The sequence below is a fragment of the Polypterus senegalus genome, chromosome 17 (genome assembly GCF_016835505.1).
Source record: "Polypterus senegalus isolate Bchr_013 chromosome 17, ASM1683550v1, whole genome shotgun sequence".
Lineage (NCBI taxonomy): Eukaryota > Metazoa > Chordata > Cladistia > Polypteriformes > Polypteridae > Polypterus > Polypterus senegalus.
The window spans coordinates 2390784-2451731 of record NC_053170.1 but is presented as its reverse complement, the minus strand read 5'-3'; the positions used below and the strand labels follow the sequence as shown (position 1 = coordinate 2451731).

Below are 60948 nucleotides of genomic sequence, written 5' to 3'. Positions count from 1 at the left end.
ATCCCACCCAGGGTCACTTCTTGACCTTTTTGACCAGGGATACTCTCTGCATCAGGCTTGCAAATGTTGTCTAATTAAAAAATTTGAAAAAAATAGAAAAGAAATGACGTCATCAATGAGGTGCCTGGCAAACCCAGTCAGGTCTTGAAGACCCTCTCAACAGTTTCACTAACCGCCAGCCTACTGTTAAGGCCCACTTATAGACTAACTAACGTCCAGCCACCTAAAAGTAAGAAAGGACATCATAGGTGGACGGCCGTACTGCTGGTGGGTCAGCCTGCCAACTGCTCAGAACGCTGCACTGATGGGACGGGACGAGGATGAGCCATTCAGCCCACCCTAGATGGCCAGTCCTGACCACTTCACTCCTCCGAACCAACATCAAGTGGAGCTATGAAGACCCCTAAAGTCCTACTGTCTACCACACTGCTCAGTATCTTACAGGACCCTCCACCATGTTTGGGACAAGGACACCATTGTTCCTTAATTTTTGACTCTTCTGCTCCACAAACAACTGAGACATCGCGATTCAAGTGCACACCACAGACTTTCATTTAAGGGTCTTGGCAAACATTTCGGTCACACAACGGTTCATCTACATGCCAATTTTAGGGCACCATAATGTGTGCAACAATTGGCGTCCCAGGTGTTTGTGATCCCCCAGGTGGGGTTCATGGCTTAGTAAGATACCTTAGCTTGCTTCTACCCTTTGGAGCCTGTAGCTGCCATTGTTTAACATGAGGACAAGAGCTGTGCCACCGTGAGGCTAAAAAACGAGAATAAAACCATCAGAGATTTCGGGAAATGACCACAATTAACAGTCTGGAATATCATGAAGAAGAAAGAACTCAACGGTGAGCTCAGGAATCACAAAGGAACTGCTAGGCCAAGGAAGACCACCACTGCTGGTGACAGAGGAATCCTCACTATGGTCAAGAGGAAGCCCCCAACACGTTTCCGACAGATCAGGGGGCCGATGTGTGTGTCACAGACGACTATCAGCAGAAGACGTCATGACCAGAAACACAGAGGCCACACTGCAAGGTACAAAGACAGACCAGCGCGTTCACTTGTCATTCCAACAGATGGCGCATCACCAACCTTAACTCAGCTTTAAAGAATCCCATACCAAACTGCATATACGAGAGACACGTGCATTGAATGGCGCGCTGCAGACGTTTACACCAAGGTGTACGTTGAGATTTCCACCCGTCTTAGTCGTCATTCTCTGTTCAGAATCTGACTGTGGAGTAAACTGCCATCCGGTTATTTGGTCCTGTTGACGCTCTGAGCGACGGCCTGCTGGCTCCAGAAGCTACTTGTGATTTTTGATGCTGTTTTGAAATTTGCTAAGCAAATCAATTCTGCACTCGTCCAGTAAGAATTGTGAGAACACTTGCGCCGTTTCGATCTTTTCCCGACGTTGAGAGAGTAATCCACGCTTTGACATCATCTCGACTGGACTGCTGCTGGTCGCTCTGTGCAGGAGTTGGTCGGGCGACTCCAGTCCAGAGCGTAGAGGAGGCTCGCCGATGAACAGGCAGACGCAGGTCGGATCACACGACACCAGCGCTGGCCTCGCTCCACTGGCTTCCAGGTAGGCTTAGAGCGGACCACCAGCTCGTCTTACCGGACTCCAAATCCATCGTGGGCCTAGCACCACCGTACCTGATGGATCTTTTACGCGTCATCACGATCACTTAGACCCCCCCAGGCCAGTTTTCTTCTCTCTGGTTGTGCCACTTGGGGGTTTTGGGGGGGAAACCGTCCTTTTACAGTGGTCACCCCCCAAGACTTTGGAATTACCTGCCCCTTCATGTCAGATTGGACTCAACTTTGTGGGATTTTACATGCAAACAGAGACATGCGCATTGAATTTGTCATTCCAACAGATGGCACATCACAAACATTAACGCAGCTTTTAAGAATCCCATACCAAACTGCACATCAGAGGGGCACGTGCATTGAATTGTGCACTGCAGAAGTTACGTTGCGATCTCAGCCTGTCTTGGGCGAGTCACACAGCTGGTAACTCTATCAGCACAGATTGGATGTCCTCAAGTTTCCTGAATCTGACTGTGGAGAAAACTGAAATCCGGGTATTTGGTCCTGTTGACACTCTGGGCCAGCGTACAGTTTGTGAAGAAGGACTTCAACGAGCCTGCAGAATTCTGGGAAAAGAAAAAGAAGATGAATCTGCTGCATCAGAGTGATGGTGAGATCGACGTGTGGAGTCCAAATGGATCCAAAGCAGACCACCTCATCTGTTAAACATGGCAGTGCTGGGGGTGTTATGACTTGGCCATGTATGGCTGGCACAGGTCCTGGCACACTTCTCGTCTTTGATGATGAACCTGCTGGCAGCGGTGGCACAATGAAGTCTGAGGTGTGCAGAAACATCTGATCTGCTCGAGTTTCAGTTAAAGCCCCCAAACTCACTTCATCCTACAGTGAGATAATGACACCCCCCCAAAAGAGTTCATCAAAGATAAAGAATTCTTGAGTGGCACCCGATTTGAGTCCAACTGATCAGGCCCTCCTTATGCTGAAGAGAAAACTGAAGGGGGCAAGCCTGTACCCCAACCCGTCCCGAAATAAGCAGGAGCTGAAGATGGCTGCATGAGGGGCTTGGCAGAGAAGACCCTCAGCACCTGCAGATGTCCGCAAACCGCATATGACGGATAGGTGTCCTAAATGTGACCTGCCTTTGCTGTGTCCCAAACATGATGGTGCCCTGAAATGTCTGCAGAGACCCTTAAATGAAAGTCTGCACCGCGCTCTTTATTCACGACATCTGAATTGTCAGATTTGTGATTTTAAACTGTGGGGCAGAGGGGTGAAGTTAAGGAAAGATGGGGTCTTTGTCCCAAACGCAATGGGGGGCACCGTACTCCATGTCTTTGTGGTTCTCTGTATGAAGAGAAACTGCCAAACATTTGTGCAGAATCTGAGAGGCTTCCTGCGGTGCCCCCCGTGTTCCTGCTAAGGTGAGGCCAGCGCAGCGCCATTTCTTAGCCTGTGGATGGCGCTGTTGCTCTGAAGCGTCTTTGTTTTGTTTTGTTTTTTATTAAACTGCCATTTTTACTGTTTTATGAGCGCCTCTCTTCTCGATGGAGTTGAAAGCGCAGCTCTGCAGTAAACACTCGATCTTCTCACTCGACGTATCCGGCGAGTCTAAAAGCCCATTTCCAGCTCCTTTGTATTTTTCCAGGTTAGGCAGACCTCGCTTGAGTTAAAAGGCTCATTTTGATTGTTTTCTTCACACAGAAAATGTGACAGACTGAATGATGCCATCTTTACCCGCGCAGCGAGGAAGGCCATCTATCTAACATATAAGTAAAGCCAAAGTCTCATTTTCTCCTCTAAAATTGTTTCCTGTTTTGCCGGACAGCCTCGGGTGATTAACGCCCACTGGCGGCCGCTCAGACTTTTCTGCGCTGCCTCATCAGCCACTTGGCACTTGTGCCAGGCCAGCGGTGAAGTTCCTTTTCCTGGTGCCCAGTGGCCGGCCAGGCAGGCGTGGGAGACTCTCAAGGACGTCCAGACCAAGAAGGACTCCACTGAATGTTCCGTCAGGATTTTCGAATGCCACCTCGGGGTGGCATGTAAAGGCTCAAGTGACACCGAAGGTACCCCCCACAGTCTTACACGAGCTCCTGCAGGGTCCTGTCACTTGTATTCTGTACCCAGAATGAAGCAGGCTGGACGACTCTTTACAATTTATACTGTCTGTTGGTCACCTGGTGTTTGTGGTCACCAAACCCATGTGACACGCCACACCCTGGCACTGAGGGGTATGGAGAGGGAACTCTAATGACAGTCAGTACCAGACCCTCTCCTGTTCACATGCCTTCAGTGTTGGGGGTGGGGGGATCACAAGGGTTCTTAGTGACCCTGATTGTATATAATCAGCTGTAGTGGGCACCACCATAGAGGGCATTAGCCCCCCTGATCAAATATCTTCAATAAGAACTCCTCTGTCTGTGTGTCGGCTCCAGGTTTATTTTGACACCTGTCACTGATATTCTGTCACCAGAAGGAAGCAGGCTGGACGACTCTATACTGGTCCCCAAACACATGTGACGACCCACACCCTGGCACTGAGGGGTATGAAGGGGTTAACATTATTGAGAGTCGGTGACAAACTCATGGCTCTTCTAAAGGGGGGCATCAGGTGAGACAAAACGAATGTTATATGCAGGGCTTGAAGATGGCATCTGTAGTGTGAATTGTCCTCTGGAGTGCCAACCTGTGGGGAGACCCAGGGTGATGTGTTGGCAATGCAGAAGCAGGGTAAATGTCCCAGAGCCACAAAACAGTCCTGGTACACTTCAGAGATTTAAAGAGTGGCATTGGTCTTAAAAAGTACCTGGGCATGACGGTGTTACCATGAAAGGAGTCTTGTGGAAGACAACGGACCTAAAAGTCACGAGATTGTAGTGTCTGGGGTCCGGACCTGAGGATGGTCAGAAGGGGCAGCACGACCTCCTGACAGCAGGGTGGCACATTGACCAGCATCATAAATGTGTCTCCCTGCTACTGATCTCCATTGGTCTGTGCCCACTGGCAAGCCTGGGGTTTGCACCCTAAGCTACAGAACCCTTGGGGTGGAAGTGGAACAGACAGGTAACCTCTGACCCTGGTCTGGTGGGTATATGTGCAGGTGGGAGCAGCAAAGGACCAGAGTGGCAATGCTGATGATTCAGCCAGCCAGGCAGTGCCATCTTACCAGCATCACAGGCCCCCTGGGCAAAGTAGTGCCCTGAGACCCCTGTTTTAATAGCAAAGCAGAAACATACATAGGCATCAGAAACACTGTGGGCCCCTATATTTCTGGAACCCCCCCCCTCCCCCGGCTGGTGCCCATATGTTTACCTGGGCATGCCTGTACCTTCAAAGTGGCTATAGGGTGGCACCTTGGTAATGCAGAATAAGAGAAAACACTCCAAAAACACCACCCGGTAGCGCTGGAATGTTCTGAAAATATTCTGGCAAACTCACGTGGGAGGATAATGATCAAGCCTGGCACTTCAAAGGTGCACTGCCACCCAGACACTTGTGCCATGTCCCCCAGTGGAAGAGGCTCTTCATTTCAGATGGCACTTGGTGTTTTAGCAAATGGGCATCTCACTGGTGGGTTAGGGCTCTGAAAGTGCTCTCTTGTCAGATTATGAATCCGGCCGTGCAGATGAAGCGATCCCATCTGTCCATCCTGGCACCTGCCTGTCCACTGCTTGTGTGGCGCTGTGTGTGTGTGTGTGTGCGGATGTGTGCCCCCCCTTTTAATTTGTGTAATGCCAGCACCGTGTTGCAACTCATCCGCTCCTTTTTGACCAACTGTAAACACGACGTATTGCTACACAGATGTGTTTCCCATTAGTCTGACGTTCCCGAGCCCCTCGTGCCCGTCGCAGGCACAGATTTGCAGTCCAGAGAGCCCCACATCTTTAAACAATGAGTGCTAAAGGCGTTAAATTGCCATTCTTTCATGGTCTGTTTAAAAAGCTCTTCACTGGAGACTCTTTTATTTTGTTTGGAACCAGAGATGGGCGCCCCTCTGAAGAACTACAATCGTGACCTGTTTTATGAGGTGCCAGGCAGACAATGAGGAGGTGGAGAGTGCCAGTGTTTGCCGTGTGTTTGTGTGTGTGTGAGTTTACAAGTGACAAAGGGAACTAAATGTCCTTCTGTGTACCACAGTGTCACCTCTCAGGGAAGGGCATGGCAGCAGAGCGCGGGCACTTGGTCTCAGGGCCTGGCAGCAGAGCGCGGACATTTGGCTTCAGGGCCTGGCAGCAGAGCGCGGGCACTTGGCTTCAGGGCCTGGCAGCAGAGCACGGGCACTTGGCTTCCCCTATTGGACCAAGAAACTCCTGGAGACTGTCACCGAGCGAGCAGACGTCACCGAATGGAGAGAGTGAACTCCACTCAGGTGGCACACTGTTAGGTGGCACAGGATGGATGGGCAGTCCCTTCTGAATGGCGACACTCGACACAGCACACCATGCCAGGGGTTTAGTAAACATGGCTGGCTTACGTGTGCGCCTGAACGGGGCATCAGAGGAAATGTAGGAAATTAACGAAGCGCAACTAACTGTGCAATAAAAAAGAATTTGAGACGCAGACCCCTTCAAATAGTCGACCAGGAGTGAAAGCCACGCAGTGCGCGGACCCCACGGCCGTCCCAGAACCAGCCGTCCACCTCCGGGCTTTGTTAACAGCACTGATGTCAGGGTGCTGCGCAAAACAACCGAGGACGGCCAGCTTGGGAGTATTCAGCACGCCCTTGACGACGGCACCCACTGGGGCACTTGGGGGTCCGCCATGAAACGGATTTGCACGAGAGAATTCACCGACATGACGGTGTTACCACGTGGAGGACAACGGACCTAAAAGTCACGAGATTGTAGTGTCCGAGGTCCGGACCTGAGGACGGTCAGAAGGGGCAGCACGACCTCCTGACAGCAGGGTGGCACATTGAACAGCATCGTAAACGTGTCTCCCTGCTACTGGTCTGTGCCCACTGGCAAGCCTGGGGTTTGGACCCTGACCTACAGAACCAGGTGTGGGGGCAGGGGGAGTGGCGCAGACGGGTAACCTCTGACCCTAGGCTGGTGGGGTGTATGTGCAGGTGGGGGCAGCAGAGGACCAGAGTGGCATTGCTGATGATTCAGCCAACCAGGCAGTGCCATCGTACCAGTATCGTAGGCCCCCTGGGCAAAGTAGTGCCCTGAGACCCCTGTTTTGATAACAAAGCAGAAACACACATACAGTTAGGTCCATAAATATTTGGACAGAGACCACTCTTGTCTAATTTTGGTTCTGTACATTCATCACCACAATGAATTTGAAATGAAACAACTGAGATGACGTCGAAGTGCAGACTTTCAGCTTTAATTCAGTGGTTGAAGAAAACGATTACATAAAAATGCGAGGCAACTCAAGGATTTTACGAACACAATCCCTTCATTTCAGGGGCTCACAAGTAATCGGACAAATGAAATAACTGGAAATCAAATGTTCATTTCTAATACTTGGTTGAAGATCAATGCCAGCCTGAAGGCATCACCAGATGCTGGGTTTCCTCCTTTTTAATGCTCTGCCAGGCCTTTACTTTCAGTTGCTGTTTGTTTGTCGGCCTTTCTGCCCGAAGTTTAGTCCTCAACAAGTGAAATGGACGCTCAGTGGGGTTACGAGCAGGTGACTGACTTGGCCAGTCCAGAATTGTCCACTTCTTTGCTTTAATGAACTCTTGGGTTGTCCATCTGTATCGTGAATCAATTTGACGTCATTGAGCTGATTTGAGCAGACAGTACGTCTCTGAACACCTCAGAATTCACTCGGCTGCTCCTGTCCTGTGTCACCTCATCAGTAAACACGAGTGTCCCAGTGCCACTGGCAGCCATCACACCGCCGGACTCCACCGTGTTTTACAGATGATGTGCTGTGCTTTGGATAATCAGCTCCTCCACGCCTTCCTTCTCCATCCTTTTTTCTTGCCTTCATCATTCTGGTGGAGGTTCATCTTGGTCTCATCTGTCCACAGAATGTTTCTCCAGAACTCTGCTGGCTTTTTGAGATGTTCTTTAGCAAAGTCCAATCTCGCCTTTCTTTCTATTCTTGAGGCTTATGAGTGGCTGGCACCTTGCAGTGCCCCCTCTGGATTTCCTGTCTTCTCTTTATGGTAGACGTGGCTATCAATACGCCAACCAAGTCCTGGAGAGTGTTGTTCACCTGGCTGGCTGTTGTGAAGGGGTTTCTCTTGATTCTGCGATCGTCCAGCACTGTTGTCTTCTGTGGACGTCCAGTCTTTGTGCGTTGCTCAGTTCACCAGTGCTTGCTTTCTTTCTTCGTACCAAACTGGAGATTTTGCCACTCGTAATATTGTAGCCGATGGGTTTTTCTGTTTTCGCAGCTTAAGGATGGCTTCTGTCACCTGCATGGAGAGCTCCTCTGACCGCATGTTGTCATCTTCACATGAAGCACCGCACCTCAGATCAACTCCAGGCCTTTAATGTGCTTCATTGATAAGACAGAACGATGGACTTGGACACACCTGCCCATCAAATAGCCTTGGAGTCAATTGTCCGATTACTTTTGAACCCCTGAAATGAAGGGATTGTGTTCGTAAAATCCTTGAGTTGCCTCACATTTTTATGTAATCGTTTTGTTCAGCCGACTGAATTAAAGCTGAAAGTCTGCACTTCGACGTCATCTCAGTTGTTTCATTTCAAATTCATTGTGGTGATTAATGTACAGAACCAAAATGAGAGAAGAGTTGTCTCTGTCCAAATATTTGTGGAGCTAACTGTAGGCATTCAGAAACTTTGTAGGCCCCTGTGTTTCTGGGACCCCCGGCTGGCGCCCATACGTTAAGACGGCCCTGCCACCAGAGCTGGGGCTCAGTAATCTCTTTATGGTCATTTATTGTCTGTTTGCTAAAGAATCTTCAGTTGTATTTGGTGGGTGGTTCCCCCAAAAGGCGGGGCCACCTGCCTATCACTGTAAGGGACCGCCCTCAGCTTTATAAAGGCAGACAGCAAGGCCACAGTCCTCTGCGGTTCATTTTTGATTATTTGCGAGTCACTGGCTCTGATTTTGATTTGTGACGTTTTGGATTTTTTTGCCCTGCTGTGCCTTTTGTTCTCTTCGGGGCTTCACTGTGTGACAGATAGGGGGCGCTATCTCTCCCTTGAACCCCTGTCCAAGACTTAAGACACCAGATAAAAGTCCACAAGTTGACTTTATTAATTCTGCACAGTGCACAAAGCACCCTCTCCTCCACAATACTCATTAAATTAACCACAATACTCTACAATAATACTCTCCACTACTCCCAGACGCGTTGCCACCCTTCCACCCAGCTCAGCTCGCCGTCTGGGAGCTGCCACAGTCCTTTTATATTCCCTAACCCGGAAGTGTTCCCAATCCCCAGCCCATGTGATTCTCTATCACTTCCGGGTCAGGTACAAGTCCTTTTCTTCATCCCGGAAGTATGTCACTTCTGCCAATGACGCACTTCCGGGTTAATAGGGCACATACGACTCTCTATGCCTCCCTGCAGTGTCCTCTGTTGGCCCCTGGGGTATCCAGCAGGTTTGTAAAGGAAAACTCCATAGTCTATGATTCCCTGCTGGCATCCGGGGCACCTCCATGCTGCAGGGAGAGCGCCATCTGGCGGTCTGGGGGTATTGGCCGTGATGACAAGCCGGCCATATACCACAACTGTCTTCAGAGTATTTTTCTGTACAAATAAATCTTTTTATTTATAAAGACTCTACATTGCCGTTTTACTGGATAGCTGGGGTTTGATGCCCACCTCCCCAACACACTTCTAGTGGGCATTTTTGATATTTTTTTTGGCGGGGGATTTTGCCCTTAGGACCTCCCTGCTTTATAACAGTGGCAGGTCCGACCTCAGAAGAGACCAGCAGTCCTCATCTGGGCAGACTGCCTCCAGCTTTGTATGGTGGGCCGAGTCCATCCCTCCGTCACTCGCAGCGTCCTTACAATTTAAATGCACTGAAGGTGACACCCTGAGGAGACGTGCAAGTGACAATAGTGACCTTCTACTATGTGCATGTGACTTGCGCCTCACTAGACAGAAGTCTGTGAGATAAGCAAATATTTTTTTTTATCAGGTTTGTCATATATTGCACTTTAAAGGGGGGGGGGTGGTCTTTAAAACGTTATTGTTCATTTTTAGGTGTATTTGCATACCCCCAGTGCCACCTTGCTGCATGTCTGTCTGTCTGTCCTCATGACATAACATGCGCCCCCAAATAATTCTGTCGAAATTTACCACAATTATTCTTCAAGGCAATTTGTCAACAAACGTCCGCTCACATTGCGGTTTCTCAAACGGACGGCAAGTTTGAAAGGTCAGAAGCTCCGCCTCCTTCTGTGTGACGTCACTTTACTCGTTCAGATTCACGTTGGGCAGGTCGCTCGCTTCCACTCGTGGGGTTTGTGTGTCGTCCTCCTGTACTCATCGGACAGCCGCTCCTCGTGGCGTACTGGGTGGTCTCATGACCTCGGACCCCCTGCAGATTTCATTTTTTTCTCCAGCCGTCTGGAGTTTTTTTTGTTTTTCCTGTCCATCGGGCCTTACGCCTATTCTGTTATTTAATGTTGACTTATTTTATTTTCTTACTGTGTCTTTTATTCTTCTATTCTTTAATATGTAAAGCACTTTGAGCGACATTATTTATTTGTATGAAAATGTGCGACAGAAATAAATGTTGTTGTTGTACACGGCCAAACGTCCGCACGTCTGACGGCTACAAAGCGCGAGTCTCCGTCACAGCGGCTGGCGTCTCATGAGGTCTAAAATCATATTAGGTAAGTCATGTGACCTTTGTAAAAAAACGGCAGCATCTTAACGTATCCTGCAATGAACGGAGGACGAGATGAGCCTCGGGGACCCGATATGCGCTCTAAACCGACCTGGAAGCCAGTGGAGCGAGGCCAGCGCTGGTGTCGTGTGATCCGACCTGCGTCTGCCTGTTCATCGGCGAGCCTCCTCTACGCTCTGGACTGGAGTTGCCCGACCAACTCCGGCACAGAGCGACCAGCAGCAGTCCAGTCGAGATGATGTCAAAGCGTGGATTACTCTCTCAACGTCGGGAAAGGATCGAAACAGCGCAAGTGTTCTCACAATTCTTACTGGACGAGTGCAGAATTGATTTGCTTAGCAAATTTCAAAACAGCATCAAAAATCACAAGTAGCTTCTGGAGCCAGCAGGCCGTCGCTCAGAGCGTCAACAGGACCAAATAACCGGATGGCAGTTTACTCCACAGTCAGATTCAGGGGACATCCAAGCTTTGACGTCAGCCGTTTTATAGAATTACGAGCTGCGCGACTCGACTAAGACGGGTGGAAATCTCAACGTACACCTTGGTGTAAACGTCTGCAGCGCGCCATTCAATGCACGTGTCTCTCGTATATGCAGTTTGGTATGGGATTCTTTAAAGCTGAGTTAAGGTTGGTGATGCGCCATCTGTTGGAATGACAAGTGAACGCGCTGGTCTCTCTTTGTACCTTGCAGTGTGGCCTCTGTGTTTCTGGTCATGACGTCTTCTGCTGATAGTCGTCTGTGACTCACACATCGGCCCCCTGATCTGTCGGAAAGGCATTGGGGGCTTCCTCTTGACCATAGTGAGGATTCCTCTGTCACCACTAGTGGTGGTCTTCCTTGGCCTAGCAGTTCCTTTGTGATTCCTGAGCTCACCGGTGAGTTCTTTCTTCTTCATGATATTCCAGACTGTTGATTTTGGTCATTTCCCGATATCTCTGATGGTTTTATTCTCGTTTTTCAGCCTCACGGTGGCACAGCTCTTGTCCTCATGTTAAACAATGGCAGCTACAGGCTCCAAAGGGTAGAAGCAAGCTAAGGTATCTTACCAAGCCATGAACCCCACCTGGGGGATCACAAACACCTGGGACGCCAATTGTTGCACACATTATGGTGCCCTAAAATTGGCGTGTAGATGAACCGTTGTGTGACCGAAATGTTTGCCAAGACCCTTAAATGAAAGTCTGCGATGTGCACTTGAATCGCGACGTCTCAGTTGTTTGTGGAGCAGAAGAGTCAAAAATTAAGGAACAATGGTGTCCTTGTCCCAAACATGGTGGAGGGTCCTGTAAGATACTGAGCAGTGTGGTAGACAGTAGGACTTTAGGGGTCTTCATAGCTCCACTTGATGTTGGTTCGGAGAAGTGAAGTGGTCAGGACTGGCTGTCTTGGGTGGGCTGAATGGCCTGTCCTTGTCCCATCTGTTCTAACATTCATTCTGGTGGTCTTCCTCAGCCCACCAGTTCCTTTGTGTTTCCTGAGCTCTTTCTTCTGTGTTCTTTCTTCTTCATGATTTTCCAGACAGCTGATTTTGGTCATCTTGACGTCTTGCCAATGTCGCTGATGGCTTCATTTTTGTTGTTCAGCCTCACAATGGCTGCTTTTACTTTCATTGTCACAGCTCTTGTCCTCATGTTGAACAATGGTGACTACAGACCCCAAGGGGTAGAAGCAGGCCGAGGTATCTAATGAAACCATGAGACCCACCTGAGCAGTCACAGACACCAGTGACGCCAATTGTCCCAAACAGGATGGTGCCCTGAAATGGGGGGAGGGAATGCGGAAAAAGTGCCATGTGACCAAAATGGGTGCAAAGTCCCTTAAATGAAAGCCCTCAATGTGCACGAGAGTCACAACGTCTGAAGACTGAAGCATGCAATGCAAGACAAGGACATGAAAGGGCTTATATAGTAGGGAGACCGAGACGTGAAAGGCGCTATAAAATAGGCTTCTGGCGACCTCTGGTGACAGTGCGTTGGAAAGCTTACCTGCACACGTGGACCACCATGGCTCCCTGGCACCTTGATCAGCAAGCATAGCAACCCAACTTTGAAATCTCAGGCTTTCTGTCCTGTAAAATGGCAGGACACGTTTACCACACCACCGTCCTTTAGCCGTCCATATTACGTTTGACTCCAGTGCTGACGACACTAAGCTGTGCTTATCCAAACTGTTAGGCTGCTCTGCCCACCATCGCGCCATCTTCATCGAGTCGCCCCTACATTTGCAAAGTCTTGTGGTTGTGAGGTGAGACGTCTCATTCCAAGATGTTGTAAATGCTTGAACGGACTGATTGGCACCCCGACTGAGACAGAAAAGTAAACCCTGCCCGGCCAGGAGGCCATAGTGGGTGGAGTACATAAGTGGGGGTGCAGCCCACCCAGGATAACTCTAGGGTCCTGTCCCAGACATGACAATCATATAATGGATGGACGGTGAGAGACTGGCTATCAGGGACAGGTGTGTGCCACCAGGGTGAAAGGTGGCACCATTACTTTGGCGCAGCCAAAGGTGTCACGGGACCTGTAGTTCAGGAGGGCACCCCTGTCAGGATCCCTGGGTGCCACCAGAGGGCGCTTTTGGGAGAAGGTCGTCCCACTCAGAAGTGCTGCTGTCACAATATGACATGACATCGGGAATACTCCGGGGTCCAGCATAAGAGGAGCCACCTCATCTAACTTAGAGGAGTCAGAGTCGGGAGGACAGAGGGGACGAAGCCCACCAGAGAAGGAAAGGGGAAGAAGGAAACGTTACTGAATGCCGGAGATGACACTTTAAAAGTAAAGGCGCTGTGTGGATAAATAACCCTGATTTGGACCCCTGGCTCTGTGGGGTGTAATTGTGTCTGGGGCTCAGTGGCGCCCCCTTGTGGTCACAATGGTTACAGACGTCTGACTTTAAAAATGGACCATTAAGGGTTATGAAACGAGCAGCAGATGCATGAATTGTAAAAAATAATTCCGTTTCATTGTGTAACCTGACAAATCTTAGCCTAGAAATCATTCATCACAGTTTTGCAATTCACCTCCATTCTGATGTTTTTAAAAAACAAATTCATTTCATCCTAATGCACTTAAAGCAACAACTGCATGTGCAAATAATACAAACACAGCCCATTAATGGCCGCTTTAAAGCCGTATTCCTGTCTTTGTCCTTCTGTAGGACTTTTGTTATTCTTGCAATTAGAGAAAGAAAATATAACAGTTAAAAAGCAATTGTCACGCCAAGGGCAGCTCTGCGTCTATGCAAAATATCTCACGTTGCCACAGCACGAAACCTCATAAACACCTCAAAATGAAACCAAGCGTTAAAGAAATAATAAAAAGAAATCTAAGGATTGCAAATTGGGAAGAAAAAAAGGTTATTACTTGTTTGGGTCACTTAAAGTCAAGCGATGTTAAAAACTGGGTGGGCACTGGGGCTTATGTGGTGAGGTGGCACCGCCTGGGGTCCATTTACTGCCTGGGTGCAGTTTGCAGGTTGCACACCTGAGTCTTCTTCGGCTTCCTGAAACACAAGCAGGTAAAGCTGACTGGCATTTAGTAAATGTGTACACCAGTGCAGGGCATGGACTGAGGCCCAGTTCTGGGTTTGGCTTCTGCCTGTCCTGCCAATACGGGAGCAACATGCGGGCACCAAAAAAAAAAAAAAAGAGTTAGCTCCACCTACAGAAACTAATTGGAATGACAGGGTCTGGAAAACGAGTAAATAAACGGAGTCATTATTTGTAACTCGAGCCCAATGGATTTAATTCGTCTTGTTATCCGTATAAGTCAGATTTGACAAAAATCAAGAGAATATATATCTGAAAAATTAAAAACCTGACTAACCTACAATTGTATATTTGATTGACTCTTATCCAGTTTAGAAACACAACAACAATGTGATGCTCTGGTTTCCTCCCACAGTCCAAAGACATGCAGGTTAGAAGCATTGGCGATCCTAAATTGTCCCTACTGTGTGTGCTTGGTGTGTGGGTGTGTGTGTGTGTGCCCTGCAGTGGACTGGCACCCTGCTCGGGGTTTGTTCCTGCCTTGCACCCTGTGTTGGCTGGGATTGGCTCCAGCAGACGCCTGGTGGCCCTGCGGGTTAGAGAATGACTAACTGACTGACAACAATGTGTTTCTCAGGATACCCCCAAAATCACACAAGGAATGCCTCAATGGCCTCTAACATACCCCATTTATAAAAACTTGTAGGCTAAAAAATGAAAGAAATCTTGGGAAAGGCAATTCAGAGAGAGAGAGACCCACTTCCAGGTTGAGGTCGGGTGTGCAGCGGGTGTCAGAAAGAAAAGTTCTTTCCAACAAGTGGTGCAGTGAGACGTTTTAAAATGTTACATATAATGTGTTTGCTTTGATTTCTACAGACGATGTCACAGAACAGGATGGTGGGCTGGATATGAGTCACAGTGGGTAAGGGTCTGGATCTCAAAACCCTGAGGTTGTTGGCTCAATTGCCAATACTGACACTGTGTGACCCCGAACACGTCACTTCACCCGCCTGCGCTCCAACTGAAAATAATAAAAAAAAAAGAGATGCAACTCAACTAATGTGAGTCGCTGTGAATAATAATAATAATAATAATAATAATAATGGGGCGGCACGGTGGCGCAGTGGATAGCGCAGCTGCCTTGCGCCCTGTGCTGGCTGGGATTGGCTCCAGCAGACCCCCGTGACCCTGTAGTTAGGATATAGCGGGTTGGATAATGGATGGATGGATAATAATAATAATAATAATAATAATAATAATAATAATAATAATAATAATAACAATAATAATAATAATAATAATAGGCATTGGCCAGACCTCTTCCCTCAAGCGTGCTTTGTTTGAGAGCAGCACTAATTTTAGACAGCGCTGTGTGCGTTCGCAGTGATCCCCCAGCGCTCAGATCCGCACTGGCTAAGCTCGACAGATTGCCCGAATATCCGTAGCTCTCCGTTTCTGCAGCCGCTGTTCACATCAGCAACACCTTTTGAAAGACAAAGTGCAAAGCCATTGCCTTAGCGCGGAGGGTCCGCCGCCGCCGCCGTTCCCACCCAACATTCAAAAGAAAAGAAAGGAAAAGAAAAGAAGAAAAAAAAAAGTCCGGTGACGTCAGAATGAAGTTGCCCGCCCGCATCTCCGTCTGGCAGCGCCCAAGTGCGGAGCGCGCGCCTGTTGGTGAGGACTCGGCCCCTCCCCTCGGTGTCAGCAAGTCTCGCCGGGGGATTTAAATAGGTGGGAGCCGGAGAAGCGCAGCATGTTTGTGGACCGATCGTCTTGTCTGCACCATGCACGTGTGCCTGAGCCTCATGTGCGTGGGTCCAGCCTTGCTCATCCCGGTCCTGCTGAGCGCTGCTCACGGATGGAAGGTGTTGACCAACGACGCGACGGAAAACGTGCCCGAGTACCAGGGGGGCAGACCGCGACAGGCGGATGCGGCAGAGTCCTCCAACAACAGCACAATAAACCGAGCGAAACACGGAGGGCGGGCGGAGGCGCCCAACACCGCCACTTACGGTAAGACTTGGAATCTGAAAACGGTGTGTTAGGACTGTCAATGCTCACCCCTCGACCTTCTGAACTTGTCGCATGTCGAATGTCTTCGTGCGTGGGGTCCGTTTACAAACTCCCGGGGCGTGCGGGTGACGAGCAACTGAGGTGTCGCTGTTCGGTTGTGAGCAGGTGACCGAATCTGAGATCCTTTAATTACATGCAGCCATACCCGTGCGGTGCTCGATGCGCGCACACGTTGTGTGTTATGTAAAGTTTATTTTAATATACGATGATCATCAGAGACCCGAGTAAAGGCGCTATAGACCTCGACTGCGTAAACATCCACCACTGGGTGTTTAGAGTTGGCCATCGGGTGGAGTGCCGCCGCTTCTGGGGTTACGGAGGCTGCACTGCGCCCGATGGTGCCCACCCTGAGCTGTCAGAGTGGTTTATGAAGTTGTTGAATGAATGGGTGGCATCATCGGCAGTCCTATGAACTGAACAGACCTTCGCGATGATGGCGTGAGACGAGCTCGGCTAAAAGTACCAAAAAGTTGTAGCCTGTCCACATTACTGGGTCACGAACGATTACTCACATACGCCCAGCAATTCAAACACCGCCTTACGGGGGTGTCGCCTCGTTTTATTATTTAGAGTGACGTGGACGTGACAAGTCTCTACAGCCACACGAAACCTCAGTAGTTTTGCAAAGTTCATACCTAAAACACATATAGACAGGCACATTGAAAAAATGACCGCACGTCAGTCTCGATTATATTCAGCAAATGCAATGGCGTTCGATTATCTTCCGCTATCGGGTTAAACCGCATGGATACGCGAATGGGGACGAATGTCATTAGGCGACTGTAGGGCGTGTGTGAATAATCGTACCTCAGTAAATGATGCGAATGTGTAACGGGCACACCTGTACGGCTTCTTTAATGGCATTTTATTGGGTTGTGTCGTGTGACAAACAATTGTTTCATTCTGGGGCTCTTTGTCCCTGGAATTGGACCCCTGGGCTTTGATAAGGCTCTGAATATGCGGACGAAACAGAAATCGGGCCGCGTGAAGTAAGAGACCTAGCAGGATACAAACAGATCGAGAAAACCTGAACTGCAGTGAGGTTCTTTAAACCCCCTGGAATTTCACAAATCTGTTATCCATTCATTGTTATTCCTTTCACGGGTCTAAATAAATAACATTTATTTCTGGAAAGTTTATGTAAATGGAATCCGAACTATACCCTCTATGGCACCTTTCATTTTAAGAGAGAGGCCCTGAACTGAGTGCCAGTAGTGTATGGCGGCACCGACTGACGCACTCCGTCACTTTCGTGTTGCCCCTTAAACAAACATACACGCGAGTGGAGATACGGGAGGAGAATTACTGTAATTAACTTTTAAAGTCAATAATTGATAAAACTACCCTTATAATAAGTACTGTAGTCCCGGAGGTGACTCCGAAGAATTGTATTTATTTTTTATTCTCTTTAACCAGCAGCGAGCGCGATTTAGGAAGCATGTCACCCGTGACATGGCATCACCATATAGGGTCCCAATCCAGGTGGTTAGTCGTGTGGTGGGTGCAGCAATGCGCTGTAATCAGTGCCATGAAAAAGGTGCGCACCCACCTAAGGACGAACCAACTGGACTGGGACCCGAGTACAGCGGGTGACGTGCACCTGAGCACACCACTGGGACACTGTGTGGGGCTTTTTTATGGTGGCCAGGGCGCCACCCAGTTTTCCCTGTAAATTGGAGGACCTGGGTGCAAATTAACGTCATACTCAGGACGGAGCAATGGCAGGATAAGAGCCCGACGGAGTGGAGTCACTTCTGGCGTTTATGGAATTTGAACCGGCAAGGGAGCGCCCACGATACCAGGACACACTCGCGCTTTGATATGTGACCAGATTATATGGATCGTCATTTTTCGCATAACTCGATTTACTGTACAAAGTGAAGCTTGGAGTCCGAGCACAGTGGTAGCCTTCAGCTACCAGCACAGCTCCTTTAGGCAGAAAGCCACCACTAACTCTTCTTTCTTTCTTTCTTTCTTTCTTTCTTTCTTTCTTTCTTTCTTTCTTTCCCGCCCGCATCAGGAATCGAATCACAGTAATCCACCTGTAAACGCAGTATTCAGCTGCGCCGCTCGCCACGATTTTCAGTTCATTTCTCTGCGCAATTTAAGACCGGTTTAAAAAACTGCACTGGTCTTACAAAGCTCTTCTCTTAGTTCATGGCAGGTTCGCGGTGGAGGAGCCCATTTAATGCTCAGGGAATCTACTAGCAGGTGAAGCCGAAGCGTGACACCTGGTATCTCGCGCGGCTTTGCACTTGAACGAGAAATCGCGACCCAAATCCACCCCTGGGTACGTGTCCCGCACACTTAATCCAAGGGGCTAGAGTGGTTCTTCATGCAGAGTGATGCTTCGAACATGGGAAAGGCGCTATATAAATACAATGTATTATTATTATTATTATTATTATTATTTGTGGGTGCCTCGCAGTTAGGAGACCCGGGTTCGCTTTCCGGGTTCTCCCTGCGTGGAGTTTGCATGTTCTCCCCGGGTTTCCTCCCACAGTCCAAAGACATGCAGGTTAGGTGTGTTGCCAATTCTACATTGTCCCTGGTGTGTGTGTGTGTGTATGTGTGCGTGCCCTGTGGTGACTGGCGCCCCGTGTTGTCTGGGATTGGCTCCAGCAGACCCCCATGACCATAAAGTTAGAATATAACGGGTTGGGTAATGGATGGATTATTTCTGTGGAACCATTTTTGGTTCCTAAAAGGCGCACAGACATATTTCTGAAACACCGACGGCTCGCGATATTAAAAGGACTCTCGTTGCATACCCCATTAACGCATCAGGCTAAGGGTCCAATTTTTTTAATCTGTTGAAGCGCACGGTACAGTAAAGGGTTGTTGTTTTCAACGCACAAAGAACCAGCTTCGTATGCTAAGGGGTCCTTCCCAGAATGCAATGGTGTGTGGTCAAGCGGTGGGTCTTACGAGGAACCCCAGAACTCAGTGATTTATAAAAGAAGTAAGCACTGAAGTCACCGTTGCTTCGGCTGATGTCACCTTCTGTTCCTGGTTCATCGGGCAGCTCTACATATACAACCGTATTATTCAGAATGAGACGACTGATACATTAAAAGTCGAATACCAAAGATAAGGTACGTTAACTTTTTTAACTTTGGTCAGTTCTGATATCGGCACCGTACGACGAGAAGGACATCGAAAGTTTCAAGAAGAATCCCAACAGACCCCGGCTGCCGACCCCCTGAAGAGCGCCACTCCATTGTCGCTTTAGACTACACGTCAGTGATAACGCCTGGTTTGGTTACACCAAGGTTAAGATTGCGGTTATCGGACTCAAGTCAAGTACACCATGTGACAAAAGCCTGCAATCCAATTGGCCGTCCAGCGGGGGTCTGCAGCTGGGGCGACTCTCCTCCTCCTGGCGCCCAGCCCGCGTCTTCTACCACCGGGCTTGAGGGACGAGTCTGCCACTCCCGAGGTTGATGCTCGTCTCACGGGCTCTCCACATTTTCAGCTATAATTGCTTTCTTGGGCAGAGCCCAAACCTTACTGATGATGGAAGGGCGTGAGACATTTTTCGCTGCATTCCTAATCGACGTTATTGGACTCCTTCGTTCCCCCTTTTTTTAAATCCCAAAACAAACACCCCGCGCACTTGTAATCAACCACAAAAATGCCGTCCGCGTCATTGCTGCGCGTATTTAAGAAGGAGAACGACGTTCACTTTGCACGGCGGCTCAAATGCCATCATCCAGGCAGACTTCATTTAAGCGTCTCCCGGGACAGCGAAGAATTCCTGCATAATGAAAACGTCGGGCTACACCCAGCATGGAGCAGCCTGAACTCTTAGAAAGTGGAGCGGGACGGGGGACGTCAGCAGCGCCTTTTATATGGGGGATGACATGAGGCCAAACCGCCGAAGCGTCACATCAGGGGCCTGATAACAAGAAGGTGACAGTGGCGGTGGCCCTCTGCCTGATGCCCACTGAGCGTGCCTGAAAGTGGGCAGACATGGCATCATTGGTATCCTCAGAGGACCATCTACATGCACTTCACGCTGCCATGCAAGTTCTCTTCGTGGGTCTTTGAGCCCGACCACGACTCCACCTTCAAAGTTATTTGACAGCTTGGGTGCCATCACTATTACCTTGTCAAGGGCAGTGGCATAGCTAGGGGAGGGCGGAAGGAGTGGCACATTTTTGGGGGGCGGCATTATTGGCCAAAAGGCTTCAAAAATAATTTTCAGACTGTCCTTCTGTGACGGCATCAGACACAGCAGATAAAATTTATGAGGCAATATCAAAAACAAACAGACATTACAGCGATGAGAATTTCTAGGAAGATAATCAACTCATTTACAATTTCTAATTTCGTTTCGTTATCAATCCGAATGCCTTCTTGCTCATCCCCACCTATCACTTGTACGCTATACTGGTTCTCGTTTTCGCAGCGTAATTATAATAAACTAATAATTAGAACACAGCGTCTATACTCTATTCTTGTCTAGTTGATGCTTATAAATAATTATATGTGAAAAATTATTGCTGTTTCTCTATATGTGCAAAATCCATCTTAATTTTTCTCTATACGTCATTTTAATTTTCTATTTAAATAGGTTAACATATTCAGATATATTGGAGGGCGGCAAAATGAAGCCCCGCCCCGAGTGGCACGAAGTCGAGCTACGCCATTGGTCAAGGGCTACCGTTGCTATGTGGTGTCTCCTTGGCAGGCAGTGTAGCCAAGTGGGCAAGATGTTGGGCAGAAAGCCACAAGACCGCCCCTTTGAGCCCCTTCGTTATCCTGAGTGTGTCATTTGTCCTGCCAGCCCTGACACAGTAAAAATGTACAAATATCTGAAATGTGCAAACAAACGCTGAACACAGCGGTCATCAGCTACAGTATATAAGCACTGCAGTTTTAAAGCAATGAAAGGCGCTATATACAGTTAAACAGTGTAAGCCCTCTGCTCTCATAGTCAGTTGTCTCTTAACTTACTTGGGCTCTCATTGCTAAAACACTCAGGGTCACTCCTAGCCTTTTTGGGACCCTAAGTGGCACACCTATTTGTCCCCGGCCCACACACACAATTTTCTTTCCCTGTGAAGGTTAGGATCGCTCACCTAGGCCTATTTTACAAAGCCTTTTAGAATATGCATTTCATGATGGAAAGGCGCTATACTGTGTGAAAGCAGAGTGCTACTGGTTCGACTGGTTCCAAGTGGGCTGTACCCTGGTTAAGTGCCTTGGCAAGGGGTTGATGATATGGATAAATGAATTAATTTTAAGCCATTTTCTGAGGCTTGCCTTGCAGTAAGGAGACCTCAGTTTGCAGCCCAGGGGGCTTCCCTGTGTGGTGTTTGCATGTTCTCCCCGTGTCTGGGTGGGGGTTTCTACTGTCAAGTGGCATACAGCTTAGGTGGATTGGTGATACTAACGTGACCCACGTGTGTGTGTGTGTGTGGTTCATCCTATGACAGACTGGCGTCCTGTCCAGGGTTTGTTCCTGCCTTGTGCCCTATGCTTGCTAGGATAGGCTCCAAAACCATGCATCCCCCCTCCCTGTGCCCCTGGTCTGCATGAAGGGGGCATTTTCTCATCAGCACAGAGTCATAAGAAATATCCTCGTGATCCATACTGGACACAAGCGGCTTAAGAAACCAACAGATGGACTTGTGTTTGTTTGTACATAAATCCAGCCATTATCCAACCCGCTATATCTGCCAATCCCAGCCAACACAGGGCACAAAGCAGGAGACAAACCCTGGGCAGGACGCCAGTCCACCGCATGTTTGTACATAAATACAAGATCTAATAAATAAACACAATCCAGCCTTCTGATACCTCCAGGGGATGACATCAAGCAGGGGGTCCCTCTTAAAAATGCTGCTTCTTTAGGGGCACTTTATTGGCACTGCGTGGTTCCTCATTTCTCCATTGCCTGAGTACCACAGTACCATCTCATTCTGGGACGGGTTCCTTGAATTAAAATTTATTTCTCTGGGCTTTGGTTAACTAACGTGTGGGCAAAACAGGATTCTCGAATATGAAGTAGGTGACTTAGTGGGTGATATCGACAGGTCAGGACCACCTAAGTGGCTGCATGTGGCACGAGTCCTTTTATTCATGGATCCTGTTACAGATGTGAATGTTACTTTTGGGAACCAAAGCCGGGTCCCCTATGGGCACCACTCTGAACGGACCGCTTTGGCACCTTCACTTTTAGCTCCACACAGAAGGTCAAGTGACCACCTCAATGGCAGCCTGGTGTCCTCTCGAAGCTGATGGAGCCGATTGCTCCTGGGGGGTTAGAGGGCTCTGTGCCTTTATGATGAACAACGGGCACGTCTCACGTCCATCTTTCTTAACCATCTTGACTAACCTGAGTATTCGTTGAACTTCATTTTGTGGTAAAGAGATCAGCTGTCCAGTTCCACTCATTAGTCTAACGCAACGGTTTGAATGAACGTGAAGTCACTTGGCTTGAGTGTCAAGGAGTGTGACGTTTCTACCCACCCATTCAGTCCGGGGGGGGCGCAGTGGTAGCGCAGGGGTCCGTGTCGTGGGTCCTCCCTACATGAGTTTGCATGTTCTCCATGTGTCTGTGTGGGTTTCTTCCCACTGTCTAAAGAAATGCCATTTAGGTGGTTGGGCAAACGTCTGAGCTTTCATCTGTTCTCGACGGTTCCCGAAACACGAGTGTGCAATCTCCAGACACGGGTGCCCTTTTATTTTGCGGGCATAGCATGAATAGAAAACGGCACGCGGTTACTTCAAGCCGTAAAGTGACCACCGGGCCCACCGCCATCCCGAGTTGTTCCCACCTGTCTCTTTTCCTCGCTTTGTCAGGTTTGCTCACCTGGCAGTCTCTCTTTGTCTGGTGGCTAGCATTTTCTGGGCAGCTTCTGCTGGGCTTTTAGTTTGAGTAAAATAAAATCAAATGTTTCAAACCCTTGGCGACAGACTCCGAGCCAGGGAAGGGAGCCCATCCTGGCAGGGACGCCAGTCCCAACATGCCACACGTTACACCGCCGAGTGAAGTGGCTACTGTAAGGGGTCCACGGGCGTAACTTTGGGTGAGCTGGTGTCTGGTCTGAGTGGCATCTCTCACATTACACCTGCATACATCTTCCTAATCTAAGCGGAGGTGGAGGTGGAAATGGCCAAACTGGTCATAACTGGTAAACTTGTGGATTTCAGGGATTGGTACATAGGGGGTCACGTGCTCACAGCTTCCCACACTGCCCTGCTTGATGGAATGGTGGCCCTAATGGTGTCGGTTCCTGCCTCGTCTCCATGGTTAGTGGCCTCTGTGAACCTGCATTGAAACAGCCAGCCTCAGATAACAGGAGATAAAGTTCTTATAGGGTCTGGGGGTCTTAGGGGTAACATAAGACAAGACTGGCGATGAGACGGATACAGTGCAGTCCTGAATGTTGTCACAGTTTGCCCACCGTTTCCAAGTCAATGGTCATTCTCTGCCATGTCTTGGCCTCAGTGCAGCTCACAATATGAATGAGCCAGAGGTTGGCATGTGTGTGCCACCTCACTAACCTTAAGAGTGTCTTCAAGTAAATGTTCCTTAATGTCCTGGCTCTTGTCCATAACCATCTCCTCTTGCTGCCCACCCACAGGTACCTCCAACCTGAGCTGCCGAGAGCTTCGTTCGACGCGCTACATCATCGACGGGCCGTGCCGCAGCAGCAAGCCGCTCAAGGAGCTGATCTGCTCCGGCCAGTGCCTTCCACCCCACCTGATGCCCAACTCCATCCTGCGAGGGAAGTGGTGGCGACAGCAGGCTTCGGACTACAGGTGTGTCCCCGCTCACTCCCGCACGCAGCGCTTCCACCTCCTGTGTCCCAACGAAGAGGTGCGGACTTATAAAATGCGAGTGGTGACATCGTGCAAGTGCAAGCGCTACACCCGGCACCACAACCAATCCGAGTTCAAGGAGTTGGACAAGACGCCCGCCAAGCGCCGGAGAAGCAAGGCCTCCCAGGCTGTACGGGCCAGAAGCCGAGGGCATCGGCCCGAGTCCCAGAACGCCTATTAAGGGGCAGCAGTTTATTTGGAGGGTTGCTGATAAAAGAGCGAAAAAAAAAATATAAATGGGGCAACCACAACAAGAAAACTGCACCACGTGAAGTGAAACTGCGTGCCAACCCGGCTCAAGGGAACAGACTGACTCCTCGCCATTACGCATAACTTCTTACTTTGGATACGCGGCTGCAGCTTTTAGTCTTTTGCGTGACAGCCTGAGGGTGACGGCCACTGGGCAAAGGGAAAGGGACGGATGTGTCTGGAATCTTCTGCTGTGGGCGCTCCTCCCACCATCTTCACCCTTCACCCTTGGCCGGACATGTGGAGACATCGAGACGTTCAGGAGGGGCTGTGTGGAAATACTGGAGACCCCTGTTGTTGGGGGGTGGGGGCTGGGTGGGCACATTAGAATTGCTATTGTGTGAGGCCGACGCTAGGGGCAGGGAATGGACTGCAATGACACTTGAACCTGGCTGGGGTGTCTTCTGTGGGTGCCCCCCTGTGTTCTTGTGGGCAAACATCTGCGGCCATTTTGTTTTTTTGATTCTAATGAAGAATTGGTGAGAAGTATGGGGTGACCTTTTATAGCGGAAAATTCCATCGAGGGTCAGGTCCTGTTTTATTGCCAGTAACAATGCCATGGAAAAAGCGGGCGGTGGGTTTAGAAAGCATATGGATGGACATTATGGAACAAACAAGAAAGGCATCGATAATAACATCCTCAGTCCTGGGCAATGCAGTTCAGGAGCCACCGAAACGGCTGCCCCAATGATATTCACGCCATTCCTCAAAAGGGGGCACATTCAATGAACATAATTAGGCAGGATGCATGCGCTCTTCTCTTGGGGGCACACAGCGTGTCTCCCCCAAGCTGGCATTGCATTTCTTCTCACAGCCCGCAGTGCATCCTTCCAGGTTCCTATGGTGGTCTTGCACGCCATTCCCACCAGGAGCGTGAGTGGGACAATAGAGCATTAGTGGGGGTTCGTCATTAAGACATCCATTTTTTGTCATTCAAGAAAACCACAACGTCACTTAAATCCCAGTCAGGGTGGCCGTCGTGGCAGAATGGAGTGCAAGGTGGGCAGGAGAAACATTCAAAGTTCTCAATGAGCCCAAACTGCTCGTCTATGTGGGAGGAAAACGCAGACAGACAGACAGACGGCAGGATCTCAAGCTGGCATAGGGTTCAAACCTGGGATACTGGGTATGTGAGGCACTGGCACCGGTGCCAGCCACTATGCCATCATGCCACCCTCACTCAACACCGCCTCATACGAACATCTATTCACAGATGGGGTCGCCTCCATAGCCCTCACCACCAAAGTGATACATTCTGATCATTCTGCATCACCACAGCAGTACTTCAGATCCATTCATTAACATGGCACCTTATATATGCTGTGCTGCTCGCCCCCTGTAGCGTGGCGCTGGCGGGCCGCCGTTCAGTTGAACCCGAGTCCGGTCCGAGGCTGTGAATGAACTCGTCTCCACTTCTCTTCTGTGCCTGAAATGAGTAAAAAAACCAAACAGACAAGTGACTGCTGCAAAGAATGAATTGTGTATTTATTGGTTTCCTTTTCTAAGTTATTTATGCAAATATTTTGTGTAGTTCTATTGATTAATATTATTGCCATTTAAAGTATTAGCATATTATTTGAAAGTTGGAATAAAATATATATATATATATATATTACTAGCAGAAAGTATTTTAAACCTGGCTGTTGTGTGCTCCTTTGTCTGAATTTGTTTAAGGGGTCGTGAGCCTTCACTGGGGTGGCACGGACTGGGTGTGCCCACTCACTGTGTGCCATCGTCACAGCGCAGCACACAAGTCACACACCACAAGTGACCCGTTGAGGCTCTAAAAGGTTGAGGGGCCGCAGACTTTGACGTCAGACGCCAGAAGGGACGCCAAGATCTGACCCTCGAAATCCCGGGGGTTCACATTCAAGCTGCTAAAAGACTGAAAACGGACGGAGAGCAACTAGAAGGTGCTTACTGCCCAGAATGGAGATGCGCTGGAGGGGTCCGCCACATAATATTTAGTCCCCTACAGTACTTCAGAGCTTCTCGAGGTCGGTATGGGGGTCCCCAGTGTTTGGCAGTCACTCCGCCTCTAATTGAGCTCCTCTTCTTCTTCATTTCTTCTGCATTAAAAAACGAAATGATAGTCGCGTTAGATTAACATTTATAAAACCTGAGCTGTGAGAAGCCCGGGCTCCTAGAAACCATGGATTCTGGCCCTTCAATCGCTCAATCGCATCGGTTGTGCAGCAACGGCTAAGCGAGTTTCTCTCTCCTCAGAGGTTTCGTTTTACCGATGTACCCCCCCCACCCCCCCCCTTATCTATCAGCATCTAAGCGAGTTTCTCTCTCCTCGGCGATTTCCGTTTTGCCAATGGGCTCACCTCACTTGTCTATCAGCGGCTAAGTGAATTTCTCTTTTCTTGGTCTTCTAATAGACAACGGAGACGAGCACATCGGTAAAACGAAACCTCGGAGGAAAGAGAAACTCACTTAGCCGTTAATGGACAACCGATGCGATTGATCGATTGAAAAAGAGAAAAGAGAGGCAATGCACCTCGCCTGCACGTCTCTGGACTGTGGGAGGAAATCCACGCAGACACGGGGAGAACATGCAGACTCCACGCAGGCAGGACCCGGGAAGTGAACCCAGATGGGTCTCCTAACTACAAGGCACTACCCACTGCGCCACCGTGCCGCCTCTCAGTCATTCAGTTATTGATTTATTCATTCATTTTCCAAGCTCTGTTATTCCGATATATGGATCCCAGTCCTCCCCACTCCCCTTGGCATAAGGCGGGAACAGACCCTGGATGGCACTCCAGTCTACTAGAGGACCCACACACTTACACTGACACTGGGTCTGCTTATAGCTGCCAGGCAGCAGCGCTACCCACTGTGCCACCTTGCCACCCACAAGCTGACTCGAGTTGGTAAATTCTAACGATTTCTTGTCCCTCTGACCACACGTTAGTCTCAGTTAGTGACCTGCCTGGCCATGTGTAAGGAATGGAGGGCACGCGGTGTGACGATGCGGGTACTGCTCCATGATCCCATCTTCCTTCTGGGGGCTCTCGAACCCGACACCGATGAGCTAAGGGGTGAAGACATCAACCATGAAGCGAGGGGATGGTGCAAAAAGTGCAAAGTGCTTTTATTAACAAAACGAAACCAAAAACGGCGTCCAAATAAATAGCGCAGTGTCTCTCAAAGAAGTCATGAAATAAATAATCCATAAAAACAAGTGAACTGTGGAGGTTAAAAACACAATAGAAAAAAAACGAGGTAAGAAACAATGGCTGGAAGCAGTCTTGTCTTAAAACTCCAGTCCTGCAGCAGAGGAGTCGCCCTACCAGTAAAACGCAGCTCCCTTCAATTGTGGTCCGGTAGCCCCCCCTGATCCCCAGCTACGTCGGGCTCCAGCTGGACCGAGACTCGGGTTCCTTCCCCAGCGGCCAGGGCGCTCACGCTGGGACTCAACACGCCCAAAGACTCCTCGACTCCCGCTACCTTCAACGGCCAGTCGACCGCTTCAATCTGCCCCTCTCTAAGTCGGGCAGACTCTCCTCCGGGGCAGAAATGCCAGCTGCAGTAAACTTTCACGGGCCTGCACTCTCGCTCTCGCTCTCGCTCTCTCCTTCCTGCTGCCTTCTTCTCCATTAACGCCCGTTCTTTCTCTCACTTCTTTCTTTCCTTTCCTTTTTCATCCGCCTCGCGCTTCTATTATTTGCTCCGGGGACGTGGATCAGGTGTGGCAATCAGCAGCTCCTGGCAACATTTCCTGATGCGGGCGACTCCTCACCTGTGCCCTTAAGCGAGGACCGTCCGCATCACGAATTCACCCGGAAACCGCTCCGGCCGCACTACCTCGCCCCCTCATTATTCATTTAAAAAGTGGCCTTTGATCTGAGCTGTGGACCCGCTATACCCGCTATGCCCTTAATATGCCCAATAGTACGAAAGTTAATGTGTTAAGTTAATAAGTTAAGGGGCTCCAGGATCATCCAGTCACACCCCCAGCAGTGGCCGCGGCCCCCCAACAGGGTTGAGCCTCCAAGCTCCAGTCCCGTGGCCCCGATGTAGACCTGGGGGGGCTGTGCCCCCTCATGTTCCTATTGTGTCTCACTCGGACCTTCCATCCTCCAGGCGTCCCGACTCGACCAGAATCCCAGTCGTCCGCCACAACAGCCGTTACCCCAAAAGGCCGCGATGGCCGTTTTGTGTTCTGTTTTGCTCCCTCGGGTTCTCGTTTTGTTGTTCATTGCTAAAATATTAAAGAGGGGTGACCCGGCTGGCCCCCTACGAGTTCCTAAACTCCATCCACCCGTCCACAACACCAAAGGACCTTCAAGCATGTAATGTTAAGGAACGCTGGGGCGACACTGAACGACGCATTCTAAAATGTCCTCCTGCCAAACTAGAGAAGGCCGAACGAGCCGCGTGCCGACGTTCAGCCATCAATCTGCACTCTTCCCTCTTCTTTGGCGGACCACCACCACCACCACCATGGGAGACATGTTGGTGCTTTCCTGCTCCCACCGGACACAAACCTCCGTCTCCTTTTCATTTTTTTTTGTGTTTTCCTGGGACGAGACAAGAAGATCCGCACTAAGAGAAGCCCGCGACCTTTGGCGAGTTTCCCTGCGGCAGAACAACGAGGTGGCACCAAACAATTTATTGCTACGGCAGTCACTTGGCCTTTCATCTCCCTTCTGCGGTGCTGCCGCTTGCTACTGCTGGCTGTATTTTATTTGGCAGACGACACAACGCTGGGCGAGATAATTACACTGCAGGCTGAAGCCACCGGTCGGCACCGCCACGTTGTTTTTCGTGCTCGGGGATATTTTCAGGCGAGGTCTGACAGCACATGTGCTTCCATTTTGTGACACCAGGACAGTTTCTGACGATCCAGCTGCCCCCGGCTGTATTAGGTGGGTGTCACAAGAATAAGTCACAGACATCATGAAGGTTTGGAGCAGCCACCCAGATTTTGTTCCCTGGCTGCAAAAATGAGGTCATTTGAACAGATTTGAGTCCAAAACAGAACTGATGTTATTGAGGTAAGATGGCGGCTTGAAAGGGCAGTAAAGGAAATGACGTCATCAGGGCCCCTAGAACCGGAAGTGACATCATCATGTCAGCGCCAGGACCGGAAGTGACGTTCACATTGGCACCGGGAATGGAAAACCAGCAGAAGTGACATCATCGGGCACCGGAAACAGAAGTGACATCATCATCATATCGGCTATGGGACCAGAAGTGATGTTAACATTGGCACCAGGGATGGAAAACCAACAGAAGTGACATCATTGGGGCCTCGGAAACAGAAGTGACATCATCATTGGCACCAGAATCCCTGCAGGATTTCCCACGGATGGTCAGCAAGAGCCCGAGAGGGAGAGGGACAGTCGCATGGAGTTCCTATCTTTTAGGCCCTTCCTTCAGCTGTCGTGTGTGACATGGGTCTCAGGTGTGTGACAGACGTCCATGTACCCCTCGAAGGTTTTGTTACTCATTGACCTCCTGTGAAAAGCCGCAGCGCCGCTTCTTAGATGAGCCGCCCCCCTTTGTCTGTACGACGACCTTCTCTTATTCCACGGGGGGGATTTCAGTTCAATGTGACCGCCTAGCAGAGCTGCTTATGGTTTGGATGAACTACTCACTTGTTTTTAATCTCGTTCAGGCTGCCCATTTTACTACTCAACGGAGGAAATGTCTTGGATTTAGTGACTGTAATGAACCTCGGCCTTTCAGATGTAACCATTTCAGATCCTTTCCTGCTTCTTCTTCTTCTTCTTCTTCTTTCGGCTGCTCCCATTAGGGGTCACCACAGCGGATCATCTTCTTCCATCTCTTCCTGTCCTCGTCATCTTGCTCTGTCACCTCCATCACCTTCATATCCTCTCTCACCACATCCATAAACCTCCTCTTAGGCCTTCCTCTTCTCCTCCACACCCAATGCCAATCTTAGCATCTTTCACTCTGCCACCTCCAGCTCTGTCTCCTGTGCCACCGTCTCCAGCCCATATGACATAGCTGGTCTCACTATCATCTTGTAGACCTTCCCTGTCACTCTTGCCGATACCCGTCTGTCACCAATCACTCCTGTCACTCTTCTCCACCCACTCCACCCTGCCTGCACTCTCTTCTTCACTTCTCTTCCTCAATCCTCATTACTCTGTGCTGCTGATCCCAAGTATTTAAACTCCTCCACCTCTCCTCATCCTCACCATCCCACTGACCTCCCTCTCATTCACACACATGTATTCTGTGACCTTCATTCCTCTCCTCTCCAGAGCAGTCACACTTCCCAAACTTCATGACCAATTTGTTCCTTTTCAGTTGTGGAAGAAAGTCTCACCAGACTCTGTTGCCAAAACTTCTGACTGAATTCGCACCTCAGATGTTCGTCGAAGATACTGATGTAAACCAGAGGCCCTCGGCTTGTAGCGCCAGCCTCTTCAGAGAGGAGGGCACTCGTCCTGGTGAAGATTACGGCGGCAGCTGCAGGCCAGCCTGGGTCTTCCCTGCCTGTGTCATCCACTAAACTGGCATTGCACTGAGACTCTCGCCCATCAACTGGCATGTGGTGAGCACACAAGATGGCTCCACATGCCCATTGGAATGGCACTTGTTAATCATTTAATCCTGCTCCTTGACCGACAAATGCAAACTCAGATATTCATAAAGATAAAAATGATTTGGAACTGGACCTCCAAAAAAGTTCTGAGATGAACCCGAGTGTTGGTGTTCACAAAGTCTGCTGCCTCAGGGTTTTTAGATCTTTGCGTCAGATGTTTCTCTGGGATACTGAAGTAGAATGACACGCCGTTCAGAAGTTTCAAAGGCTTTGATTGACGATGACATGACGTTTGTGCACAGAGTCCAGATTTGCAGTGTTGGCCCTTCTTTCTTTGTCAAGACCCCTCTCTGCAATTCACCCTGGCATGCTGGCAATCATCTTGTGGGCCCAAACCTGACTGATGGCCACCACCCATTCTTGCATAATCAATGGTTGGAGTTTGTCAGAATTGGTGGGTTTTGTTTGTCCACCCACTTTCTCAATGGGATTAAAGTCTGGGGAGCTCCCTGGCCATGGACCCCAAATTTCGATGTTTTGTTCCCTGAGCCACTTAGCTATCACTTTTGCCTTATGGCCTGGTGCTCCATCATCCATCCAGCCATCACTCAATCCACTATATCCTAACTGCAGGGTTGCGGGGGTCTGCTGGAGCCAATCCCAGCCAGCACAGGGCGCAAGGCAGGGTGCCAGCACACCCACCAAGCACACACAACTAGGGACAATTTAGGATGACCAATGCACCTAACCGGCATGTCTTTGGACTGTGGGATGAAACCTATGCAGACACGGGGAGAACATGCAAACTCCACGCAGGGAGGACCCGGGAGGTGAACCCGGGTCTCCTAACTGTGAGGCAGCAGCGCTACCACTGCGCCACCATGCTGCCCGGTGCTCCGTCATGTTGGTCACCAAACTCTTCTTGGGTGGTTGGTAGAAGTTGCTCTTGGTTGATGGTTGGGTCCCATTCTTCATTCCTGGCTGTGTTCTGAGCCCCGCACTGCCTTGGCGGACATGAATGGTCTCAGGATGCTTTACTGTGGTTGGCATGACACCCGACTGATGGGAGCGCCGCTCAGCTTTTCTTCTCTGGACGATCGGAAAGGAAATTCATGAGAGACGATGACTTTCCCCCGGCAGTCCTCAGCAGTCCAATCCCTGAATATCAGTCTGTCCCTGATGTATTTCTTGGCCTCTTTGCTGCCCTTCTTAATGCCCACCAGGCCATCCTCCACAAGTCTTCACCTCACTTACACCTGCCTGCTGCCATTCCTGAGCCAGCTCTGCACTGGTGATGCCCCTGCAGCTGAATCCACTTTAGGAGACGCTCCTGGCACTTGCTGGACTCCCTTGGGTGCCCTGGTGCCTTCTTCACAACATCTGAACCTTCTCGTTGAAGTTCTTGATGATCTGATAAATGGCTGATTCAGGTCCAATCTTACTATTAGCAGTAGCCTGGCCTGTGAAGCCCCTTTTGTGCCCTGCACGCATTTCCTTGCAGGTGGCCACGGTCAACAGAAGAAGAGCGAGGACTTCAAGAACCAGCCTCCATTTACAGCACAGTGACCCCATCAGCGTGACAGAGTGACCGCCAGCCTTGTCCTCGTCTCACCTGAGTTAACAAGAGGATCACTGAAGTGACGTCAGCAGGTCCCTTGGTGGCAGGGCTGACATGCAGTTGGTTTTTTGGGGTGAAGTTCATTGTCATGGCAGTGAGGCTCTTTGTAGCTCATCTGATCGCTCGTCAGAACATTCTGGAGTCGATGCAAACCGCCATCATAAAAACTGAGGCAGCAGACTTTGTGAAAATTCATATTTGTGTCACTCTCAAAACGTTTGGCCACAACTGTACTTGGAAATTCCTAAACAGATGTGGATGAGGTAAAACATTTACTGGAAAAAAAAAAACATCAGGCCTGCCAAGTCCGATCATCAGTCTGCACTCACTACAGCCCAGACACGGAGAACCACACGGCTATACGGATTTTAAAAAAATGGACTTCTTTTCGGAAGCCGCGGACTCGCTATACCCCACACGTAATATATATGAGTACTGAGAAAAGCGCTATATACTGTAAATGTAATGAATTATTATTATTATTATATAAGAAGGTGCATGTGAGTCCGAGTTTTCAATCCCCCCTGGCCATTGGACCACCTTACTCTTATTCATCCATCCATCCATCCATTGTCTAACCCGCTGAATCCGAACACAGGGTCACGGGGGTCTGCTGGAGCCAATCCCAGCCAACACAGGGCACAAGGCAGGAACCAATCCCGGGCAGGGTGCCAACCTACCGCAGGACACACACAAACACACCCACACACACTAGGGCCAATCTAGAATCGCCAATCCACCTAACCTGCATGTCTTTGGACTGTGGGAGGAAACCCATGCAGACTCGGGGAGAACATGCAAACTCCACGCAGGAAGGTCCCGGGAAGCGAACCCAGGTCTGCTAACTGCGAGGCAGCAGCGCTACCACTGCGCCACTGTGCCGCCCATTGTTTTCTTATTGTGTCTTTTATTTTTCTATTCTTCATTATGTAAAGCACTTTGAGCTACTGTGTGTATGAAAATGTGCAATAGAAATAAATGTTGTTGTTGTTGTTGAGTCAAATGTGCAAACGTGTGCAGCCCTGCAGAGCACAACACGTCTATCAGATATCAGACATCAGACATATCTGGCCAGTCAGTCCACGAGTGATCAGGAGTCTGACTGCTTGGGGGTAGAAACTGTGACACGTGCTGGAGGTGAAGCCCAAATTCTTCGGTACTTTTCCCCCCCAATGGCAGGAGTGTGCAGGGCGTGTTGGGTCATTCACAATGCTGGTGGCTTTGCGGATGCAGCGTTTGGTGTAAATGTCCATGGTGGAAGGAAGAGAGACCCCGATGATCTTCTCAGCTGTCTTCACTGTCTGTTGAAGGGTCTTTACAATCCCTGGCCATGCAGTTTCCAAACCAGACAGTGATGCAGCTGCTCAGGATGCTCTCTATGGTTCCTCTGTAGAACGTTGTTTGAGTAGCTGGTGGAAGATGGGCTTTCGTCAGCCTACTGTGGAAGATGACCCGGACACAGACAGGCGGACATGTTCCAATCACCCTACACACGTTTATTGTACATTTCAGTGCAACACAAACACCTACAAGTCCCCGAAAGTCCCGGCCAATACCACGCTGCCACTTTCTCTTCAGGCCGCCTCGTTGCCTCCTCCAAGACCTCATCTCTCGACCTCCCGACTCCAGCCATCGAACGGAGGGAGGCGGCCCCTTTTACAACAACAACAACAACATTTATTTCTAGAGCACATTTTCATACAAGCAGTAGCTCAAAGTGCTTTACATATTAAAGAATAGAAAAATGAAGGACACAATAAGAAAACAAAATAAATCAACATTAATTAACATCGAATAAGAGTAAGGTTCAATGGCCAGGGGGGACAGAAAAAACAAAAAAAACTCCAGATGGCTGGAAAAAAAATAAAATCTGTAGGGATTCCAGACGACGAGACCACCCAGTCCCCTCTGGACATTCTACCTAACATAAATGAAACAGTCCTCTTTGGATTTAGGATTCTCACAGAAGGGCTTGATGATGATGATGGTCACGTAGACTTCTGCCTTTTAATCCGTCCATCATTGTTGGAGCGTCATGAAGCTTTGAGTAGGTGGAGGTGGCGCAGGCCACCACCACAAAGAAACTGGAAAAAGAAACAGAAAAGAGAGTAGGGGTCAGTACGGATTGTAGAGCCACCATGAATAGTTATTTTGATGAATTGAACATACAGAGTATCAGGATTAAGTTAAGTTTTATTCACACCCGGATGGGCTCCAGGTGCCTCCCGGCAATCTTCCCCAGTGTGGCGGAAGTGCCGGCTGTGCAACTGGAAGCACTCCGGGTGTCCCTGCTCCTCTTCCCCCCAGCACTTCCGGGTTCCAAAGGCATTAAGGCGCCCCCTGGCAGTCACCACAGGCCCCTACAGGGTTGAGCTTCAAAGCTCTGTATCTGACCTGTGGCCCCCAAAGGCACCAGGGCGGTCGCCCCCACATGGTCTGTGCGAGGTGTAAGTCCTCCTCCGGTCCTCCTGGGCGTCCACGCTGGGACCATTAACCGATAAAGAATATAATGAAATTAAATGAACTAAATGGAAACAATAATACGACCCCTTCGGTGATATTACATTTAACACGTAAACACAATAAAAACACAGCAAAAGTCCATGTAAACCAAACGAGAAATGAAATGAGAGGTGGTGAAGGTAAGTCCAGTGATCTGTATGTTGAAAGGATGAAAGAAAACTCAGTCCTACCGGTAGATACTGAACGGGTGAAGTCAGATGGATGGTTCAGGAGCGCTGCACTCTTCCGGAAAACCAATGAATTCCAACCCAGTGCTCAGTGCACAGGCAGACAGACGATCCAGACCCCAACAAACGAATCCAGTCGAGGACACAATGATTAATTAAGGTTCAAATAACAGCAGGCAGCACGACAGTTAAACGTAACTCTCAACGCACCAAAACTACACAAACTTTTTCTTTTTTTCTTTGACGCCTGCCCTCCTGTTAACCCCCTCTGGCCACCTTTGACCCCAACAGCTCATGCAAGGACTGCTGGGAGATGCAGTTCTAACTACTCGTAGCATTGCTACATACTTTTTTCAGTGTACTTGTCGTGGTCCTTAAGCTGCTCCCCAAGCCCACGGTCGACCACCGCGAATCTTACCGCACAGAGCGGCATTTCTGTCGGCTCGAAACACGGCTTGCCCATCTAGCGGAATGGCGGCGTCCAGAACTCTGTCGCTGAGCCACGTCTCCATGGAAACAAAGACACAACAGTCTCTAAACTCACGCTGGGCAGTTCGCTGGAGTCGGATGCAGTCCAGTTTATTGTCCAGGGAGCAGACATTAGAAAGTAATATGGACAGGAGCGCCGGCCAGCTGGCTGGGGTTAGCTTTTAGCCTTTAGCATGGACTCCCGCTCGCTTCCCACGTCTCCGTTTCCACGTGCACCTCCTCTGTGTGCCTCTCCCTCGGCCATTGGCATCAGGCGACGCTGGGGGCTGAATGTCCGGTTCTCGGAGCATGCCGAGGTCACACAGTTGGTCCCGCAGATCACTCCTAATGTTTTTATATGAATATCGGTAGCAGTGAAGCGTCTCACGTTGACATACATGGACACTAGTTGTTCTGATGTCCAGGTACTACTGAAAAGCGGAAAAAACCAAATGACAAATACTACATAAAAACACTACTTTGGTCCGGAGAGGCCGCTGCGAGCCTTCAGTCGAGCAGATTGAGGGGAGAACATGGAGAGATCTGGCGGAGTGAGGAGAAGTCCAGGGAGGTGCCAGGAATGCCAGCGGTCAGTAGCTGCCCATTGAACAACCCAAACAGTGCGTTTCAGACAAACCCAACTTAACCAACCGCAAGTCTACCAAGTCGTGTGGTGGACTGCAGAACTTCAGGGACCATCGAAACTCAACTTGATGTCATCCTGAGGGGAGTTAAGTGGGACTCTGGTGGGCTGAATGGCCCGTTCTCGTCTAAATTGTTCGAATGTTGTAAACACACAAACCATCCACCAAAACAAGGAGTGTCCAAACTCCACTACTGGACTGAGCCAAGAATTACACCTCAGGCCCCATTGGCATGTGAAGCTGCACGTGATCTTCACTTACCTTTTAATCACAAACTTTACAACACATTGAAAAGGAAAACCACCAGGAGCAGACAACAAACGAGTCAGTTTGGGAATATGAGTCTTTGAAGAACTCTGATGCCACAGGATGTGACACGATGAGACTTCCGGAAAAAAACCTGAAGGACAGAAATGACCTACAAGAGTCTTAAATTATAAAAGGTACAGCAGGAGGACACAGGGAATTGATGAGAAGAGGATCCTGCAGTGCCAACGGTCAGATTCCAAAATCTGATTAAGTGACCGCGAGCAAGAGATCCGACTACGTAGATGTGTGGTAACCTGATACAAGACTCTCAAAAGGACAGGTGGGAAACTCTGACTCCTGTGGGAAATACGACTGGATTAGACGCAAAGAAGGCCGAGATCGAGACGCACGAATCCCAATGCTGTACTGAGTGTGGATAACATAAAGCCTCCATGAGGAAATCCTTCAGTGTATTGTAATCTGATATTCAACTCCAGTGGTAAAGCAGCCGGACTCGGAGATCTGCCCGAATCACACTGACTTATAAAAATAGAGCCGGGCAAAATCTGAATCCTCGGAGGAGAAAAAACAAAATACTGGAGCCTGGGAGTGAGCGGCCCGTACGGAGCAGAATGCTGATGATAACCGGAGGAGGTCTGACTGCAGAGCAAATATGACAGGAAGAAAAGGTGCAGGATGGCGAAAACTGAAACGTTCTCGACTCCAGTGGAAATGTGAGGACGCCGAGAACTTCCAGCAGCTGAAAAAATTAAAATGCAGCATAATGGGATCTTGTAGAAGCAGGAAGTACAGAACACTGAAACGAGATATAATCCAAAAACCTGCAGGGTTAAACTCTTAGAAGGGAAACACGGAAGCTTAAAGAGATCTGATTGGATTGGGCAGTGCAGACGTAATCGGGCAAAATCAGAACTGCAGTGAATGAAGCTCCAGAATGCCAAGTGTCATGATCTGCCCGGCTGACACAAAGCTGAGAGTGGGCTTCACCTTCAGGAATGGGCATCATGACGTTAATCTGCATCCAGCCCTGCATGTGGGCCCTCCAACCTGCAGAAAAAAACCTGTGGGTTGGTAGCAGAATTGGCACTCCAGCCACCATAAAAAAAACCTCCCACTCTTCCACTGCATCTGAACTGGTGTGGTGCTGAGGTGTCACCCACCAAATGGCTGCTGGTCTAATACTATGATAACATAGATAATCATAAAGAGCCGCTCCACAAAAACAGACTGTCAGGTTATATAGCGCCTTGACATGTGGAGTACAAGTCACAGGAGGATCTGCTCAAGCTTTATAACACACTGGTGAGGCCTCATCTGGAGTCCTGTGTGCAGTTTGGGTCTCCATAAAGACACAGCAGCACAAGAGAAGGTCCAGAGAAGAGCGACTGGGCTGATTCAGGGCTACAGGGGATGAGTGATGAGGAAAGATTAAAAGAGCTGAGCCTTCACAGATGATGAAGAGGAGACCTGAGTGAAGTGTTTAAAATGATGAAGGGAATGAGTGCAGTGGATCAGACGGTGACTTTAAAATGAGGTCATCAAGAACACGGGGACACAGTTGGAAACTTTTGAAGGGGAAATTTCACATAAACATTAGGAGTTGATTCTCAAATGAGAAATTCAGTCACAAGAGTGAAGATCCCAGTGGCGAGGTGTGCTAAGTTAATAGAGACAAAGAGACAAGATACTTGAAGCTGGAATAATAGCAAAGGGGGGCTCACATGAGGGGGGTAAAGACTTAAGCACACTCAGGGTTTCTGTTAATTACTATTTGTGTTACAATCAAAAATATTTTTCACCTTCAGAGTGGTCGGCATGTTGTGTGAATCAAATGGTGCGTGAAGTGGGTGTCAAAAAAAAGGGGGCTCAATAAAATACAAGACACAGAACAGAACACAAGTCATCCTCAATACAATAAAATAGTACAATAGAAATATTACAAGTACAGAGCAGAATTCAACAGATGATGATATCCCATAATAGGACTTGAATTTGTTCAGAATCCTGCAGACCTCGGCTATCAAGCTGCCCATATTGGCCATTCCACAGCTGAGCTAGCCAATCCAATGATAGGACCCTTCTAACCGACGATTCCTGTGATTCCCCCATTAGAGATGACTTGACCTTAGGCAGGCAGAACAACTTGGCGGGTGGGCAGTGGCAACTAGTGGCACGTTTGAGCTCCAAGAGAAACAGAATAGGCGAGGGTCAGTGACAAATTCTAACTCTCATATTTACTTGTGCTTGAGTATGTGAATTTTCCCTTGGGGATTAATAAAGTATTTATCTATCTATCTATCTATCTATCTATCTATCTATCTATCTATCTATCTATCTATCTATCTATCTATCTATTATATAGTGCCTTTCACTCTATCTATCTATCTATCTATCTATCTATCTATCTATCTATCTAATCTATCTATCTATCTATCTATCTATCTATCTATTATATAGTGTCTTTCATCTATCTATCTATCTATCTATCTATCTATAGTGCCTTTCACTATATCTATCTATCTATCTATCTATCTATCTATCTATCTATCTATCTATCTATCTATCTATATATAGTGCCTTTCATAATCTATCTATCTATCTATCTATCTATATAGTGCCTTTCACTCTATCTATCTATCTATCTATCTATCTATCTATCTATCTATCTATCTATCTATCTATCTATTATATAGTGCCTTTCATATCTATCTATCTATCTATCTATCTATCTATCTATCTATCTATCTATATAGTATATAGTCACTTATCTATCTATCTATCTATCTATCTATCTATCTATCTATCTATCTATCTATCTATCTATCTATCTATTATATAGTGCCTTTCATATCTATCTATCTATCTATCTATCTATCTATCTATCTATCTATCTATTATATAGTGCCTTTCATATCTATCTATCTATCTATCTATCTATCTATCTATATAGTGCCTTTCACTCTATCTATCTATCTATCTATCTATCTATCTATCTATCTATCTAGCTATCTATCTATCTATCTATTATATAGTGCCTTTCATATCTATCTATCTATCTATCTATCTATCTATCTATCTATCTATCTATCTATCTATCTATCTATCTATCTATCTATCTAATGACCAACAACAGAGATGCAGTCTGCACAGTTAATCAGCAGCTCTAGTCAGGGTGTGCTAAACTGAAGTAGTGAGTCTTCAGCCGGGATTTGAAAGCTGAGACCAAAGGGGCATCTCTTATTGTAGCAGACAGACCACTCAACAGTTTAGGGGATCCTGTAACTAAAAGCTCGACCTCCCATTGTTTTTTTATTAATCCTTGGACTCCCAAGAAGACCGGCATCTTGAGATCTTAATGTCCGCTCAGGTTTGTAAGTCATGATAAGTCCAGATAAGTAAACTGGGCCTCGGCCATTTAAGGCTTCATATGTTGTAAGCCACTAGGTGGAGTACCGCCACCCTAACCCGGACACACACATTGTATTTACAGCAAACACATTGTGCACAAGTCACCAACACAACGGTCCCTTCTTGCCGTCAGTCCTTATCCCTCCACTCCTCAGGTTTTGTCCTCTCCTCTCGACTCTGGCCAACTTATGGAGTGAGGCGACTCCTTTTTAGATGACTACTAACGAACTTCTTCCAGCCGGATGTGGTGGAACCGTGACCAAATAAGGACCTGGTAAGGTCCATGCGCCCCCTGGCAGTGGCCACGGGTTCCAAACAGGGTTGAGCTCCCTGGAAACCAAGGGGACTGCCCTCAATCGGCATGGGGGAGAACCTGTCCTAATACTCTCTACCCTGGTCCTCCCACACCTTAGGCGTCCCGGCCACCCGCCACAATCTTAAAAGGAGGATTTTGAAATCTGCCCTAAACTTAACCGGTAGCCAGTGTAACGACTCTAGAACTGGGGTTATGTGTTTGTATTTTCTAGTTCTTGTAATAATTCTTGCAGCCGCATTTTGGATTAACTGGAGCCTGAATAAAGAACAGTTTGAGCATCCAGGGAACGCCACATTGCAGTCATCAGAAATGCAGGAATTAATTTCTCTGAATCCCGCTTATTTAGGCGTAGGCCACAGGTCACCTGACACAGCCCCAGTACGTCTTCACCTCGCCCAGTCCAGTTAAATGTCTGCCCAGTACACCAGCACACCCTTTCCTACCAGAACGCCTCGATGCAAGTTCACATATTTACATCAGCTAATGAAATGCCGCCATTATGAACACGTAGGAGGAAACCACTCGGTCGAAAACGAGAACTAGAACTTAAGAAGAAGAAGAACGAGATCTGAGATTGAGGCAAACAGAGAAACTAAAACTAAATAAAATAAAACGAGTGATATGTGAACAAAGTAAAACGAGAATGAAAACTGAGTAAAAACGAGAAATGAAACAGCAATGTTCGTGGAGTCCGGGTGAGTCGTGCAGAGGGGCTCTGAGCGTTCAGTTACGCTGCGTTGGGCCCGCTAGAGTCGGGGGCGCGACGTCCGTGAAGGCCCGTTGGCTCGTCGGGTTGAAGCCGTAAGCACGTGCGGTTGACGACGGCGAGTTTTTCACAGGTGTTTGTGGGTAGAAAGCGAGAAAGTAACGTGTGGAAATACTTTAATGACAGCGCAGATGATGATGAAAGCAAATGTAGCGTGCGAGAAGAAGAAAAAGAGTGCGGGTTTTGAGTTAGTGGGAAGAATACAACGAACCTGAGGGCTCATTTAGTTCGACATCATCCAACGTGCGTTAAGTGCGTTAGATGAGGAAAACAAAACGAAAGCTGAGAAGAGGAAGAGAGAAGGAGAGCGACGTGCAGTCTGCTGGCGCCGGTGGCCGAGAACCTCGTCTGTGCTCCTGCATCGCGGCCGTTCGTCGAGCGAATGATTTCACCGTGTGGCTACGAGGGACGTCACAGCAACAAGATTCCAGATCTCTCGAAATGCGCGCTCCTTTAAAGCCTCACAGCGTCGTGCCTGCACTGACGGCTTCCTTGGGAAGAAACATTTGATCCTGCCGACTACGCTCATCTGTCTGGTCATTGAGAGTCAGGCTGTGATTAACGGCTTTATGACATGTCAGGATATTTGGTTGACTTAAACTTGCACTGAAATACGTGCCGGCCGGCGTTTGTGGTCTTGCAACAGAAAAAAAAAAAATCAAATAAAATTGTACTGATATTATGGAAAAAAGCCAGAACTAAAAAAATGAAAACTACAAATTTAAACACAGAACTAAATAAAAATAAAAATTGTTGACTCCCACTGAAAACTAACAGGAAATAAAAATTAATTGTATAAAATAAAATAACATAAAAACTAAAACTACAATTAATATCAGAACTGAAATCTCATTGGTCGGCTGCACTTGTTTTGTCAGCTAATAGCTAAGTTGGCCCAGTATACCAGTATGACAGTGGAAAGGACAAGACTGGTGGTCTACTGGTGGAGTTTAATGGATCAGGTGACACTGGCATCTTGAACAATGGAAACACAACTGGCAATACTATCAATGTAGGCATCTACTGGCAGGATGGGCGCTGGCACCTCTCGGGTCATCTTGTGGTATGAAAATGAAGCAGCAGAACAGACGTGCAGCCCCACACATTAAGAGTCACCGCTCAGAGCCTGTCCTCACACTTACACACACTCGCACACGCACATCCGACTCCTCAGGGCAAGCAAGTTCACGTCTCGGTTAGACGGCCCAGGTGGGGCTCTCGCCCGTCTCCAAAAATAGTTCAGAAACAACCTGTGACTCAGACCGGCCCGGCGGATTTCCTTTCAACAGATACCTGAAATACACCCTGCCCGGCCGTCATGTCTCTACAGGCTTTTATCACAACACTCAGAAGAAGTCTGAGAAAAGGCGACGCCAGCGAGGGGCCAGCATGGCACACCTAGAGGAAGGCCATCGGATTCAAAAACCTCTCTTTTGAAAGCTGCAAAGAACGCTTGAGGCGAAATGAACTGGGACTTAACTGTTCAGCAGCAATCCAGATATGAAGCCCATGAGGCTCCTGCCTGTCTCCCCACACATGACAGTCACTTTAGTCAGCCGTCGTTAGTCACTCAGAGGAGGTCCCTCAGGATTGTGACATTTACAGGTCTCTCTACTGATGATGAATTTGCATCTTTTAAATTATTAAGCTTTAAAATTAATTTTCTCTTCTGTATGCAAATTATAAACTTTGTCAAAAGCAAACAACCCAGCGTCCTTCATCGGTCACCTAAGTCTCAGAGTGAGGATGAAGATTCAGATGGCAAATCCAGAGTAAGGCCAGGAATTCAAAGAACGTACACTTTATAGATCTTGGGGAACAATGGGACATCTAATTAATATCTTAATTAAAATTAAAAGAATGGCACTCAGCCATTAATACAACTAGTTTAATATGGGCTAATCACCCCATCTAATCTATCTATCTATTATATAGTGCCTTTCACATCTATCTATCTATCTATCTATTATATAGTGCCTTTCACTCTATCTATCTATCTATCTATCTATCTATCTATCTATCTATCTATCTATCTATCTATTATATAGTGCCTTTCACTCTATCTATCTATCTATCTATCTATCTATCTATCTATCTATCTATCTATCTTATAGTGCCTTTCACTCTATCTATCTATCTATCTATCTATCTATCTATCTATCTATCTATCTATCTATCTATTATATAGTGCCTTTCACATCTATCTATCTATCTATCTATCTATCTATTTTATAGTGCCTTTACTCTATCTATCTATCTATCTATCTATCTATCTAATATATAGTGCCTTTCACATCTATCTATCTATCTATCTATCTATCTATCTATTATATAGTGCCTTTCACTCTATCTATCTATCTATCTATCTATCTATCTATCTATCTATCTATCTATCTAATATATAGTGCCTTTCACATCTATCTATCTATCTATCTATCTATCTATTATATAGTGCCTTTCATCCCTATCTATCTATCTATCTATCTATCTATCTAATATATAGTGCCTTTCACGTCTATCTATCTATCTATCTATCTATCATTTTATAGTGCCTTTCATCTATCTATCTATCTATCTATCTATCTATCTATCTATCTATCTATCTATCTATTTTATAGTGCCTTTCATCTATCTATCTATCTATCTATCTATCTATCTATCTATCTATCTATCTATCTATTATATAGTGCCTTTCACATCTATCTATCTATCTATCTATCTATCTATCTATCCTTTCATATCTATCTATCTATCTATCTATCTATCTATCTATCTATCTATCTATTATTATAGTGCCTTTCATCTATCTATCTATCTATCTATCTATCTATCTATCTATCTATCTATCTATCTATCTATCTATTATATAGTGCCTTTCATCTATCTATCTATCTATCTATCTATCTATCTATCTATCTATCTATCTATCTAATATATAGTGCCTTTCACATCTATCTATCTATCTATCTATCTATCTATCTATCTATCTATCTATCTATCTATCTCTGCTTCCTTCCTGTTTCGCTGTCGCAGTGCTTGTTGGGAGTTTGTGTTGGCGCGGATGGCGGTTGTGGTGTGTGGGAGCGGATCTTGAGGTATGTGTTGTTTTGTTTAAACTTTAAATCAATATTCTTTTCTTTTCTAATTTTCTTACTTTTCTTTCTAAGTGTTGGTGGAAGAGTTTTAAAAGTACTTATTGTGTGGCTTTAGGCCACGGCAGCCAAAATGGCTGCAGGCTTGGAAAAGTTGACTCGCCGGCATGGCGTTAAACTTGTGTCAGAGGATTTTATTCCTTTGGAAAGTGGGGTATTGGCCGTAGGAGAAGTTATAGGATGTGAAAACATTAAATCAGCGTCTCGGATGAATGGATCCATAGTTTTATTTTTAAGTTCTGTTGATTTGGTATCGACACTTGTCGAAAAAGGAGTCGTTGTCGATGGTGTTTTGTGCAGGTGTATCCGCTGGCGGCTCCGGCCCGTAAAGTTATTTTGTCCAATGTACCGCCGCTTTTAAGAAATGAAGTACTTGAAAGAGAATTGGAGCGTCACGGTCGCCTCGTATCAAAGATCCGATATATTCCCCTTGGGTGCAAAGCTCCTGCAATAAAACATGTATTATCTTTTAGAAGGCAGGTGTATATGGTGCTTAACCAGATGGATGTGGATCTTAATATTACTATGCGGTTTAGGCTTGACGGTCATGATTACGTGATTTTTGTTACTTCTGATGAAATGAAATGTTTAGCGTGTGGCAGTGGGGGCATTTAGTTAAACAGTGCCCTGAAAAGGGAATCGGACAATGGCACATAAAGAGGGAGAAGATGAACAAGGTGTACAGCAGGCTGGACCCTCATCAGCCCTAGAAGGTGCAGCGCAGGGGGTGTCCTCAGTGCCCGTGAAATCAGCCAGTGAGGGGGCTTCTGTTAGTGCGCTGGGGAGAAGGGCGCGCATGTTGATGAGACTGTGAACAGTGAGGAGGGGGGCAGTGGGGTTACGGGAGAACTACCTGCTGGTGTGGATGACAGTGTTTGGGGATCGATTGAAATGGAAGAAATTAAAGATCCTGAAAACAATGACGGTTTTAAACGACCGGCTCAAAAGCGCCATTATAATACAGTAGAAGGAGGTTCTCTGAAAAAGCGCAGTAACGTCGCGGCGGAATCGCCTGTTGCTGACCGAGAGCAGCGCTGCCGCCTTTCCGTCACTGAGAGCAGCTTTGCAGTTTTAGCAGCTGTGACGGAGGAAGACGCCGCGGTAGCTAGTGAAAGTGAGGAAGAGGAAGGCAGTATTTCTGATTCATCCACGGTGTCTGAAGCACAAGACCTAAAAGACAGGGGGGGTTACAGTGCCCAGAGTATAAAAAACTTTCTATTAGAGACCGCTGGGCGGAAAGGAGTCGATGAGTCCGAATTCTTTCCTGATATTGATCTGTTTGTGTCATCAGTCCGCAGTTTAAGAAAATGTCCATCCTCTTCCGCAATGTTCACCTCACAAGAGCTGGTGAGATTAAAGAACATATTAAGTAAACTGAAGAGAAAGTCCAAAATGAATAGTCAAAATGAATAGGACTTGTAGGATTCACCCCCTTCTGAACTGGGGTCTTCTCGTGAATTGTTTTTTTATATCATCTGTGATTATGGCCAGTATAAAAATTGGGAGTTTAAATATCAATGGGGTAGAAATACTGGCAAGAGATGGGCTCTTTTGAGTTTTTAAAACAGAAAAATCTGAATGTAACCTTCTTACAAGAAACTCACATTGATAAGGAAAACCAGTGGGAGTGGAGCCGGGACTGGAATGGTGGGATATTTTATAGTAATGGGTCCAATGTCAGTGCCGGCGTGGCTGTGCTGTTGACAAATAACATAAATGCAGACATCTGTGGGGTGGATAACATACTGGAGGGGAGATTATTGAGAGTAAAGGCACAGATCCAGGGAAGGTTTTAACTTCATAAATGTTACGCTCGAATGATGGCAATGAGAGAGTACAATTTATTAAGAAAGTTGAAGATCTTTTAGAGCAGTGCAGTTCGGAAGAACTCGTGGTGTTGGGAGGCGATTTTAACTGTACCATAGATTCACCATTAGATAGAAATAACGGATTGAGCCTCATCCTCGCTCTGCCCAAGAACTGCTGAGGATACTGAGGGAATGGAGATGGTGGATGTATGGAGGAGGAAGAATGGGGAGAGCAGGCAATACACGTGGGGGAGAGTAAGTGGTGGGGAGGTGTCACTGGCCAGACTGGACCGTTTTACACATTCAAACATCACCTTGGACTGTTCAAATCGAGCTCCATCACACCCACTGGGCTGTCAGATCACAGTTTGTTAACCTGCAGTGTGCTGCTTACAGCCTACACACCTAAAAGTGCTTATTGGCACTTCAATTCTACTTTACTTCAAGATCAGAATTTCAAAGAAATATTCAGGTTTTTTTGGAACACATGGAAACTTAAAAAAAGGGAGTTCATCAGCCTGCAACAATGGTGGGATTTAGGGAAGGTGCAGATTCGAGGGTTGTGTCAGCAATACACTAGAAATGTCACTAAATGTTTAAAATCTGAGATGGCTGAATTAGAAGCTGAGGTCACAGAAATCCAGAGGCTTCTCGATTTTGCCCAACCACACAGCTTACAGAGAGCCTCAAAGATAAAAGAGGGTCTGGCCCAGCTGTTGGACACCAGAGTTAAAGGGGCTCTGGTGAGATCAAGATTTCAGAGCCTAAATGAAATGGATGCACCAACAAAGTATTTTTTAATCTTGAAAAAAGAACTCAAAAGTAAAGTTTTATATTGTTTGCGGGCAGCAGATGGGACAGAGAAACAGCAGCCAGTGGAGATCAGGGAGATGTGAGGGACTTTATAAGACTTTGTATGCTGCAGAGACGGCTCAAGATGACAAGGACTGCCATCAGTTGTTACAGAATCTTCCTCAGCTTCCTAAAGGAGATGTCACAAACCTGGAAGCAGCTGTGACTTTATCGGAACTTTCTGATGCTTTAAGGGGGCTTAATGTGGGCAAGGTTCCGGGTATTGATGGGATCCCAGTTGAATTTTATAAAGAATTTTGGGATCTCATTGGTCCAGACTTCCTAGAAGTGTTCACACAGAGCATCAGGACGGGTGTCTTACCCCAGAGCTGTCGGAGAGCAGTGATAACCCTCCTTCCTAAGAAGGAGATTTGTGTGAAATTGAAACTGGCGGCCTGTGTCACTGCTGTGCGCGGACTATAAAGTTTTTCTAAAGCGCTGGCCAACAGACTCCGGACTGTTCTGACTAAAGTGGTGCATCCAGATCAGAGCTACTGTGTCCCTGACAGAACCATTTTTAATAATATATTTTAATTCGGGATATTTTGGTTTCCTCAGAGTTTCTTAATTTTAAAGTTGGCTTACTCTCCTTAGATCAAGAGAAAGCTTTTGATCGGGTCAGTCATTCCTATTTGTGGGATGTGATGAGGGCTTTTGGTTTTGGGGAGCAATTTGTTAACAATATTCAATTACTCTATAGTGACATTTCTAGTGTAGTGAAAGTCAATGGTGGCTTGTGCGCCTTTCACAGTTCAAAGAGGAGTTCGTCAGGGCTGCTCACTTTCTGGAATGCTGTACGCACTGGCATTGGAGCCATTTTTAAAGGAGTTGCGGAGAGTGCTGAGTGGTTTGTCTATCCCAGAATATACAGTGGAGCCATTTAAAGTTACGGCTTATGCGGATGACATTGTGGTTCTCATCAAGAATCAGGAGGATGTGGATAAGCTGACAGCTTGTCAAAGGACTTATGAAAAATGTCATCGGCAAAAATAAACTGGGCCAAAAGCAGTGCTCTGCTAGTGGGAGACTGGGCGGATTGAGTCCACCCCAGCTTGAGGGGCGTCTGCAGTGGAGCACTGGAGGATTATTGTACCTGGGAGTCTACCTTGGCAATGGACACTTTATAAGTAAGAACTGGAAGGATTACTCCAAAAGGTTCAAGATCGACTGGCAAAATGGCGCTGGATCCTCCCCCAGATGTCCTATAGGGGCAGGATGCTGGTTATTAATAACCTGGTGACCTCCAGCCTGTGGCACAAGTGCATCTGTTTGGAGCCCCCATCACAGCTGATCAAGCAGGTACAGGAGGCTATTGTGAACTTCTTTTGGGACGGTATGCACTGGCTGAGACGGAGTGTGCTGTACTTACCACTGGAGGAAGGCGGTCAAGGACTTATGGATGTTGGGAGTCGAGTGGCTGCTTTCCGTCTACAGACAATACAAAACTGTTATATTCACAGGAGCAGCACCCATGGACTTTTTTAGCTCGGTTCTTTCTTGACCAGGTTGGACAGATGAGACTGGGGAAGAACATAGTGCTGTGTGAAGTGGACAAGATCAATACCTCACAGTTACCGGCCTTTTATAAAAGTTTATTAAGTGCTTGGTCTCTACTGAAGGTCACAAGGGATTTTGAAAATACTTCCTTGTTTTGGGTACTGGAGGAACCGCTGCTGTTTAACCATCATGTCAGCTGCTCTTGGGAATTACAACATTTTGCTTATAATTTTGCACAGTGCCATATTACTAAACTTCGGCATTTAATTGATTGGGACAGATTTGCTTGGAAGGACACAACAACAATAGCAGAGGAGACAGGAGTGCACTCTCTGCGATTATTAGGAAAATTCTTGATAGACTGAGAACATCATTGATCAAGAACTATGTACACAAATAGAAGACCTGTTTGTTACAAAGATTTGCCCTTCCAGTGACTGTGATTTTCCTGCACTTGTGGTGTCCCCGGCATGTGAGTGGACTGACAGTAAAACTAATGGCTCACTGTCCATAAGCAACCTGCTGGACTTACCACTGCAGTGTGTGACTGGAAAACAACTCTACAGAATGTGTGTGACTGTCAACCATCAAACTCAGCTGAAGACGCATCCTGACACACTGTGGAGAGACAAACTCACTGTTTTAGAGGGAGCAAAGCCGGCCTGGAGGTCGCTGTACAGGCCACCATTGGCTCATCGGGTGGGAGATCTGCAGTGGAGGCTGTTGCATGGCATTTTAGCGGTGAACTCCTTTTTAGCAATAATTAGTCCTGGGGTTACTGATACTTGTCCTTTTTGTGATGAAAGAGAAACTGTGTTTCATTGTTTTATGTTTTGTATGAGGCTTCAACCTCTTTTTACTGTCATCAGAAATCTGACCGTTAGATTGGGTTTTGTTTATAACGAGGTGGGCTTCTTATTTGGGTGGAAGGCAACAAAACGAACAGGAAATAATGTGAACCTGGTGAACTTCATCATAGGGCAAGCAAAACTAACAATATGGAAAACCCAAAAATAAGATCAGTGGGGCTGGGCTTCAGGATACCATTGGGGTCTTCAAACTGTTATGTAAAAGTAGAATCTTAGTGGATTTTAATTTTTATAAATGTACAAAGAATTTGGAAAGGTTTAGGGATATATGGTGTGTAAATAGTGTGCTCTGTGAATGTGAAGAAGACGAGTTAACTTGATGTTATAATATCTCCACACATATACTTAATTAGAGCGTGGTAGGACAGATTGGTTTGGAAATGTTTTCTTCATTTGTTATATTGAATAAGATTATTTTTTCTGTATATATGTGTTTTTTTTTTGTCTGTTGGGTGGTGTTATATACTGTTTTTTAACAATTATATCAATAAACGTTTGTTTTTAAAAAATAAAAAATATCTATCTATCTATCTATCTATCTATCTATCTATCTATCTATTTTACAGTGCCTTTCATCTATCTATCTATCTATCTAAAATAATGCTCGCTTTGCAGACCTCCCAAGCTAACGGGCCGCATGATAAATGGTGTTTGAATAACTCAGGACTGTTTTTACTCCATATGTGGTAGTAAAGGGTTAATACAGCACAGTTCTTTTTATTTATGTGTTTTCTGCTCAGAACGATGGAATTCTTTTCATAATCATTTCAAATGCTGCTTTCTCTTCGCTGACTTCCTGAATTTTTTGGGTCTGGCATTAAAGTTTGTACTCGTGCCACACGCACTTTGAGGCAGGCAAAGAGGCTGACATGCCCCCCGTGGGAGTGGGCCAACCAGAGAGCACTGGCGGGTAATGATGTACAAGTGGCTGTGCCCATAGGCGTTTCAGAAATTTGAAAGAAATCCAGGACTGAAGACAAGCTGTGGGCTCGGTCTGGGCTGGCAGTGCCTCTGTCAGCCATGGCATTGGCGACCCTCACACATCTTGGCATTACGGAGCTCAGCAGCTCCTACCGGCACACTTTGATCACAGAGGACAACAACAACACCAAATGACTTGGAATTACTGAATACAGCTGTCCTTGTTACTTGAGACCAATATAATCTGCCCTGGAAATGAGTGTGAGAGCAAACATCTGAGTAACTGAAGCCAAAAGGTCAATATTCTCACAGGGAAAACATCACACATGCCTGTGTATGTCTATCTATAAAGTATATCTATCTATCTATCTATCTATCTATCTATCTATCTATCTATCTATCTATCTATCTATCTATCTATCTATCATTATATAGTGCCTTTCACATCTATCTATCTATCTATCTATCTATCTATCTATCTATCTATCTATCTATCTATCTATCTATCTATCTATCTATCTATCTATCTATCTATCTATTATGATAGAAACTGGGGCGTCAGCAAACCCCAAACCCCAACACAAACACACAAATAGTCCCAGGTTTAAATAAAGGATGGTTTATAAACCAAATTCCTCTAACAACTCACACAATATCTCTCGCACCTCACTGCTCTCCTCCAGTTGAGTGTTGGATAGATGTGAAAGGCACTATATGATAGATAGATAGATAGATAGATAGATGTGAAAGGCACTATATAATGATAGATAGATAGATAGATAGATAGATGAAAGGCACTATAAAATAGATAGATAGATAGATAGATAGATAGATAGATAGATAGATGTGAAAGGCACTATATAATAGATAGATAGATAGATAGATAGATGTGAAAGGCACTATATAATAGATAGATAGATAGATAGATACTTTATTAATCCCAAGGGGAAATTCACATAATCCAGCAGCAGTATACTGATACAAAAATATATATATATATATTAAATTAAAGAGTAATAAAAATGCATGTAAAAGCAGCAAATAACTTTGTATAATGTTAACGTTTACCCCCCCGGGTGGACCTGGAGAGTCGCATAGTGTGGGGTCTCCTCAGTCTGTCAGTGCAGCAGGATGGTGACAGCAGTCTGTCTCTGAAGCTGCTCCTCTGTCTGGAGATGATCCTGTTCAGTGGATTCTCCATGATTGACAGGAGTCTGCTCGGTGCCCGTCCCTCTGCCACGGATGTCAAACTGTCCAGCTCCGTGCCTACAATAGAGCCTGCCTTCCTCACCAGTTTGTCCCTCTTCTTTATGCTGCCTCCCCAGCACACCACCGTGTAGAAGAGGGCGCTCGCCACAACCGTCTGGTAGAACATCTGCAGCATCTTATTGCAGATGTTAGAATGACACCAGCCTTCTAATGAAGTATAGTCGGCTCTGTCCTTTCTTACACAGAGCATCAGTATTGCCAGTCCAGTCCAGTTTGTCATCCAGCTGCACTCCCAGGTATTTATAGGTCTGCACCCTCTGCACAGTCACCTCTGATGATCACGAGGTCCATGAGGGGCCTGGTCCTCCTAAAATCCACCACCAGCTCCTTGGTTTTGCTGGTGTTCAGGTGTAGGTGGTTTGAGTTGCACCATTTAACAAAGTCCTTGATTAGGTTCCTATACTCCTCTTCCTGCCCACTCCTGATGCAGCCCACCATAGCAGTGTCGTCAGCGGACTTTTGCACGTGGCAGGACTCTGAGTTGTATTGTTAGTCTGATGTATGTTGGCTGAACAGGACCAGAGAAAGTCCAGTCCACTGTGGCGCTCCTGTGCTGCTGACCTGCAGGGCCCGAGACGCACATACTGAGGTCCGTCTGTAAGATAGCCCACAATCCATGGAACCAGGTATGAATCTACTGCCATCTCTGTCAGTTTGTCCCTAAGGAGCTGAGGTTGGATGGTGTCGAGAAGTCCAGAAACATCTTACAGCACCATTGCCTCTGTCCAAGTGGAGAGGGATCGGTGTAGCATGTAGATGATGGCATCCTCCGCTCCCACCTTCTCCTGGTATGCGAACTCCAGAGGGTCAAGGGCGTGGAGGACCTGTGGCCTCAGGTGGTGAAGCAGCAGCCGCTCCATGGTCTTCATCAGATGTGACGTCAGAGTGACAGGCCGGAGGTCATTCAGCTCACTAGGATGTGATACCTTTAGGACTGGGGTGATACAAGATGTTTTCCAAAGCCTCAGGACTCTCCCCTGTTCCAGGCTCAGGTTGAAGATGTGCTGTAGAGGACTCCCCAGCTCCAGCACACAGGCCTTCAGCAGTCGTGGTGATACTCCATCTGGACCCGCTGCTTTGCTGGCACAAAGTCTCCTCTGCTCTCTGCTCACATAGGCTGCTGTAATTGTGGGTGTTGATGTCTCGCCTATGCTGGTATCAACAGAAAGATGGGTGGAGGGTGCAGTACTCCGAGGTGAGAGTGGGTTAGGGTGGTCAAACCTGTTGAAGAAGTTGTTCATTTGGTTTGCTCTCTCCACGTCTCCCTCCATGGTGGCACCCCGCTTCGAGCTGCAGCCAGTGATGATCTTCATCCCATCCCACACTTCCTTCATGCTGTTATTCTTCAACTTCTGCTCCAGCTTTCTCCTGTACTGGTCCTTCACCGCCCTGAGCTGGACTCGGAGTTCCTTCTGCACGTGTTTGAGCTCATGCTGATCACCGCCTTTAAAAGCCCTTTTCTTCTGGTTCAAAAGGTCTTTGATGTCACTTGTAATCCATGGCTTGTTGTTAGCATAGCAGTGTACTGGTCTTACTGGAACTGCAATGTCCATACAGAAGTTGATGTAATCAGTAGTGCAGTCAACGACCTCCTCAATGTTCTCACTATGTGACCCCAGCAGGATATCCCAGTCCGTAGTTCCAGTCTCTCAGAGCCTGCTCTGCCTCAGAGGACCACCTCCTGAATGACGTGTGGTTGTAGGTAGCGCCGTCACTCTTGGTTTGTTGTGAGGTTTTGTCAGTTTTATAAGAGATCTGCTTTGTAACTCAAGTTTATTTGAAATATTTGAACTGCATTTATTAAGCAATACTACGCTGGTTGGTTTGGACGTTTCTGCCAGATGGACCAGCACCAGACGCCATACAAGTTGCTGTGGTGAAAACGACCTCAACATGGTGCTCATGTGGAGTTCATGCGACCTCAAGGACCACAGGACCAAACTTTGAACTTTCCTCAATCCAGTGATGTCTTTCTGTCTTCTACAGTTGGTCTGAAATCTGCTCTTTCATTTTGAATAGCCCAGTAGATTAATTATAACAAAAAGGACTTTGGGGAGGGAGGCACATCAGAGAGGCTGTAACAAATGCGGACTGTCGACTAAGGACTACAAGAAACGGTGCCAGGTGAGTCGTGTCTCCATGGATTAAATGTGCAATTACACGGTGCAGGTATGCATTTCCAGTTGATCTTACCTTCCAGCGCTATGGAAATGATAAACAGAGGAACGCAAAATGGCAGAATCCTTCAGGAAACAAAATATCACACAAAACACAAGGAAAAGAAAATCCGAGCCGATCACGCCAGTCTGAGCGTCACTACACTGGTTACCGGTGCCATTTAGAATTGACTTCCAAATCCTTCTGATGGTTTATAAAGCCGTCAGTCGTCTGCTCCATCCTGCCTGTCACCTTACACTCCAATCGTGACCTTAGATCTTCAAATGAGGGTCTGCTTAAAATGCCAAGAGGTAAACTTAAAAGAAGTGGTGAGGCGGGCGGCCATCGGCTGTGACGCACTTAAAATCAGGAATACGAGTTTACCGATAGAATTTCGCCAGGCTGATACGGTGGAGCACTTTAATGAACTGCTGAACAGAAGTCATTGTAACACGGCGCTCTCACAGCTTCATTTTAGAGTGTGATAATAATACGACAAAGACATCATAAAGATTTGGGGCAGCCACCCGTCTATTGCTTTGAGTGGCACGACGTACAAAACAGAACTGATTACCAGACACAAAGATGGAGGCTTTAAAGGCCCGTAAAGGAAGTGACGTCAGCAAAGGGCCCAGCACCGGAAGTGACGTCATCAAAGGGCCCAGCACCGGAAGTGACGTCCTCTGGTCCAGAAGTGACGTCACCAAAGGGCCCAGCACCGGAAGTGACGTCACCAAAGGGCCCCACACCGGGGCCGGAACCTTGTAGTCTGTAGGGAACTGAGAAAGACGATCGACACACTCCGCCGCCCCCTGGTCGGATGTTTTATTACAACTACTCAGGCCCTTTAGCTGCCTCCTACCCGCACGTGTGTGACACCCGATATTCTGCGTATTCATTGAATTCTCATTGTCATTCCTGGTGGCTCCACACTCCATACTTTCTCTTCTGTTCTCTTTCCGGTTTTCTGTGGTGCCAATCTGCGCCCCTGCCACCTGATCAAAGCACCGTGATGTCCCTCCATTGATGGATTGAAGGCCAGGGGTCCACATGACCAGCATCATCTAATTCTTCTACGTGAAGCCTGAAGACCCTGAGGACTGATTGAGGTCATTAATGTTAGGGGGGCCGGGTGGTCTTAAGATCTCAGAACCCCCTGCAGATTTCGTTTTTTTTTTTTTATTATTTATTTTTTCTGTCCTACTACCATCAGACCTCACTGTATTCTTTGTGACTTCCATCCATCCAACCTCTTCTGCTTATCCGAGGTCGGGTCACGTGAGCAGCAGCAGCTTAAGCAGAGAGGCCCAGACTTCCCTCTCCCCGGCCACTTCTTCCAGCTCTTCCGGGAGAATCCCAAGGCGTTCCCAGGCCAGCCGGGAGACATAGTCCCTCCAGCGTGTCCTGGGTCTTCCCCGGGGCCTCCTCCCGTTTGGACGTGCCCGGAACACCTCACCAGGGAGGCATCCGGGAGGCACCCTGATCAGATGCCCGAGCCACCTCATCTGACTCGTCTCGATGTGGAGGAGCAGCGGCTCAACTCTGAGCTTCTCACCCGATCTTTAAGGGAAAGCCCAGACACCCTGCGGAGGAAACTCAATTCAGCCGCTGGTACTCGCGATCTCGTTTTTTCGGTCACTACCCGTAGCTCATGACCATAGGTGAGGGTAGGAGCGGAGATCGACTGGTAAATTGAGAACTTTGCCTTACGGCTCAGCTCCTTTGTCACCACGACAGACCGATGCAGAGCCCGCATCACTGATCATCCTCGGATCGGTGACTTAGTATTTCCAAATCTTATTTTTCTTTCTTCATCTTGTAAAGCACTTTGAGCTCCAACATTTGTATGAAAACATGCGATTGAAATAAGCTTTGTTGTTGTTGTTGTTGTTGTTGTTGTTGTTGTTGTTGCCCTTGCAGCTCAACATGACGTCACGGCCATTAACTGCAGTGTCCCTCCCCTCTCAGCCATGGACGTCTCACGAGTCGTGTCGTATTCATCTTTGACGCACTGCTGCTTACTGTCTCAGAGGCCATAGAGGCTCCACCACGAAGCACAGCTGGCACTCTGGAGGGTCCGGCAGAGATGCCACCCAATCAGCGGCGTGGAGTTCAAAGGTTACCTGCAAAGCAGGCCATCTTTTTGGAACATCTGTGCGAAAACACGGAGGCCAGAAGACTGCAGGCGCGCGATAAACTCTTCTTCTTAAGGACGTACCTGGAGAAGGGCCTTCGATCTCAGAGATCAGGAATTTCCAGTTGTGGCCAAACGTTTTGAGAGTGACACAAATATGAATTTTCACAAAGTCTGCTGCCTCAGTTTTTATGATGGCGGTTTGCATCGACTCCAGAATGTTCTGACGAGCGATCAGATGAGCTACAAAGAGCCTCACTGCCATGACAATGAACTTCACCCCAAAAAACCAACTGCATGTCAGCCCTGCCACCAAGGGACCTGCTGACGTCACTTCAGTGATCCTCTTGTTAACTCAGGTGAGACGAGGACAAGGCTGGCGGTCACTCTGTCACGCTGATGGGGTCACTGTGCTGTAAATGGAGGCTGGTGCTTGAAGTCCTCGCTCTTCCTCTGTTGACCATGGCCACCTGCAAGAAAAAGCGTGCAGGGCACAAAAGGGGCTTCACAGGCCAGGCTACTGCTAATAGTAAGATTGGACCTGAATCAGCCATTTATCAGATCATCAAGAACTTCAACGAGAAGGTTCAGATGTTGTGAAGAAGGCGTCAGGGCGCCCAAGAAAGTCCTGCAAGCACCAGGAGCGTCTCCTAAAGTTGATTCAGCTGCGGGCACCAGCAGGACAGAGCTGGCTCAGGATTGGCAGCAGGCAGGCGTGAGTGAGGCGAAGACGTTTGAAGGGTGGCATCAAGAAGGGCAGCAAAGTAGCCAAGAAAAACATCAGGGACAGACTGATATTCAGGGATTGGACTGCTGAGGACTGCCGGGGGAAAGTCGTCGTCTCTCATGAATTTCCTTTCCGATCGTCCAGAGAAAAGAAAAGCTGAGCGGCGCTCCCATCAGTCGGGTGTCATGCCAACCACAGTAAAGCATCCTGAGACCATTCATGTCAGCCAAGGCAGTGCGGGGCTCAGAACACAGCCAGGAATGAAGACTGGGACCCAAACATCAACCGAGAGCAACTTCTACCAACCACCCAAGAAGAGTTTGGTGACCAACATGACGGACCCCCGGGCCATAAGGCCAAAGTGACAACTGAGTGGCTTGGGGAACAGAAACATCGACATTTGGGGTCCATGGCCAAGAAACTCCCCAGACGTTAATCCCATTGAGAACTTGTGGTCAAGAGGCGGGTGGACAAACAAAATCCCACCAATTCTGATTCTGCAATAATGGACGGCTGCCATCAGTCAGGATTGGGCCCAGAAGTTGATTGCCAGCCAACATCCCAGGGTGACTTTCAGGGGTCTTGACAACGAAAGAAGGGCCAAAACTGCAAATCTTGACTCTTTACATAAACGTCATGTCATCGTCAATCAAAGGCGTTGAATCTTCTGAACTGCTTGTCATTCTACTTCAGCGGACCAGAGAGACATCTGACACGAAGATCTAAAGACCCTGGAAGACCAACACTTGGGTCCTTCTCAGAACTTTGGGCCCCGACTGTTGGGTTTGGGACTGCCAGCAACACTCCAGTTAATACAAGAGGGAAACCTCAGGATGTAAGTTTGGGATGTCATTGACATTTAAGTGGGAATCACAAGTTTTGGGGGGTCCAGTGGATAACTGGAATACTCCATGACGGAGGGCATTACAATGAGGTCCCACCAGAGCACGAGGAGCCTCAGGGTATAAACACGTAAAGCCGAGCCGTCTAACTGAGGAGCTGTGACCTTCTAAAGGCGCAGGAGAATTAAGGCCTACAGGGCATATGGGATTTTGAGGTGACCAGGAAACTGGAAGACTTATGGGATACACGGCATGCCTGAGTGCTGGTGGATCAACATTTCTGAGTACCACCAATTAACTGGGCTCAGAACCAAATAACAATAATAATACATTTTATTTATATAGCGCCTTTGCCATGCTCAAGGCACTTCGCGGAGTTTAAATGCACAGGTGGTCTCACTGAATGGCAACGCTGAAGGTGTCCGGTGACAAACAGTGACAAACAGTGAGAAACAGAGAGAAGGCTCTAAATTGGGCCACCAGAAAAATGGCTGCAGAATCACCACCCTGCCTCGGCCTTAACTGCCCTTTTACTTGACCTTTAGTCCCTGTCTGACCTTGCTGACCTCCACGTCACTCCACCAGTACTTCTAGAATAAATAACACAAATGGTCTGTGAAGAATCCCCAGTTGACTCAGGTGTACACACAGCTGGCCGCCGGACACCAATCAAGAGCGCTGGCCTGGTGAGGAAGTCTCCGTCCTCTGCCCGCTTGACTGGGCGCTTTGTGTTTCTGCTGAGCAGGAAATGCTATCGGTGTTGGCGTCACGTAGCGTCTTTCTTTTACACATCGATATGGCATCAAATTGTCTAATATGTAATGAGACAGTGGGAGCGCTGCTGACTTATCTCATATAAAACTAATGGCGACAATTACAATGAAGTTGTACTCTATATGAGTGACTAGCTGTCAACCGCGGGTCCGTCTGCGTAGTAGTTAATGAGGACAAACATTAAAAATCAATAAAAAATACTGAGAAGAATTTCTATTGGGCAGCGCGGTGGCGCAGTGGGTAGTGCTGCAGCCTCGCAGTTAGGAGACCTCTCTGGGTTCGCTTTCCAGGTTCTCCCTGAATGGAGTCTGCATGTTCTCCCCATGGGTTTCCTCCCACAGTCCAAAGGCATGCAGGTGTGAACGCTGGTCCCGGCACAGACAGACGGACGACATGTTTTCACCCAACACACTTTATCTACACTATTTACAAGGTGTTTGCTCACGTGCACCCCCAGTGCCTTCTCGCACCGAATTCCCCAAAAGTCCAGGCCCACAGTCCTTAGTGCCTTCCTGGCCGCCTCCTGTCCTCGCTCTCCAGCTCAGTCTGCTTCCTCCCGACTTCCACCAAATGACTGGAGGGAGGCGGCCCCTTAAATAATGCCCCGGATGAGCCCCAGGTGCTTCCGCCATCTGTTCCTTGGCCACGCCCCAGCGTGGCGGAAGTGTCGGCTGCCTTCCTGGCAGCTCTCCGGGCGCCACATAAAGTCTTCCCCCCGGCACTTCCTGGTGTGGCGGAAGTGCCGGGCTCCCGGGATAATTAGGCACTGGGGCGCCGCCTGGCGGTGGCCACGGGTCCCTACAGGGCTGGGCTTCAAAGCCCTGTACCCGAGGCCCCCTATCTAACCAGGACGGACGCCCCCACTCGTTCTGGAGGAGGCACACGCCCTCCTCCGGTCCTCTAAGGCGTCCCGGCCGGGCTCCATCCCCGGCCGAGGGCCACACGGGATGAACCGGCATCGGGGCGCCGCCTGGCGGTAACCACGGGCCCCTACAGGGTAGGGCTTCCATGCCCTCGACCCGTGGCTCCCAATAGAACCAGGACGGACGCCCCCTCGCGGTCTGGAGGAGGCACAAGCCCTCCTCACGTCCTCCTGGGCGTCCCAGCCGGGCTACAGCCCCGGCCGGGGACCACACAGGTTTGGTGCATTGGCGATCCTACATTGTGCCTAATGTGTGCTTGGTGTGTGGGTGTATGCCATGAGGTGGGTTGGCGCCCTGCCCAGGGTTTGTTTCCTGCCTTGCGCCCTGTGCTGGCTGGGACTGGCTCCCTGTGACCCTGTAATTAGGATATAGCGGGTTGGATAATGGATGGATGGAAGAATTTCTATTGAGAGCTTTCCTATCCAAGGGCCTCAATATCCAATATTCTTGGTTTTGCTATCAGGGTGAGAATGTAAAAAGCTCGCAAGGTATCTCTGGGCAAGCGGAAGGTGGGTACGCTCTAACATCAAACGTTGGCACTGCATCTGATTGTGTTCAGCTCTGATGGGAGAAGGGCACATGGCCGTGGTATCTTGGCCAATGAGCAGCTACCCTCTAAAACATATGTAGCTCTGATCTCTCACTCAAAAATGGCAAGTGTTACCCTTTAACTATCTCTAGATGATAATGTCTGCTGAACAAACAGGCATCGCTAGTTGAGTGGAAGCAAGGTGCACTCCAACATATGGCGGCAGGTAGAGCGACTTGAGTGCAGGCTAGCATCTGAGTGAGGAGGGCCCCACCCAGCTCCCTACTCCTGCGGTCCCGCCTCCACACTCCTGAGGCTCCGCCTGGCTCCCCACTCCTGAGCTCCCGCCTCCACACTACTGAGGCCCCGCCCAGCTCCCTACTCCTGAGCTCCCGCCTCCAAACTCCTGAGACCCCGCCCGGCTCCCTACTCCTGCGGTCCCGCCTCCACACTCCTGATGCCCCGCCTGGCTCCCCAGTCCTGAGCTCCCGCCTCCACGCTCCTGAGGCCCCGCCCAGCTCCCCACTCCTGAGCTGCCGCCTTCACACTCCTGATGCTCCGCCTCCACACTGAGGCCCCGCCTGGCTCCCCACTCCTGAGCTCCCGCCTCCACACTACTGAGACCCCGCCCGGCTCCCTACTCCTGCGGTCCCGCCTCCACACTCCTGAGGCCCCACCCAGCTCCCTACTCCTCAGGTCCCGCCTCCCCCTCCCCTCAGCCCACAGCCTGTCTCAGCCTGTCTCTGGGTAATTTTAGCCAGGACATGGGAAAAAACCCTACTCTTTACTAACCATGCCCAGGGATCTGTTATGACCACAAAGAGTAAGGACCTCAGTTTTAAATCTCATCTGTGCGTTGGCACAATTTTTATAGCATAGTGTCCCTGTCACTGCACTGGTGCATTGGGATCCACACACAGGGGTTAGCGCCCCCTGCAGGCCTCACCAACACCTCTTCCAGCAGTAATCCAAGCTTTTCCTGGTTGGTCTCCAATCCAAGTGCTGGCCAGGCCTGAACAGGCTTACCTTCAGGTGGATGTCCTGTTCTGAAGCGCAGGTGGCACATATGGCTGCTGGATACAAATCTGCCACTTGTTTCACATAAACCAAGTAAACAAATACTGTAGTGCCATACCTGGACCCTACAGTGCTGGCACAGGTAGTCCAACTTCTCCAAGATGGCAGGCACATAAATACCATGTGGCATTGCTAGAAGGTCTGCTGTGTCTGCCAGCACAGTCTCAAGGGCATGGAGGAGATTCCAGGAGCCAAGCAGGCAGTTCCTCTAGGAGGGCTGGACAGGACCAGAGAAGGTCCTTAACCCATCAGCAAGACCCACCAGTATCTGCTCCTTTGGGCAATGAGGACCAGGATGAGCACTGGCAGAGCCTACAAAATGACCTCCAGCAGGCAGGCTGGCCACTGGTGTGAATGTCTCTAACATCTCAAACAATCAGAAACAGACATCATGAGGGGGGCCTGAGGGCCTGACATCCTCTAGTGGGCACCATGGAGCTCAATTGGCGCTTGCCATAGAATACCAGCATTGGCACCCTGTGCTTTTCACAGATGAGAGCAGGTGCACCCTGAGCACACGTGACAGACATGAAAGGGTCTGGAGAAGCCGTGGAGAACATTACGTTGCCTGTGACATCATTCAGTGCGACCAGTCTGGTGGGGGGTCAGTGATGGTCAGTCTGGGGAGGCACATCCATGGAGGGACGCACAGACCTCTACGGGATAGACAACAGTGGGCACCTGGACTGCCATTAGATATCAGGATGA

The 60948-nt window shown here is 48.1% G+C and overlaps 1 protein-coding gene across 1 annotated transcript; it reads left to right on the top strand.

Annotated features, from left to right (window-relative positions):
* The first annotated feature begins 15524 nt into the window (after window positions 1-15524).
* On the top strand, window positions 15525-24900 carry sost (sclerostin). The gene is made up of 2 exons (XM_039740696.1): window positions 15525-15861; window positions 23517-24900. Exons 1-2 carry the CDS (start codon window positions 15633-15635, stop codon window positions 23933-23935), a joined length of 648 nt encoding a protein of 215 aa, XP_039596630.1. The 5' UTR covers window positions 15525-15632; the 3' UTR covers window positions 23936-24900.
* The last annotated feature ends 36048 nt before the right edge of the window (window positions 24901-60948 follow it).

What these genes read in the sequence shown, in the direction of transcription:
- sost (XM_039740696.1), top strand. Translation starts at nt 15,633, where the DNA reads ATGCACGTGTGCCTGAGCCTCATGTGCGTGGGTCCAGCCTTGCTCATC. An exon ending in GCCCAACACCGCCACTTACG is followed by an intron (nt 15,862 to 23,516) that starts GTAAGACTTGGA and finishes GCCCACCCACAG; the next exon opens with GTACCTCCAACCTGAGCTGC.